Source organism: Oenanthe melanoleuca, chromosome 2 (assembly GCF_029582105.1).
Source record: "Oenanthe melanoleuca isolate GR-GAL-2019-014 chromosome 2, OMel1.0, whole genome shotgun sequence".
Taxonomy (NCBI): domain Eukaryota; kingdom Metazoa; phylum Chordata; class Aves; order Passeriformes; family Muscicapidae; genus Oenanthe; species Oenanthe melanoleuca.
The window spans coordinates 60,516,293-60,588,381 of NC_079335.1; the positions used below are offsets into that span (position 1 = coordinate 60,516,293).

A 72,089-nucleotide genomic window follows, 5' to 3' on the forward strand; every position below is an offset into this window, starting at 1 on the left:
GCATCTTTCTCTTATTGTCTTGTAAAGAGAAGGTAAGTCTGTCTTGTGCTTCAGTAAGTATGATAATCTAAATTCTCAGTACAGATAGACCCATGAGAGTAAGAAGATACTCTTTTTCCTTGACTTTCTTTGTTAACTACAGAGGTAAGAGCAGCCAGTCATAAAAATTCAGATATTATTGTGTTTCAGGTAACTTTGTAAAATAGGCTGGAAACATCTTCTTGTGTTTTTATGCTTTTTTTTTTTTTTTTTTTCTTCCTACATACTTAATGAAGTAAGAAAGACAAGTTCTTCTCAAAGATGCAAATAGATGTGCTAGAGTGGTTAATATTTTCTGCCTACTTCTAACATCATTTGCAAATGTTTTCCCCCTGGAGTTTCACACCAAACCAGTTTTGTAAAACTCTAAGCCTCGAAATTTCATCTCTTAACTTTTTATCACACCCAGTCTCTGTGTCAGAAGGAAAGCCCTTAGCCCACCCAAGGATGTCACACTGACTCTGCAGCTGCACTGTATCAGCACAGCAGCTGCTGCTCCCTCTTAGGGAGCCTCTTCTCCTGGAAATCCTGCATATAAAGATCTATTTCTTTTGTTAAAAAAGAGGTTCATCTTTATTTTCTAGCTATGATAATATGATTCATTTATCCTCACATACTTATCCAGTTAAAATTTTAATTATTACAAATCCATGTCTTGCTCCTCTGGTTTAAGATTTTAACAAAACAAGTCACCACTAGGATGGGAAACATGGGGTGACCTGTGGAAGACCTAATAAAAACACATCTACTTCTGGTGACACAAAGAGTCATAGAAGAAAAACAAAGGGCCCTGGGTTCCTTCTGCTAATACTCCATGGCAAGTGTAAACCTGGGGACTGTTTGGGAAGTCGAATTGCTTGAATTTTTAACCAAGTGTTCTGCACCTAAATCTCCTTTCTGACATGCTGTGTGAGAGTGTATATGAAAACTACAGCAATGTGTTACCTAATATGATGTTCTTCCTCTTCAAGGAAATCTGTGAGGGACTACTAAGTAAGGCTCAGAGAAAAAATCAATATAGATTAAAAACCTGGGGCATTTTAGCTTGTTAAGAAACCGAATGTGGGATGTTCAAGAGAGTAAAAATTAGTTCATGAATAGTATTTGACTTTTTCTGTTTAAGCACAATCACTATACATTTATTTAAATGTTAAAAAAAAAAAGATGGAAGGAGAGACAAAAAGAAATTATTTCCAGTTCCTCCATCCAAACTTTTCTCTTGCTGAAAAGAGCTGAGATACCTTGAAGGGAAAATGTATTTAAAACAACCCTTTTGTGAAAGTGATAATTGATAAACTGGTCTGATTTCACAGCCATTCTCAGAAGCTCTCTGAACACTGTGTGAAAATGATATTGGATGTTATGGATATTTCCTATAAAGGAATCACCTCAATTTTGTCATGAGAGCTACATGGCCTAAATTAATTTGTTTGGTGAAGTGTTGGCTAATGTACAGTAATTTGTAATGTTGATATTTTTGTCTTCACAAAACTGCAATCCATGTAGTTCAAATTGCCACTGAAGCATAAATCAAAGGCTTTCAGCATCCCCTTCTGAGGATGTATATGAGGTATATATGTGTATGAGGTGTATATGTTAAATGTCTACACTCATACAGTAGATTAAATTTCATAATAAACAAGATGCAATATACTCTCTGAGGAGAGTGTACAGCAGCTTGAAAAATTATATTCCTTATCAACATGTTTAAAGGCTGTTATTGTGATCAAAAAGCCCAGTTATATGTTTAAAGGAAGTCCAGCCTGCTCTCAGCATGGCCAGAACAGCCAGTGTCCCTGAGGTGGCTGGTGGTCACAGAGTGTCCCTGGCAGGAAACCTGCAGCTGAAGAGGGAAACTTGCCCCACTCTTGATGGGAGGAGAAGTACTCTACTACTGGTGGGAGAAAAAGCCAGGGATAAACCAAACAGCATTTGGCTGGTTGCTGAGGGATGCTCCTTGCAAGGAGATTCTCAATTCTTATTGAGGCTTTCATAAAGGTGATGTCTTTATAGGGCTGCAGGAGTCTCAGAAGTTGTTGAGAAAATTGCCTTGCTTCCACTTTCAGAATCTGGTAACATGGGATTCCTTGGCTAAAACATTTTAATTTTTTTTTTTTTTTTTCATCTCCTAGGGACTGAAACAAAAGCATTTTTGAGACCCTAGATAATAATAACCTGTAACATCTATAATTTCTGTGACAGGAATTTTGGAGAGAAGGTTCAGGTAGCATGAAACAAGAGCAACAAGAGCAACAAGAAATTGTTCAAATCTGTTCTGCAAGCAACCTGTTGGTGGTAAGTGCCTTGCTGACTGCTGGCTGCAGGACTCTGAGCTCTGCCTCTGCAACCTGGCTGTTTTCAGCATCGTGGCTTGGGTTTTTTCAGTTGTATCTGCACGGATTCTTTTCCAGGTTCTCTAAGATAATTTCCTTTAGCTAATCTGATCTCTAAAATAGTCTGAAAAAGAGTAGCCAAAGGCAGTGTAAAGAAGACAGCACAAGCACAGTCGTTCTGCTGCTGTTTAGCACAATGAGACAAGAGCTCTCTTGCTGGAGTGTCCACATCATTTGAGGAAGTGTTCTCAGGAGATATAGCATGGCAGTGCCATTTTACCCCTAAGCTACTGTGAACCAGTACCACACTGACCCACCTTTGTCATGGGCCTCTGTATTATGGATGTGAATATTTTAAAAATTGCCACTCTTCAACAAATTGAGCACAACCTGTCCCAGCTTTAATCAGACCACACTAATAGCATGTGTTGGCTGGATGCAATATTATTCTAAGTTTTAAATGTGGGAGATAACCCGTAGCAACAACAGCTTTAGATAGGGGATGGTGTTGCCATTTGAAATATTCCAGACTTTGTCCAGGTTTTTCAAATTGTATTGTAAAAGCAAATAAACATTCACATTTCAAAATACCTTCACTGTTTTATTGCCTAATTCATTCTCACTTTATTAGATATGAATTGTATACCTTGTATAGAAAGCTGTGCTCTTTAGGAGAGGAAGTAATTTCCAATTACGTATTCCCCATGACAAAAATATTAGAGTGATAATTGTTCCTACATTTAAATTGGGAAATAATTTGCATTGTGAGATTGAAAAATCCTTATAACAATGCCAAAGGCAGAACATTTCCAAAGAAAATATGCTCTCTAACAACCCAGCTATTAAACTGAGGGATGATAACACTTAGCAGTTTTCTCAGGCTGTGTTGTATGGAGCCTTGGTTAACTGTAAGGAATAATGACAAATCTGAACACTTGTACTCTCTTTCCAATTCTCTACGTGTTGCAAAGGCTTGAGTGCTTTTAGTGGGACTGCTTCCCTTTCTTATTTAGTTATACTCAAACTACTCCAGGACACAGTCTGGAGTGTGCAACACTTCAGGATCGGTGTTTGCCTTGTGCAGTGGGCAGGGGTGGTGCTACAGGCTCAATCCCAATCACATCCTACCCTGTCCTTTGCTCTCTAGGGAACAGCTTCTTTATTCTTCCATTAAATGCATTGTGTTGTTTCTTACAAAGATGCAACATCTTTTTTGGATAATAATATTGAAAAATGTCTGTATAAAGCACATTTGGAGTTCTGCTGGTTTTCCCAGTGTTAATAGTAGCAGATGGTGGAAATAAATTTGCTATTAATTTACTTTCATGTCAAACACTCAATATAATTAAGCAAAGTGTCATCTAAACTCTGATTACTTACTTTCAAATTAAAGTCATGTGTTAAACAGACTCCTAATTATCATGCTAATACCTGTGAAATGCTGTTTTCAGTTTCCAAGCTCCACAGTCTTTTTAGTATCAGACTTCAAAGTCTCCTGACAGGAATTATGGGTAGGAAGGTCAGGACTTAGAGATAGATTTGTTTAATACTATCCTTCATGTGGGAGCACTCATTTGGGTTGTTAATTCCCTTTGCTAAATTTCACACACACAACAAAGCATGACTATCAGTGTTATACTTGGGTACCATTTACTCCAGGCTGCACATAAAAAAAAAACCAAGTGTTATTCTCCCTAATACCAATAGAAATTACCTAAGTGCACCACAGGCGTGATTTAAAACCTTAACCACAGTACATATCTGTGCTTTTATTCAGGAAAAACCTCTATTTGTGTTAGTGTTAATTAAAGCCAAATTAGAAGAACAGAAAAACAAATCTGACTGAGGAAAACATCATCATGCATTCCACTTGCTTTGTAATTGTGCACATACCTAATTTCCCTTCCATAGAGAAGAAACAGAAAGAACTCTCAAGCCCTTTTGCTTATTATCTGCTTTAGTACAACATTCTTCTTCTACGAGCTATTGCATCCAAACTTGTTTTCAATGCTTCAAGATACTCCAAGATACTATTTTTTTTTTTTTTCCTCCAGGGAAGAGAAAAATTCTGTTTGATATTTTACAGGCTGACCAAGAAAATATTTGCAGATACTCAACCTTTTTTGCTCCTCTGAGTAGTCTAATCCCTCCTATATCTGCTGCTGGACTTCAAAATAGGATTATTATATGTGGTTTACAGCCTGAAAACTAGATATAGGATTAGCCTTTTAGCTCATTCCTACCTGATAAACTGTGAAATAGTAATAGCAGAAGAAAACTTTTCCAAGTAGTAATTTTCCACATAAGAAAAGTCTCTTTAGAAATATTGTTGCCTCAAATAACAGTAGAAAATCACAATTGCTTTAAGTGGGAGGGAGGATGATCCATGCAAAAATTCTTTCTCATTAAAGCTTCTTGAAAAGGTTTGAAAATCAGCCTCAGCTGAACAAGAAGGAAGAAAATCAAGGAGCAGGGCAAAGATCACAAGGCTATCATCATACTTCATTAGCAGAGAGTACATGTGCCTTCATAACACAGCAAAAAGCAACCTACAGGCAGAAGCTTTTTTCAACAAGGGGAAGAAATAAGGACATGCCAAGTTTTAAGAAAACTAGCCATACAGGGCTTTGGCTAGTCTGCCAGTGGTAGGCTGAGGACAGCCCGTGGTGGTACACAAGCAGCTCTGGAAAAATTTTCTGGAATGTTTCATACAGTGTTGGGTGATTTGCTTTTATATGAGTTGTCCCTGGGATTCCTGGCAGCCAAGATTCAAAGACAGCAAAAGGATTTAGCTTCTAGTTTGGAGATGAAGTAATTTAATTTTTGTCATTTGCAAAGTTATAACCTGAGTGGAGTGTGGTAAAAGCCCTGCTGGAGGCTATCCTTGTGTCCACCATAAACCCTGTGTATTGTAGTGCAGCTTATACAGGGGCACATCAGCAGACAAAGGGCTCAGAGCACATCACATCCAGTCATCTTCAATACCTTCTTCCAGGCCTTTATAAATGATGCTCAGCAAAACAAACCAAGTTTATTTTAAACCAAACTGTACGCAATCAAAAATAAAATAAACCCTCCAGTTCTTCAGAGCCACCAAAATGATTCATGTAAGGACAATTCTTTTTAATAAAGATAGGAACATTATATGTAAAAATATTTGCTGAACTCAGGAATGGGACCAAATTACTTCTCTATCAAAGCAATAGGTTTCCAGGTAGTGAAGATCAGTATCACACTCTGACTTGCCTTTGTGTGGGATGGATTTGCACAAATGGATCCCAATGATCACAGTACTCAGAAGTGGAGGAGAACACTGAGGTCAAAGGGATTAGCTAAATGATACAGAGTGAAATCAGTGACTACTTGAAATCATATATGCATATGCTTTTGAAAGCTAGATGTGCAAATTTGTGGTAAGTGTGAGAAGCTACACAAGCACTGTGATACAGTGGTCCTGCCAGACTATGAGAGGTTCCCAAATTCCTGAACAAACCGGATGAAAATACAATATGTATTCTTTACCTTCACTGCTTGTCAATGAAATGGAAATGGAAACAAATGTATGACATTGTACTTTAATTGAAAACATAACTGTACTTGCCTTGAAGGAACTCTGTTGCTTAGGAAAGCAACAGAGGAATATCACAACATCTCATGATAAAAGCTGACAGTTCCATTATGCAGCTGCTGGAAAAGAAAACAGGACAGAAGAAAATAATGTCTCTGACAGATAAGAAGCCTCCTTGTTTGCGAATATTGTGTTTTGCCTGGTTATTATATTCACTCTGTGGGTTGAGGAGATTGATCAAAAAGTTCAGACAAAGCTTGTTGCAGCAATTTAGGAAATAACAGAATGTGCCAACCCACTCTGCACTTCCACTGTGGGTAACAGCTCTCTCTAGTGCAAAGTGAACCTGGCAGGACAGAAGTGTTGGCTCAGAAATTCTGTGCAAAACTGGACTTCTTAAGCAGAATTCTGGCTACTGGACTTCATATCACCTTCCTTCTTGAGGGTTCATATATATCCCTGGCTCCACAGTAGGGCTGGATTGAGGCACTGGGGGAAGCTGGAAGGGAGCAAAGAGTTACCTTCCTCTTTCTGTAGAAAGGGCATACAGACAACTGGAGAGTCAGAACTTAGAACTACAAATGACCAAAGTCAGATTTTCAGGATCATCAACAATTTTCATGCATGGAAGCATGGTCTTCATCAATATTTGCAAGATAAAAAAATTTCATTGTCTGCAATAAATTATTATCTGTGAAGAAGGAAAAATGTGAAATCTCTTTATAGTAGCATAATAATTTAAATCTCTAAATAGGATAGGAGCAGGGGAAATAATACACTATGGGAAAAAATGGGGATTGTGGAAGAAGAAGGTTCAAACAAAAGGTCATGGTCAAGGTTTTACTCAGTGACTCACCTTCTAAAATTTTGTACGGAATTTAGAAACATTTATAAGCACACTGTTTTATTAAAAGGGTTTAAGGAGAAAAGAGGTTTGGGCAAAAACAAGAGGTCTGGGCAAGAGAATTTGAAGGAATCTGTGATCAGAGAAGACATGTAACAGGGAGCAGACAGGGCAAGACATGAAGATTTCAGTGGGATATTGTGATGAGTGAGAACAGCTCATGTTCATACCACATGAGACAGCATCTTTTCAAGGTAGGTCACCTCTGTTTTACGATGCTGAACTTGGATTTGGAGCCCAAAGATATGAAAACTTTAATTTCTTTAATCTTCCTGTCCATTGACTCAGAAGACATTTTATCAGGTACCTTCCTGTCAAATGAGACATAAATCAATGAAACCATCACAAAATGTAAACCCTAATCTAGATTATCTCAGGCTCCAATGTTCAAGAAAATTTTTGGGCTTTAATATGATTTTTTATGGCTATTATACATATAAATACTAAATTATTGCCATATTATTCAATTATCTTGGTTAATATATTTCATAAGTGTATAATATTCAGTTTACCACTAATCTTATTTAGAATTCAGTATTACTCAGAAAGAAGCACACGACTTAGCAAAATAAACAGCTAACCTATTTAAGTCTCTTAGACACAAAAAATAATCTCTAAAGTTTTGAAAGGACAAAATATATACAGCCTAAAAGCAGAAGGATGTCCATGTACTGAAAATTAAAATAGTCATGTAATAATGTGCTTGTAAGGACTTAAAGTACCTGGAAAAGAAAGGAAAGAAAAGGAACAACTCTAGGAGAAAATATTTGAACAAACTAATAAGCTGTTCAGACAAATAGCATTCCTAAAAATTTAGGCAGAGATTTTCACTTGGAAGTGAACAGTGATGTGAAATAACGGTAAAACCCCTATTAGTCATTCTTTGTTTATCAGAACTTCTTCAAACATACTGTCAAATTGCATCTGATGAGATCTTTTAAAAAAAGGTATAGTTCTGGACAAGTAGATATAACAAAATGTGGAATAATAATGATGCAGAAACTAGGGGGAAAAAAAATCCACCAGGTATTTTACAAAGATGCAGGAAAATGAGTTATTTTTAATATATGGAAAGATTTGGATGCAATTATCTATAATGAAATAGGGAAGGTACATCCTGTTTCTATGTCATAAAAACAAAATGAAAAAAAAAAAAAAAAAAACAGAAAGGGAAAAATCTGCCTAAGCGGCTGCTGTTTCTTTTTTTCTTCCATTTCATGAACACCCACCTAAAATTTATTCAATTTGTTTTTCAACTGCTGCCCTGAAAACGGAAGAATAAATTTCCAACATTGGTAAGAGGATTTTTGTAATGTACTGGGGCTACAATAAATTGCTTCATATCATAACTTACTAAAGTAAAGAATAAAATGGCACTTTCATTACCACTGTTCAGAACCAAGCCTTCAGAAGATGCAAACAATCAAAGATTTGTTCCAAGAGAATTATAGCAATTTCTATCAGCCTGGGACAACTCCTGTAATGCTTTTTATGTCTAGGGAGAGATTAGATTTATTCTAGTTCTCTGAATCTCTGCAAGTGTTCAAGGACAAGTTGGATAGGGCTCTGAACAACTTGGTCTAGTGGAAGTTGTCCCAGTCCATGGAAGGGAGGTTGGAACTAGTTATCTTCAAGGTCCCTTCCAGCCCAAGCCATTCTATGATTCTATAATTAAATTAAGGAAAATAAATTTTTTTATGTATGTGATGGAAATAGCAAGAAGGAAAACATATTCTCTTCACAGATCTAAGGAGAAAAATAAGGCTCATGTAAAAAAAAAAGATCATGTTTAAAACATTTTCTTAACGTTTTATAGAACATTGACATCTTTTATACAGTACAAGAAAATCTATGTTTACTTCCTAGCAGGTGCTACATATTCAAAAGAGGATCGGAAAATATTGTTTAGATTTAAATTTTTATACAGAAAGTTACAAATATACAAGAGCAATATCATGACTCTTACATGTCCTAAAGCTAATCACAACTATTCCATAATTTTTTTATTCACATTGATGCCTTTTATCAGGAAATTGGAAAAGATTGTGATAATAATTCCATTGGTGTACATCTGGAAAAATATGAAAGAATCATTAGAGATTATATAGTTCAAATATGACCATAAGAAGCTGGGTCTATAGCCTTAGAGCTTACCTGCTAATACTTTAGTTGCTTTTGTACTGTATTATAAAATAAGAATGTTATGTTCATTATAGTTTAGTAATTCCTTTTACTAAAAATTCTGTACAGATGACTAATGTTTGATGCAGTTGGATGCAGGCTGTAATAAAGCCCAAGTTAATAACACAATTTTTTGTTGCTTTTCTGGCTCCAATGTGAAAGCACCTTTTTCAGTTTTCCCCAAGGCTAAAGGTTTATCCTTTTGCTTCCATCCTTATTATTTCCCTGGTGTTCAATAGGCAGAACAGTCCTCAGGGTACCACCACCACTTGCAAACTGTTACAGATGCCCCCGGGGCTTGTGTTTTTCCCTGATCCTCACCTGAGCATGTCCTGCCACAGTGACCTTGGGCTCACTGCAGGCTCAGGGAGGGAGGACTCCCTTGCTGGAGACCTGTGGCAGAAAAACTTCTCACTAAGAATAAAGTTTTGCCATCTGTCACAAGCCTCACCTGACAGCTGAACAAAAATGCCTTGGCTTCCCTAGATCCTGAGCGCTTCCAAGTCAGGCAATGACTAATGACAATCAGGGGAAAAAAATAAGAAAAAGGCTATTGAAAACAGAATAATTTAAAGCCTGTCTCACAAAGAGCTAAACAAAAAGCAGAGAGGTGTGAAAGTAGAAGTCATCTCAGCAGTTCCCCTTTATCTTGTTTGCTTGCTATATGTTTTTGGATGATTTGGTGGCATTAAGGACATGAATAGTCTGGGAATGATAGGCAGCTCCCCAGCCCAGTGTAGCTGGTTTCTGCACGAGGCATGTATGCAACTCTTCAGTGCAGATCTCTCAACTTCTTTTTTTTTTTTTTTCGGGGTTGGGGGGGGGTGTTTGTTGCTTTTTGTTTGTTTGGTAGGTTTTTGGGGGTTTTTTTTGTTAAAGGAATGGGTGACAGAGTATTTCAGTCCTCTGTACCTGAACTTTATGCCATTTTATGAGCATTTTAAAGCCTTTCCATGGCCTGGCCCTCAGGGCTGTGGGGAGGGTAGTGAGCTGACAGTGCAAAGGGGTGGTGGGATTAGAGGGCAGGTTTACATCTGCAGTAGGGAAGAGGTAGAGGAGGTTGTTCTGCTCAGAGGAGGGAGTGAGGTGAAGGGGGAAAGGGACAGAGCAGGGCTTGTATGGATATCAACAAGAAAAGTATCAACAAGAAAATTAAACAGCTCCATAAAATATCAGATTTCGTACAATGAGAAATATATATACAGCGAGTACATTTTATATCCCTTCAGATGCTGGGCACTCTGGTGCTCATGCAGCATCTGATGGAGCCAGATGGATTTCCCCAAGGAATTCTGCACAGAGCAGATCCTGTCCGTGGAGAGACATTCTTGCATCCTCCCCCTTTAGGTTCTTTGAGCTAACACAGGATTTTCTCACAAGAATCTCTGTTCCCGAAGGATGCTCACAGAAGTTTTTGCTGTATGGTTAGATACGGGCAAGGCCACGTAGGAGGCTCAGTTGCTGGTATGGTGTGGGAGCTGCCTGCAGGCAGCTCTGTGACTGTGATGCAGGTGAGGTGACCCTGGAGGCCTGGCACAGCCCAAGGACCCTGCTGGGCAGGCAGCCCAGCACCCACCTGTGCTTGCTCGGGGTTACAGTGGCAGGGGTCACACAGAAATGTGATCACACAGAATAGTCTGAGTTGCTAGGAACCAGAATCATCGAGTCCAACTCTAAAGTGAATGGCCTATGTGGGGATCAAACAGTGACCCTGGTGTTGGTAGCATCATGCTGCATCCTACTGAGCTAATCACTCACTCCTCCACAGGCAGCCCTCTCCCAGGCAGGAGAGCTGTGCTTCACCCCCTGATCCACACAAAAGTCACCTTTCTCAACAGTTTTGTAAGTTACAGATTATCTGAGTGGGCTGTCCAGCTAACAGGCAGTCTTCCAACAGCTTGGAATGTTATCTCCATCCCACAGACACCAGTGTAGCTCAGGCTGGTGTGGGGTGGCTCCCACACTAATGAATGGGCTGCTCCAGCCCTGTGTACAAGGCCCAGTGGAACAGGGATGTTCAGGATTGCCAGCTCCTTGAACATAATGCATTCTGTAAAACACTCAGTGCAGAAGTTAAGGCAACAGGGAAGTGAATAGGAGAAGGAAAAGGATAAGAAAAGGGAAAATAAAGTTTCTAGAAGGTAATGACAGACTAGGAAAAGGATCATAGAATACCTCAAGTTGGAAGAGACCCATAAGGATCATTGGGGCCAATTCCCTGCTCTTTGCATGACTTACTAAAATTACTTACTAAAATTAAGAGTATCATCCAGATACTCCTTGAACTCTGACAGGCTTAATGCCATGACCACTTCCCTGGGGAGCCTGTTCCAGTTACAATAAAGAATCCATTGCAATGAAGAATCTGAATTTCCCCTGACACAACTTCATTCCATTTCCTCATGTCCTGTTGCTGGTCACCAGAGGGAGAAGCTCAGCACCTCCTCCTCCACTGCCCCCCTTGAGGAGGCTGTAGACTGCAATGAAGCCACCCATCAGCTTTCTCTTCTCAAAACTGAACAAACCAAGTGACCTCAGCCACCCCTTGAAGTCTTGCCCTCAAGACATTTTGTCAACTTGGTCATGTTCTCTGGACACACTCCAACAGTCTGATATCCTTCTTACATTGTAGTGCCCAAAACTGCACACAACATTAAAGGTAAGGCAGCACCAGTGCAGAGCAGAGCAGGATAATAATCTCCATCAACCAACTGGCAATGCTGTGCCTGACACACCACGGGATGTGATTGGCTCAGGGCACACTGCTGACCCATATTCAAACTGCCATCAATCAATCAATCAATCAATCAAATAATCAAAATTTCCAGATCTCTTTCTCCAACCTGTTTTCCCCACAGTTTGTATATATAACCAGGAGGATATAGCTCTCCATGTCTTGGACTGTAGGGAAAGCCTGGCAAAAGCAAACTTTTGCTGTTGCTGATTACATGGATGATGGACTTTTTGGATGGAAACTGGGGAAGAAGCTATGAGGCAAGTTGCAATTTACCTTGACAATATTCCTTGGTGAAATGATGATTTTTCATGCACTCAAAATGAGGTAGAAGTTTACCCTAGCCTTGTGTAAGTCTGGTTTTGTTGACAGTTAATGCAGCATGAAAGCTAAGGATCTACTCTCAGAGTGTTTCTACTGCTGAGTGTGCAGAAGTTTGATTCTCAGGAGTGAATTCCAGTCTGCACTGCAGGCTTTTGGTAGATGCCCCTTCTGCCTGGTTCTTTCATGCAAAGCTATTTGCAGAATGTCCTGTAAGGCTCACTGGTGCAGAGATTGCTTTTGCCCTTGTTCTCTAAACATCCCTGCTTCTCTATTTTACTTCTTTAAATGGTTCAATTTTTGACTGGAAATGTAGACAAAATACTTTGCCTCAAAACATTTTAGCATGTGAGAGTTAAAAATAATGTGCTTGGAAATGCCAGCATGAGCTATATGCTGTATGTGTTTTTCTAAATGGTTAAAATGATACAGATTTTTATATTTTCATATTTCTTGTTCTCTCCATTTCATGGTGTTTTTCTTATGCAAACTCATTTTCTATTTTATCCAGTGAGATAATTTTAAGTATCAAAATAACTGCTTGATGTCCAAAGAGTATGTTTTTTAGAATTATTATGCAGAAGAAGGAGGCTGAACTCCAGGTTTAGGTGCAAAGCAGATCTCACTACCTTAAATCTGGAGAGATATCACAAGTTCCTGTTCATGACACTGCAATTTTCTAACCTGGTTTAACTGATTTTTCAGTGGGAATTTTTTTCCTCATGTTCACTCAATATTTTTTCCCTTCTAAATTTCTTTACTATCAACTACTATTCACTCTTACATCTCTGTAGGAAATACCTTTCTTGTTAGCAATGCTTTCTTAATGCTAGTGTGGTATGAAGTCTTCCTCTGAGGCTCTTATTTAAGCCAAGCCACATCAAACAGAAATCACGTTTCTTCCTTGCAAAATAAAGTATTTTTTATTTCTCTTCTGTGGCTTGTGGCATTTGACTGGGCTGTGTCCTGCTATGGATGACAAGGGAAAAGCAACTCCAGCTTGAATGGCACAGGGGACTTTGTGGTCCCTGTGGTGGGAGAGGTTCAAGCCTTTCACACATCTATAATGTGTGGTAAAGCAGTTCATCAAATTCTCCATAGAAGTTGTTTTCTACTACAGAAACTTTGCACACCAATGTACACCAACAGTGAAAATAAAAAAATCCCCCCCCCCCCCATTTTAAAAAGGAATTTTGACAGAAGTGAGAGAGTTTTTCATTATCTTTCTTAGAAGAAGTTTCATGGAACACAAGCAGGCTGCTGTATAGGATATGCTGTGTCATATGCCTCTTTGCTCTGCAGCTGTGGGAGTCAGCAGACATTTGCCTTTGAGAACTTAGCATTGGGAATGGGGATTTCCTCATACAAACTTACAGTGCTGTTTGTACTTCCCTGGAGCTGTAACCCATGACAGCTTCAGACCAGCAGGGTAGAAGGTTATTAATGTTCCTACCTGTGCTCATCAAGTTCCTGGGAGTGAGACAGTGACAAAGAGCAGGGAAGTGTGGCATTATCATACAGATAAAAAAGGTAGCCAGCTCCTAGTGTCAATAACCAGAACTCTGATTCAAAGCCTCATCAAATACTGGGAATCTCTGACTGCTTTGACAAACTGAAGGCTTTGGATCAGGCATATTCTTCTGGAGGTTATGTAAAAAATACTTCATGATCAAACTCATTCTAAATATATATGCATTGGATGTGGCTACATGATAAGTGTGTGTGTGCACAGATAAAACCACCAACTGATATTAACTCAACATGTTAGGTTTGGGATTTTTAAATGAGCATGAAAAGATACATCAGGAGATTATTAAAAAACTTATTTTTGGGTTTGGGGGATATTATTCTATGGTGTGGAACAATATCCATAAAAGTCCTACAAGAACTGCTGCTAATACAGAATTTAAATGTAAAATATTACCTTAATTATTCCAGATGGCATTTCCATGTACTTTTTCTTTTGTGTGTGTGTGCATGTGTGCTTGTACACGTACGCCCTCTGGAATGAATGCCCATTATCATGTCTCTTTTTAGAGCTTCTGTTTCAAAAACATAATGCATAATCAGTTCGATTATGTGACAAGCTGTTTCATCCTTTTTCTCTTTTTTTCTTCCCAAGCAATTTTCTAGGTCATGTTTGTGTTAGGTCTCTCTTTAAAAAAGGAAGATTTTATGCAGAATTTCTTTCAGCCAGCAATTTAGAGTCATTGTTTGAGGAAATAACTTTGAATTATATTTCTAAATAATTAGTTGTTTGGTTTTTTTTAGAAAATCAGAAATCCATTTAGGCAGTAGGGATTTAAGCTATTCATAGAATACTTAAAATACAGCCTTCAAGAAAAATGGAAATAGCTATAGTTAAGATTTGTTCAGTTCAACTTCTTTCACCAGCACCATTCAACTTTCAGTCTTCAGAGAGATGAATTAAAGGAGAAATTGTTTCTAAAAATGTACTCTAAACATTTAAAATTAAATCTATTCAAGTAACGATATCGGCTTTTTTATCTTGAGAAATGTATTCAGAAAGGATACCCCAGGCTTACATTATACTCAAGATACACTAGAAACCTTAATTTTTATTGAAAGCAGGACCCACAATTCCAGAATTGTTCCAGTGGCTGTTAAAAAAAGTCTCATGCTGAATTTTAATTGACTTAATTAGTAACTTTGAGAATGACACTTCTCCTTGATCATCCCTTCTGGCATCAAATCTGGTAGGTGCATGCTCAAGGGATGGAAATCCTAGCAAACCTACAAATTAGTATTCCTCACACATTGGAATGCCTTCCAACACAGATCCCACAGCTGGCAAAAAGGAAGAGGCTGGATCTGTTTTCAAGATGTCAAAGGCAATGAAGTTCTTCCCAGCTGTTGTACAGGATATCCTCTGTGAAGCTGGGAAGTTATTTAAACTCATCTTTATGGTTTTGGTCACTATTGTTTAATATTTGTTTTCACAGTGCTCCATTCTCTGATCCTTCAGATGAAACCTTGGCACAGCCATCAGAAGTGTTCTAGGGGTGGAATCTGATTTCCAAGTTTTGAATGCCCTCAATCCAAGCTGAAGGCAAAGGAGGCTGTGAACAGTTTGTCACTCTCCTGAATGCTGTTCTCTGTCTTTCACAACAGGGATTTCACCCCTAAAGACCTATGGTGCTTGAGAGATTTGGGATTGTTCAGCCTACAGAAAAGAAGTCCCTGGGGACATCTTGGCGCAGCCTTCTTGTACCTAAAGTGGGTGGAAACTACAGAAAATAGGAGAGGGACTATTTATCAAGGAGTGTAGTGATAGGAAGAGGGGGCATGGCTTCAAACTGAAAGAGAACAGGTTTAGGTTAGGCACTAGAAATAAATTCTGTGCTGTGATAGTGCTGAGGCACTGAAACAGGTGGCCCAGAGAATGCTGTGGATGCTCCATTCCTGGAAGTATTCTAATCCAGGTTGGATGGGGCCCTGAGCAACCTGGTTTAGTGGAAGGTGTCCTTGCCCATGGCAGGGGTTTGAAAGTAGGGGATTTTTAAGATCCTTTCCAACTCAAGCCATACTATGATTTTATTATGAATTCTGGTGTAGGCAAAATTGACCCCAGGAAATTTATATAATAATACCTCTCTGCCTAAGAGTTATCTTATAAAGAAAAATGTAACTCAGAAGGTTTTTCCTGAGACATTTAGGTGCTGTGGCAGTAGAAGTAACAAAAAAAAAAAAAAATCTATGGAAAAAGATAATTCTGTGTACAGAAAAGACTACTGTACAACAAATTAAGCCTTGGGCCATGGTATAGCTAATGAGGAGACATTAAAATACTGAATAGCTGTCTCATTCACTAGGCACTACTCATCCAAGTTGCTACTGGAGGCAAACAACCTAAAGTAAAAATAGCAAACAGTAACTTGTATATGAGGCAATTTCATTAGGGATTACTTCATAAGAATGTATACAATGAAGACACATAAAGATAGGCTAAGTTCAACAACTTACAAGAACAAGGCTCCCAGCCTTTGAGTACTGGCTTTGCTCATTTAACAACTTTTGAACTTTCTTCTATAGAACTTAACTACATATAATTAAACTGCAAACCTAACATGTGACTGATGCTTTTCATAGTGTCATGTAGAATGACTCCTGTCTATTAACAAATATTCTTGTACATCAAGAAGATTTCACCCAATAAAAGAAAGCATTAAACTTTGATTTAACATATTTGCCATCTTATTATATTTTCATATCAATGTTTAGACACAGATAAGTATATTAAACACTAAATAAAATTTTTTGATTAGTGTTGTATCTGCTCTGTCTCTCAAAGTTGCAGGCATAACTGAGTTGGGTATAAAGGGCACTAAGCCATCTCTGTCTGCAAAACCTCACTTGCAAACATGAGCATACCATCAAAATTACTCATACTATCCAAAATTTCTATTTTTCTACTAAATTACTATTGGAACAGAAGTTTTCCCAGTGTCTAACTAACTGGCGAGCTTATTTCAAGCTCAAGAAAGCTTTTGTTCAAGCAGTATCTCCCTTATCAGAGCTTGTTGATGTACCTCCATTGGCAGAAAACTGGGACACATAAGAGATATGAACAAAACTATGGAGTGACTTTTGAAGTTTGCTTAGGCACCATAACAACCATCTCTGATATCCAATAAACTGAGTTCTTTCTGTGTCTCAAAAATTACACTAAGGGAGAAAAAAGAGGAAGAGTGTTTTAATACCTATTTCTGAAAAATAAGGAAGTTATTTTCTGGGAATATGAAGGAAAACAAGGACAGACGTGATGGTCCTCTCTTAAGGGGAAGGAAGCACCAACTTCTCTGGGTCTCTACAAGAGATTTTAATTCCATGAGGATATTAGCTATGAATGAAGACTGGCAGCTGGTGAAAAGTCCAGAGTATGTCCTTTTCCATCCTGGTAACATCACTGACCATCACTATTACTTCCTTATAAAGCACATGTTCCTAAAAGGTATATTAGTTCCATAGAAATTAAATACTCTAAACTCCTCATACAATATCCTCCAGATATTTTCAAGAGAAGATCTTGTAACATTAGAATTCAGAAAAAATTTTCTTAGGTTTGACCAAAGGCTCAGAGTCTCACTTGAATGAGGCCTTGATCAGACAGAGTACTTATGACAAGTAGAAACTAGGCTCATCTGGGCTGATTTGTCCTGACATAAATCCAGCTTCCTGTGCATTTTTAGCCATGGCACCATGGTGTTGCTACAGCATTCCTCATGGCACTTCTAAATCCATATTCTGTGTTGGTTCTCTCAGTGTTGGACTGTGTTAGGGGTGACAGTGTCAGACCTGTTTTTGGGAAAAAGTGGCAATCACTGTCAATAGCTGGCACTAGAACTAGCAGCTCTCCACAATGTGGTATCTCAAACTGGCTGTGCAATGACCAGCCCCAGAAAACCCTGCAGCACAGGGCTGCAGTACCCTTGCACCCTCAGGCATGATACAATCCCTAATATCTCCACTGCAAGCAGCAACTTTACCCCAGTAAAACTGTTCACAGGACAGCAAAAGCAGCAGGTTATCTCTCAGCTGAGTTAACTGCTTGTGTCATGGAGGAGCCTCTCACCCAGTCCATCTTGGTGACACTTATGCCTACAATCACAGACAGAGCCAGCTTTGTTCCCACAGCAACAGACGCAGCTCCTTTAACATGACCCAGCTTTTTGGCAGTGCCCGACCTCCTTCTGCCGAGCCCTGACTCCAGCCCTGGCAAGGCCTGCTGAGAAGGGGTTGCTGTGCAACCTGACTGTTTGCAGCCATCCTTGGCAGCTCCAGACAGCACTCCTCAGTCAAGGCATGCTTTGATGACTGGATCCATGCATTTTTCTCCTAGGAGTCATTTGTTCCCCTAGCAGCTAACATTTCTGGCTGTATCTTCTGTGTGATCAGGCACAGCTTCCTTCCTCTCATACCCACTGGAAAACAACTGTGCCTATCTGCAATGTTTTTTGTGTCAGGTTACAGCGCTGCCGACAGCCAGGATTCAAGAACACACAGGGACATAAAGGCTTGGCAGGAGAGGTTTAGGGCCCAAAATGTTCCATGTGCTGTGCAGAGTGTTTCCTCTGGCTGCCTGCTTGCTTTTCACTGCTTTCTTTTCCTGCCCCCACCTCTTGCACAGCCCCATAAAGCCAGCTTCTCCCTCCAGCCCAGACTTCCCAGCTTTTTAGCTCAGTTTCAGTTATTTCAGGATATCCTAGGTGTGGTCTGGGGACAGGAGGCACATCTCTGCTTCTCTCCCTTTCCATGGTTGCATAGCTGAGCTCTCCATTTACACTTCACCCTGGCTTCTGCTCCAGGCCTTCTGCATGTGTGGGGCAGTGCATTTGGAGGCAGAGTGGATGTCTTGAAGGTCCTGCTGAGGCTCCTACTCAGCCTGTGGGGCAGCTGTTTGCACCTGTGGCTCCTGGGAACTAGCAAAACCCTTCAACCTGTGAAGCCAAGCGGCTGATACAACTTGAGCAAATCTATACAGTGTAATACCCTGTACTGTGACCCTGTTTCTCAAGGCCAGTGACCATGCAAGTAAAACTAGAATACCACTGCAGTATTTTTTTATTTTTCTTGATTTGTTTTCAATTTCTTGTGCAGGAAGGGTAATAAGTACATCAAAGAATGAAAAAATAAAAATTTAACACATGGAATTCACTAATTACTCTGTTCTCATTTTTTTTGCCCTGAAAAGAGAGATATTCAAACATACTCAGATCAAGCTGTTGAGCCTGGCCATTGCTCAGTTGCAAAGTCTCGCACTTTCCACAACAGCACTTTTAGGATATCGTACACGGCAATACTAAGTACATCCCGAAGTCAGAGACTTATTTTCAGCATGAGTCTTTATCAGGAGGTGGCTTCACAGGCGATGGAAGCAGCCCAGGAATGGGTATCAGCGACACGATCTCTGCTACTCAGCTCTCAGCTCAGGTGGAATCCACTTTGTGAAGGGTCCAGAGGGTAAATCCAGGAGCAGCGGAGGGAGCTGGGGTTGTTTTTGCCTGTAGAAAAGGAGGCTCAGGGGGCCCTTATCAATCCCTATAACTCCCTGAAAAGAGACTGCGGCCGGGGCGGGGAGGGGCGGGGGCGCGCTTTCTTCTCCCACACACCCAGCGACATGATGAGAGGACACAGCCTTAAGCTGCACCAGGGGTCATTCAGGCTGGACATCAGGAGGAATTTCCTCACAGGAACCAGCAAAGAGTAAAGTTTTAAGCTATTGAAACCTCGGCAAAAGGCGCAGGACAGACTAAAACCCCGCCGGAATCCCCACACGCGAACCGCCCCGCCCCGCTCCGCCCGCCCCTCAGGCCCCGCCCCCAGGCCCCGCCCCTCAGGGTCGTTGCCACGGGAGCCGCGCGGGGTCGCGCACGCGGCGGCGGGAAGATGGCGGCGCCCGTGTCTCTCTGTCACGTCGCCTGCTGCGCCAACCGGGCGGGCGGCGGCGCCGTGGCCTGGGGCCGTGGCGGCCTCCTCGCTTTCGGCAGCTGCCACGACGTCGTCCTCTACGAGCCGGCGGTGAGCTGATGCGCTCTGGGGTGGGGCCGGGGCCGGGAGCGGGACCGAGACCGGGAGCAGTCCCTGACGCTCGGTGCTGTCTGTCCGTCCCGCAGGTGAGGCGGGCGGTCGCCGCGCTCCGCGGGCACGCCGGCAGGGTGAGCTGCGTGCGCTGGGTGCGCCGGCGGGACGGCGGTGAGTAGCGTCCCTCGGGGTGCGGTGCGGCGGTGGGGCCGGGCCGGTTCCCCCTTGCGGGGTTCGGGAGGCGGGGGAGGCTCGGCAGTGCGGGGCTGCGCTGTACTCGCTGGAACTGGGGGTCTGCGACGCCTGCAGTGCATCCTTTCGCTTTATGCCCAGCGTCCCAGTAGGGATTTTCACAGAATCGGTTAGTTTGGGAAGTATCTCTGAGATCATCGAGTTCAGCCTGTGACCCAACACCACTGTGTCAATTAGACCATGGCACTGAGTGCCACGTCCCGTTTTTCATTAAATACCTACAGGGATAGTGACTCCACCACCTCCCTGGGCAGCCCATTCTGATGTCTAAGCACCCTTGCTGTGAAGATATTTTCCCTGATGTCTAACTTAAACCTCCCATGGCACAGTTTAACACCGCGTTGTCTCATCCTGTCACTTGCTGTCTGGGGCAGGAGACCGACCCCCACCTGGCTCCTCCGTCCTTTCAGGTGGTTGTAGAGAGTAAGAAAGGTCCGCCCTCTTCATCAGGCTAAACATGCCTAGCTCCCTCAGCCACTCCTCATGAGATGCGTGCTCCAGACCCTTATCAGCTCCACTGCCCATCTCTGTATCTGCTCCAGCACGTTAGTGCCCCTGCTGAATTGAGGGGCTCAGAACACAGTACTCCAGGTGTAGCCTCATTATAACAGGTGTATCTGCAGGAATGTGACCTGCCAAACCCGGGCGAGCTGCCTGGTGGGTGAGGGGATCTCTGCTCCCAGCCCCACAGCCAAGGGCACCCCAGGAGGATTTTTGCCTGGGGCTGTGGCAGCTCACACAGGTCGATGGCTTCTGCTGCTTGTTCTGCTCCCAGTCTCTTCAGCAAGGTTTGGAGTTTTGCGTGTTTTGACTTTGTGAACTCATTTGCAATGCCTTTTCAGCAATCTCTGATTATAAAACTCTGAAGTTACATAGAGGCTGTGTGCACAAAAAAAAGAATCTTTAGATAGATAGAAATGTTTGTGACATTTATAAGGCTTTTGCTGAATAGTAATTCCAGGATTTAACATTGTTTAGGGCAGGATTTTCATAGGCATATATTCTTGTCCTTAGATGTTTATGGAAACTCACTGAAAAAGAGAAATGCAACTGCTGATTAGACTGCTAATGTAATGCGCTACTTTCTTTTTTTGAGAAGTACTGAGGTGCAAACATGAGTTTTTGATAGTGATATAAACTGCCAGCCTTTCAACAAGTTGCACTTAACCATATTCTTATTAAAAATTATTAAAATAAGTTGTTTTCAGGAACTTGGGAATTAAATTTTCTTGTGAAGCTTTGAATTCTGTTTGCTTAGATTTCTCTTGCCTTCTTTTCTTCCAAAAAGACCAAAAAAAGCCCCAAAAGATTAATTTACACTGTTGGATTTGGGGGTCTTTTGGAAAGACCCTTGAGCACTTTCATACAGAACTTTAAATAGTGCTGTGAATTTTCTCTTTCTGTTTTCCTAGGGAATATCTTTGCTCTTAATCTTTTCTGAACAGTGCAACTCCTATTAACCATACTTTATTTTGGTGGAAAGGTGGATTGCCAGTGATACTTTGTGACTAGTAACCAGCAGAACTGCTTATGTTGCTGTTACAAAGTTAAGTGTACTCTGAACTAACCAAAACATATTTTTTTAGCTTCTGAAACAGAGTTAATTTCTGGTGGATCTGATAAACAACTTATTCTTTGGGAATTGAAAGATACAGTAACTTGGAATAATCAGGTAAGCAGGAAAAACCTGTTTTCAAGTCTTCCTCCATACTAGTTTCTCACATATCACAAATTGTCTGTTCTGTCTGTATTCCTGGTTCATACTATTTGTTTCACTTGGACTGGTTGTTTGGTTCTGTTTTTTTTTTTAATTGAACCTGGTGTGTATATCCTTGAAATTGTCTGTACTCTATCTTGATATGTTTTACTATAAATGTTGTTTTCTCTTTTCTTTGGTTCGTCTTTTTCAAATCACCATTGGTAAAGAAATTGACTAACCTGTCAATCATTGAGTGGATTTGTTTAGGTGTCTGGAAAACCCTGTTCTTGACTGATCAGCTTTCTAATCTCACATGGCTGTTTTCTTTAAACCACCTTAAAACTTCTAAACCATGAAGCCCATTCTGAGCTGGCATTTTTTGTACCCTTTTTCCTTGTTTCCTTATATCCATTTCTAGTGATTTCTGGTCAACCTGTGCAGCGGTGTGGGGTTTGTATGTATATAGTCTTGACAGGATGATATACAAGTTGGAGTAGATGTTTAACAAAAATGAAAATAAAAAACTGTGCAATAATAGGCTTTTGTCAGACAAATGGATAAAAGTAAGGGGACATACTAATTTATTATTTGTACTGTAAAATGTAAGGCAAAAGATTCAGTGTTGTATGAAAGAGCCTTCAGAATGACCTGAAATTTTGGTGAAAAAAAACCACTTTATTATCTAGCTTTTAAAATCTTGCTTATTAGGCAGTGGATTGTGAGTGGCTGTGTAGATAATCCATTTCATCATCTGTCTCAAAGTAGGTTACGAGACTTGCCATTTTAAAATGCATGAGAATGCATAGTAAGGGGAAATGAACCTACTTTGATGGAGGAGAGTTCTCAGAAATAAGTTATTTCTGATCCTGATCCATTGTAACTGTTCATGCATTTATTTGAGTTAACCTACAGACTTTTTAATAAACTTTTTCTGCTGATGTGGTGCACAGCCATATGGCAATAATTTCAAAAGAATGTGGCTAAATGTGCACATTTTAATGGCAGTTCTAGACTAGTGTAAATTCATAAAAACAAAGTTGTGTATTGAACCAATCAAAAATTCTTACTGGGGCCTACCAGGCTGTATTTTGGAAAGAGATGTCAAGTTTGTCTATGATAAAATTTGGATAAATGCTGGATGCCTTCTGGTTGCAAAATTAAAAGCTTCTCATTTTGATCTTTGTGCTAGTGGGGAACAGATTGCAAATTGAATCACCTGTATTCATTGTCTAAATTTAGCAGTTTGGTTTTTCATGTTGGCATTTGAAGGAGTAAAAAGCTGTTTTGGTTTGTGAGAACATGCTGAACACTGCTGCTAGAGCTGCTGTAGCTGCTGCTTAATCCATTGTGTTCTCTGCTCTGTCTCCTTCACTAAGGTTCTCCAAACTTTTGGGAGATGTTCCTCAGGGTAAGGGACAAGAGAAGGAGAAAAAGGAAGGAAAACTGCTTTTTCTAATTTCTATACTGTTTCCAGCTTCCCTGATGGAAGGGTGAGGTTTATGTAGTGTACACAGGAGCATTTAATTCTGTTCAGCTTTGAGCAAAGTCTTACCAAGTTAATATTCATCGCTGCTGTATCCCTTCTCTGGGTTTCCTGGAATATGGTCTAGCTTAAGCACAGCTTGGCAGACACTCTGTCATTGCAGGTATAGAACTCATTTTCAGTATTACTTTTTTTTCCTAAAATGGCTTTAAAAATTCTGTCATGTAAGTTACCAGAATTTAAAACTTTGTAAAATTTTCTCACATGTTCAGCTTGTGAAAAGCATTCCTCTGAAAGGCCACACGGAAGCTGTTTTTGCTGTGGATGCTGTCTACCAGTCAGATGAACCTGATTTAAATCTGCTGGTAGCTTCTGCAGCCTCTGACTCTACTGTGAGAATCTGGTCTCGGCATGGTTCAGAAGGTAACGCTTATTTTAATGTTAGGGGTAACTTACTGGCTAAGTAAGAATCATGAATGCTTATCCATTAGGTATTAAATACTAACATCTTAGTAATGCAACTACATTGATTTCTCTTCAGACTTTAGTACATTACTCGTTAAAATTACTCTTTAAAAGCCTTGGGTCAGATTTGTTCTGCAGAATGATTTATCTTTATACTTTATCAGGCATGTGTGGCCTGAGTTTACTTTATTTTAAAATACGTATTCAGCTTATGATACTCTGAACCATTGTTTTGCTCTGTAATGTAGAGGCAGACTAGCTGCATGCATGTGTGAACTGAAATTATGTAGTAAAATGATTAATCCTGGCATTAGAAAGGTGAGGTTTAACTGGTCACTTGTTTTTTCCTGTTGGCTTGAATCCAATGAAGTTGGGGATAATGTGATCTTGACCTTCTGTTGAACTAGGCCTTTGCATGGAAATACGGGAAAACAGCATTCTAAAATACATAAGAAATAAATTGGATAGATAATTGAGATTTAAGGTGTTGTTTGCTGGTTTAGTTGTAGTGACTGCATTTCTTCAGCTATTTTCTTCCTTCTCTGGTGTATTTGAAGATTTCATATTGCCTTGCCTACATGAGAGAATTGGGAGTAGCCAATCTACAGTTCCATGTTCTGGAAGGCATTTTTGGTGCTCCCAAAGAACCTCATGAAGTCCTGTCTTTTCTCATTTTGTCTTGCTGGTGTGGTGACAGTGAGAGGGGCTAATTCTTCTGCTGTAGAAAGGTTTTTTTTCTGCTATCCTCTTGTTTATTTTGATCTGGATGGCTTGCTAGTTTAACCATTTCCAGGATCTCAGGGATGTTTGCAGGCTTTTGCTCATCTCTCTAGCTGCTGTTGTAGCAAACAGATTCAGGTTTTTTTTCAGGATTTTCCTGTGTTGTGAATGCTGTTGCCACAGGATATATTTTGTAATATTTATTGCTTCTGATGTGTTACCACAGTGAAGCTATATAGATTTAATACTCAGTATTACCTTATAATTCAACTAACTGGATGAATTTTTATGGCCACACAGAAGGTATTATTGTTTAGGCTTCTGAAAAAATGTAGGTTTTTTTTTCAGCTTCTTAAAATAAAAATGGATGGGAAATTTTAACTATATATTACAGAAGGAAATGACAGTGTAACTGTAATAATTATAGTGAAGGAGATCAACAGTGTCTGTTCCTGTTTTCCAGCTAAATGCATTGAAATTCTGCAGTTTGGAAATGGATTTGTTATGGATGTCTGCTTATCCTTCTTGCCTGGCAGCGATGGTAAGTAAAGCTGCACATCTTGAATATCAATGCAGGAAGAAAAATCTAAGAAATCTACAAAATAGATTTTCAGTTGACTGACTCCAGACCTGTGAGCCACAGTTTTTGTTTTCTATGAAATCTGCTTAAGCTTGTTCTTGTATCTAAAGATTTTCTCTGAACTCTTTAGTAATTAAAGACACAGACTGATTGCAGTGTCTTCAAAATGGCATTCAGATGGAGTTGTTTAGCTGAACTCTTGAGGTGGAAAGCTTTAAAATGAGGTAATGAGTGCTGTAAATGAATGGGATAGGATGATGCTGTTAATTCCACCTGCTCCTTGTGGTACTGCTGTATATGTTTGTTCTTGTTGAAAGATTCAGAAAAAATCTGAAGGCCTGCATCAAAACCCATAGTCTCCCAAGCAGTGTTTATCCCCTACTCAGTCTTAAATGTGAAAAAATTGAAATGCTGAACTACTTTAACTTGACTGTTCAGTATGGTTTATGTAGATTTCTGTTAACAGAAAGGTTAGATTTAGCAGGCTACTACAGACTCTTTTTGTGCAAATAGGTAGAAGCTTTTTTTTTTTATTTTTTTTTTTATTTTTTTTTTTTTAAATAAAGCAGATATATCCTCAAGCCAGGTACATGGGTTGAATTAAGTTTAAGTATCGTTAGTCTTTCACCGGGATGAAGGCCTGCCAGGCTCCCAACTGAAAAAGTACTGTATCTGGAATTTTCAGCTCTTTGCTTCATGCATTCCACACTGATGTGTTGTTTTGATTATATGCCTACAAGCATATCCTTTGACTTTGATAATTCTGGGAGCTATGGAAGCTCTATTAAGATATGTTGTCCCATTTGGGAATGCCAGTGTCTGTTTTCAGAGCCTGTCTGACAGCAAAAGCAGCATCTGTGCCAGCAAAGAGCACCTCTCTCTCTTTTCCTGCAAATACACTAATATGTGCTTGTTAAGATGAAGTTAAAAGGCTTGAGGGTAGATTAAAATCATTACTGCAAGTGTGAATATTCTTTAGAAGTGAGGTGCCTGTGGTGTGGTATATGAGTATAACACTCATATTGCAAAACAATAGATTATATCTTCATTTATGGTACTGTACAGGTAAGCAAGTCCCACTGTTACACTAGAGTAGTGCATCGTTCAATGTTGAAGTCATGTTGTATAAAAGAGAAGTAACTATACATTCTGAAAACACCATAGATGAAAAATATCATATTAGTTCTTAAAACTAAATGTTTCTGAAACTCAAATTGCATTTGAATGGTGGAATAGCAAGGAATTTGTTTTCCAGAATCCCCAAAACCAGTGTTGCTTAAAGTTACATTAAGAGCAGGACAATCCTTTATTATGAGCTCTTCCCATACCAGCTCAGATTAGTTATCCAAAGCAGTACAGTGCTCATAAACTGAAAAAGAGTGCCTTACTTTTCTTAAGAACTGAAATTATTTTCAAATTGCACAAAAATTTCATTTTGTATGGAATAAAAAAAAAATTTCTAGACATTTGCTTTTTTGTTCTGATTCCAATATGAATTACCTCTGTTGCTAAAATTGCCAAGAAATGGTTTAGATTTTGAACTATAAATATATAGAAATGTTTCCTATAGAAATCTATAAAGAGGCTTTTAATCAAGCATAGCCACTGTTTTCTCCCTAAACCTAATATAGTGGTCCATATAGTTGCGGAGTATGTTAATTCTGAAATCTAAATAAAGTAGCTTAAAATATATTATTAAAAATATCTCTGCTGATCATTTGTCAGAAACATTAATCTCTAATGGCAATTTGGAATTTTAATGATCTTCAGGGAAAAATGATCCGTGATAAATTTAGGGGTTGCTCAGGAATCTTTATGAAGGCAAAGTTGTCTGCTGCACAGAGATTCAATGAAGCTTTTCTCTTGAGAACAATCTGCATTTCTTAAGTCAGGAACTAAATACAGAATTACTTTTCTGAAAATTGTAAACTACGTTTCCTGAAGCATTTACAGTAACCTCTAATTTCACCAAGAAAAGAAATTTGAGGCTTGCACTGAAAATGGATTCATAAGCAATGGATGGTTTAACTTTCACAAGACGTTCCTGATGCCTAGGATTTTAACTGATTGTCCTTGAAAATAAATCATTTTTTTAAAAAACTGAGCCACTTTTGTCAAGAAGTCAAATAGGGAAAACTGATAGACTGCTCATAAAAACCTGACCAGTCATTTGCAGCTGGAATGCAGCTTAAACACTTTTCTGGCAGCCTCTTCATTAAGGAGTTTCTGTACATTTGCTGTTTAGCCTTGAAGAAGAGCTTTGTGCAGTTTTGGTTGCTTGCTTGCTTTTTGCTTTGCAGTGTTTGCACAAACTCTGCTTCTAAAATGCTGGCAGTAGGATTTACTATTTTACAGATCTTGGTCAGCCATTTGTCATATAATCTGATTCTTCCTACCACCTGGATAATTGCTAATGATGTGGCTTGACCTCTGACAGTAAATAATTGTCTCCTCTGAACTGAATTACAACTGGTGGAAAAAAAAGAGCAAGTGAACTTGGAAAAGCTCTGCTTACCCAACTTACTTTTCTTATTTCCTCTGCAGAAATTTTATCTTAATCAGATCCAAATTCTAATACCACAAAGCATTTATGTGAAAAACAATTTACTTGTCCATTTTTGCCAGATATATATTTCTTGATAGAATTTTTGAGTGAAAGTATTTGCATTTGTCTGCAACAGCAACTACATCATAACTCTCTCTTTGGTTTTCTTAGTTAAAGTTTCATTCCATTGAGTAAATATGTAATTACAGTGATGGCTCATAAAATGTGTTTCTCAGGAAAGGATGATACTGTCTTCAAGAACATCCATAGTATTGTATTTTGTGGAAGAAAATGTCATTCCTGCCCAGTTCCTGTGGACCTGATAACCAGGTCTTCATTCAAAGCAGCTAATCACCTGCAATCCAAAGCAGGTTTTTTTAGACCTTTTAAAGAGAGGAGGAGATGGAGGTGAAATGTGATTTAGAGGTTGGAGAGAAAGAGGCAAGGGATGGAACTATAAGAATGTGTGGAATGTGACTGAGAAGTGCAAGAGGAACAGTGGCACAGATTTTGTACAAGTAGAAAGATGAAATTAGTATAGAGAATAAACATATTATGAATATTCAAGTTGATTTTTTATCTATCCATAGTAAAGATAAAATTATCTGTATGAAGGGATGTCATGGAGGCTTTTTGTTAAAAGAAGTAGTTCATTTCAGTGAATTTTAGTATCTTGTTTTCTATCCAGACTTGAGAAATGTAAACGTTTAGCCCTTAACATATAACTTACTTCTTCACAGTTTTATACTAAATTGATTTGCTTTTACTGTTTCAGTCCTGAGCAGTAAAACTTCATCCTTATGATGTAAAAAAAGAAGAGTGGAGTAAGCATTAACTATTTTTCCTCGTCCTCCTTTCTTGGACAGAGAAGCTAATACACTGCCTAACTTCTCTTTTTTTAACCTCAGACACAACTTTCTCTGGTTTGATTGATAGGGTTTGTGCACTTTCTAGGTTAGCCAGTAGAAGTCAACTACTATTCAAGACTTGAGTAGTCTTGATTGAAAAATGTTTCATTGCTTTCGTATTCTTGGATACAGAGAGCGGTCATCTGTCTTCCATTTTTTGACTTTTCATTTGCTGTATAATAATTATTCTGACTCCATCTAAACCTATCTTAGTTGATTTAGGAACTTGAATTGCCTTAGTTCTAAATAATTTTGTTTTGTTCCTTCCTTCTTCTGTATTTAGAGCAAATGCTTGTTGATATAAAATATATATATATATATATATATATATATATATATATATAATATAATTAATCAAGATCTCTAATACTTGAACTTCCTACAGATACAGAATATTAGAACTTATAAAAAATGAAGACCTTCTTTTCCTTTCTAGTACCAATACTGGCTTGTGGTGGTGATGACTGCAAAATAAGTTTGTTTATACAGCAGAATGGTCAGGTAATTACAATTTTTGTCTCTTGCTCAATGCATTACTGAGTTCTTCTGCTTCTTTTCAAATGTGCTGTTGATTATTTTTCAAGTTCTTCACTAAGTCCTTTCTGTCTCTACATAGCCATCACATACAACAATCCTTTTTCAAATAGGTAATCAATTTTTCTAGGTGATGAAGTGCACATACAGAATATTGAAGTTGAATTCAGTGCTTTAAAGTTGTAGTTTTTCCTGATTTTTTCCCCCTGTGAAGATAGGCTGTTTCTGTTCCCACTGATACGAAATAGCTGCAACTGTCCTTCTTTATCAAGTATCCAGGCATTGGATTGTTCATATGGAAATTATGTTACTTTCATTCTATAAATTATTATAATGGAACTGTTATTACTTTTATTTAAGGAATTTTATGTTTGTTGCCAAGTATGCCCTCTATGCTTGACTGCTTTTGAACATAAAGAAAAAGTATTTTTAGGAGTATCCGGTTATAAAAGCACATTTTTCATGTGTTATTTGGAAGCTGGCAATTTTTAGTTTTTCATACAGATAAATATTCCTTTTGAGCAGTAGAAAAACATTATGTCCTCTCTTGCATCTGTTCAGAAGTTTTGTTAGATTCTAAAGCATGTGTTGAATGACTGTTTTCCAAAACAGAACTCGGTATCACTTCTTTCTTTCTCTCGCTCTCTTAAAAAAACCCCTTCAAACCACAAATGCTCTCCGCATGCACCAATGAAGCTACCATTTAAAACCCCCCTTTGAAACTGGCATAGAAGCACTTAGTCTGCTGCAATTGCTTAGACACATTCCCTTTAGGGATTAAAGAATAGATACTCCTTTTCATTTTTTTTATTTTAAAATTTTTTAAAATTTTTTTTTTTTTTTTTTTTTTTTTTTTTTTTTTTTTTTGTGAGAGACAAAAGCTACTTTATAGATAATTTTGCCAGTTTGTGCTGCCATGTAACATAATAAGATTTTTTTGGTTGCTGCTGATGTCAAGTAAAATTACTAATAAGTACTTCCTTCTCTTTTTCTATGTTTAATGATTTCTTGACCACTCAGTAGAAAAGAAGGGTGCTTGGTTAGATTTTTGATTTTTTTTCTTTTTTCCTGTGTAGCTTGTGACTGAAGTAATTTTAATGAATTCTCTGGAAATTAGCAATGGCAGAGTGCCACTCCTGATTCTCAACGTGTTAAAGAAAGACTTTTATCTCAGGGACTGTGCAGTTGGTTTTTCTCATTCAGAGTTTGAAACTTGTTTTCTTGCATGATTCATGTTAACAAATTATATACAGTTTGACTGCCAAAAATTTTCAGAGATACATAACTTATTTTGCCCATTTTTGGCCAAACTTTCCAATATAACAATAGTCTGCCATTTTAAAAGGCAGTCATTCTGTGGAGGGTAAAGGAAGTTAATTTGAATAAACAGGTTCTCTCTTAAACTTCATAAGCAAGTTTGTGCTGTCTTTTTTTGGAGGTAGAAAACTTTATTTATACAGGGATGAGCAATTTTGTTTTGCATGTGTTATTTTTCACAGTTTCAATTTCATAAAGTATTTTCACCAGCCTTTGTGGCAGAGTTGTTGTTCAGAATATCTTTTAAATGAGGTGGGACTTCTTGTTGGTGTCTATCTTAACTTTTTATCTCTTTTAGCTAAGTGTACTGTGCAGGCCTGTGTTGTGCTTTACACCTATTAACAGAATTAAGACATCCTTGCAAGCCTTCTGACATGAATTCCTGCCTAGCTGCTAAATCTCATTCATCAGGTTTTCTCAGATCTACTGACATCTTTTTTTATGGCTTCTTAGTACTATTAAAGGCATTTGAAGGAAGTGTTACTATAGCCTTGTCATTTTTTACTGGAACTTGGCATAGGAGAGTGATTAGAATCTTATGTGCTATGGCATTCCCTTGCTGGTAAGGGCCTGTAGCTCTGTCCAGTTAATTCAGTGACTCTTTAAAGCACTTCCTTTAGTTAACATCCTCAAAAAGATTATGAATGTGAGTATGAATCCTGAGGTAGAACATGCATTCATAACAGGGCATTCTTATGAAACTTAAAAGGCACTGTTAGACTCTGAGGGAGGATGAGGCATCTTTACTTAGCTAATTAATTCAGGCTACCTTTTGGTAAACTCATTAATTTTCCAGTCAAAATGTACTTATTCATTAAAAACTGCCTGGTTTTTAAAACTGAGTGGGCATGCTTTACATCTTTTGATGCACCCTACCCATAGATCCCTTACTGTGTTAAATAGTAGAAATAAAGTGAACTCTTGGCTATTCTGACTTGCTGGAAGAGGATATTGATTTATAAAAGTATCCAGGGAAAAAACGTTTCAGAAACCATAATATGTCTTCCTGCTTGAGATATAACATGTACAGATGTGGCCTGCAGAGGGCAAGTAAGTAATCCAGCAGATTAAACTAGTGTTTTTTACCAGAACATTTCTATTTAAACTTTGTTTTTCTGAGACGATGGTGTGCTGTGTGTTTTGGGTTCCACCCAAATAGTTTGTTATAGTTGAGAAGTGGAATACAGGGATAAATCAAAGATAATTCAAGCTCTTTCTAATCTCTTGAGATTAACAGCTGCATAGAGGAGGGAATATCACATCTAGTGTCTGCTGGAGAAAAAATGCTATTAGCCTGGTCCTGAAAGAGATGTAGCCAAAGTGTGGGCTGGATTGATTGTACAGAGTGCGCTGGGCACGTCCACAGCTTTGTTAGTTGTGCTACCTATAGAGCAGTTTTATTCTTTGTTTAAAAGGAAAGAGGCCACATTGCTGCTAAGCAACAGTATTCAGAGATTAGGTAAGGGGCATGGGAAAGCCTGTGAAGTAGAGTTAGACCAGGAGGTTTTGTTAGATTTAACTGTTGGTACTGTAACTTCTTATGTATCCAGTGAAGACCAAGTGCAAACTGAAACAAAGAAGAAATTTGAGACTATAAAAACAAAATCTGTAAAAAAGAGAAGCATGACAGCTCAAAACACTGGGCAATAATAGAAACTTTGACTGAATCACCTAAAAATAATGACCATGTGCATCTGCACAATCCTTTATATTGATTCAGTTTTAGAATTGAATGCATCTGAAGAAACTGGATATAGGAAGCCAAGAGACAAACTTCAAAGAAAAGGGCAGAAACAATGCTAGAAATCCTAGCATAACAGCATACATTACTCCTTGTTCGGTTTCAGTTGACAGTTTTTATTTTTATGGGAAACAATATCTTGAGAACTTTGACTAAACCATAGAATCTTAGAATATCTCAAGTTTGAGGAGACCCATAAGGATTACTGGGTCCAACTTCTTGCTCCTCACAGACCACCTAAAACTAAATTATATGACTAAGAATGTTGTGTTCCTCATGCTTCATGGCATCATCCTTCTGTGTATGGTAATAGCCCTTGTGCTCTCCTCTATTTTTCAGGCACTGTATTGACACTGCTTAGATGGGTGCAGAGTGGAGGATGATGTTATAGGGATGGGAAAGACAGCAGCATGAGTTTCTCATTTAAGGAACTGGAGCATTTACAGAGGTTTGGGGGTATCTCTCCTCAGCAGTGAGGCCTCATACACCATCTGGTGCTGGTATTACTGCCATGAGTGAATATGAGATAATTAAATTCATCAGTCTCTACCTTAAATCTGAATAGTTCAATGGGACTATTCAATGTAAGCATATAAAAATTAGTACAGACTTTAGCTGACTAGTTAAGCATGCTTGTTCTGCAGCATGCAAGAGCTGCATGCTGACTTAAAGCTAAGTACTGCCTAAAAATCTGTTTGGGAAATGATTTAGAAATCTGGGATGGTATTAATAATCTCAAAGTAATTAGTTTTACTCTAAGGGAAAACAAATGACTGCTTTCCTTAATAGATCTCTTTGATGTAAGATGTGGAGGATAATTTAAAAAAAACCCCCCAAGACAACACCTTGAAAAGGGAAAGTGATTAGATGTGTGCTTAGATTAATATTAGGGTCAAGTTTCAGGAGATATACACACTGTTTAGCATAAAAGGAACCATGGAAGAGAAGGATGTTAGCAACAGTTCGGCCTCAACCAATCTTTCAGTTAGAAATAAACTTACCAACTAACCTTGACGGCTATAAAATACTGCATATTTTGTCCAAGATCATATAAATGAATAAATAAATGAGTTTTATCTATTATCTGAAATATCAATTACTAAAGATTTTTTTCATGTATTACCAAAACCAAGTAATCTTCAGAAAAATCTGTTTCATCTTACTTCCTGGACTGTTCCTTCCTGCCTTTACATATAACGTGTTGGGTGTTTAACATAAACATCTATTTGGAATGCTCTATCTGGAAGTGCCAGTGGTTGCAGAAGTGACTAGCTAAATGAGGCTTAGGTGACTGTGAGAACACATTTTTAAGACCTAAACTTTCTAATTTGGAAGTATCTGATCAGCTTGTTCTGGTCATGTATCTCATATATAGATGGTTCTGTAATTTTAGAGACATTTTACGAGGGCAGATAGTGACAGGAGAAGGGGCAATGGCTTCAAACTGAAAGAGAGTAGGCTTAGTGTAGGTATTAGGAAGAAATTCTTTGCTTCCTCCTTTACTGTGAGGGTGGTGAGGCACTGGAACAAATTGCCCAGAGAAGTTGTGGATGCCTCATTCCTGGAGCAGCTTGAGGCCAGGTTGGATGAGGCTTTGACCAGCCTGATCTAGTTGGAAGTGTCTCTGCTCATGGCTGGAGAGGGTGTATCTAGATGTTATTTAATGTCCTTTCCAAACTAAACCATTTTGTGATTGTGACTGCAGATGTGTGATGAGGAGAGGCAGAGTAGTATTGTTTGATGGGAATGTGGTTTTGGAGAATATCAGAAATGGATCAAAAAGAGAGGCACCAATTTCTGAGTATGGATTTTTTTCATACAAATACAAATTTTTCCTTTTATTTATTTATTTTTTTTCTCTGTCACAGATTAGAAGAAGGACCTCAGTTGCAGACTTGTTCTGATAGCAGAGGCTGTCATTTAGTCATAGCTCTAAGTAGGCCTAGGTAAGGGATTTAGTAGAATATAATGCCAGAAATAATGTGTTATTTATACTAAACTATACTAGTGTTTTAACTGTAACAGTTGCTTCAGACATTTTAGTTCAACTTGGAATAAAAAAATGTCATGGAAGTAGGTCTGTTTCTGGGCAAAGAAAAGCAGAAATGGGTTAAATGCTAAGTAAGGAGTAAATAGTAATAGTAAATAGTTTGATTCAATGCATGAATAAAAATAAAATGGTAATACTACATATGTTATAAATGAAAATAGATTACTAGTGGAAGTTCTTAAAAGAGAATCCAGACTGGGTTTGCATTCCAGTGTTCCTGACCCCATGTTCATGCAGAATTTTCTATAAGCAGTTCTTGATGTATACCTTCCTTAGAAATTTTGTTAATAAACTTAAGAAACAGAGAATATTTCCAGTACCATAACTGATTCTGATCATGTTATATTGTGAATTTATTCTTGAAATAATTTCAAAGCATTTACTCTTCTTTTTATACTTGATTTCACTTGTATTCATTTTCTTCATCTGCAGTTGCATCCACTTCACACAAATACAAGAAATTACTTGTCACATCACACCTGCATTATGTTATTCTTTGTGTACCATTGTAAGCCTGATAAATTTAAAAAAAAAATTAAATGTACCATAGAGACACTGTGGCCTCTTGAAGGTGTGCACCTTAAATTCACATCCTTTCCTGCTTATATATGGGAAATGTTGTAATGTTGTGTGTGCATATCCAATGTGGCAAAACCAAAAAGGCTAATCTCAAATCTGTGTGTAAATTACAATCCTTAGTAGTGGCTTATTTTTTCCCCCTGTTTCAAATAATCAAAGCTATAAATATAATAAACTTGAAAAAATAAGGCTTATTGCTGATATGTGCATGGTAATTGAGTGCATTTCTGTGATGTAACAGGAGTTTTTATTCAGTTTCAGAAAACGTTAGTACTCCCTGGCCATGAAGATTGGATAAGAGGCGTTGAGTGGGCAGTCTGTGGTCAGTATGAAAGATGAATAAAGTGAAATAATGGTTTAATGGCATCACTAGTGTTTTACCCCTCCAAGAGATGACCTTGATGTACAAGAGCACCTAAGGTCTTGTAGTTGTGATATTTGTTTTCTTGAGATGGTGGTAGTTAATATTAAAAATAAAGATGAAACTTTGTATCCTTTAAAAAACATTTTTCTTGCTTTCAAGTTTGTTTGCCCGACTGGTACTTAAATGCAAACAAATTGGGGTTTTAGCAACTTGTCCTTTTCAATATACAAATGTCTGTATCTGAGTGAGGAAGAGCTGGCTGATTTTTCAAAGTGGGGAGAGTAGGAGGAAATAGTATGTTTATATTTTCCTGTTTCCTCCTCTGCCCTATTTTTTTAATTGGGAAATTAAGAAAAGAATCTTTGCAGACATTAATCACTAGTTATTGCAATGGCACCAAAAAAAATGAAATTGGATGATGCTACAAGCCTGGAGAAAGAAAAGGAGGAAAGGAGATTTTGGCAAGTATTGAGACTGATAGATTGATAGATTTCCAAAAGCAAAGGGCATAAATAGCAGGGAAGTATAACATGTATAGTGCTTACCATATCTTCCAGATCTTATAAGCAGGGACATGTTCATAGTGTGTTATAAAATAGTAGAGAATTTGAGTGGGAAAGTGAATTGATACTGAAGTAAAACTGTGGATGTTTTTTGATACTGTGTACAATAGGAAAAATTTGGATAGTGCTGTTAGATGTGTGTATGGAAAAATGGTGGGTTAGTAATGACAGTGGTTGCAATGAATATGTGGCTCTATTTTTTTCTTTTCTTTTTCTGAAAACAAATAGGTGAAGACCTTTTCTTAGCAAGCTGTGCTCAGGACTGTTTGATAAGAATTTGGAAAGTATGTACAAAATTAAAGCAACTCCCAGAAACTGAAGATGATTCCATAAAACTGAAAGAGAATATTTTTACTGTTAAAGGTAGGTAACAGCTGTGAGATTCTCTGGCACAACTTTTCATTTGTGTATCTTTTCATGGTTCCAGGAAAGCTGACAAGGTGGTTACCACCTAGTTTGGTTTGTTCCGTGTTGACTGCATTGTTTTTAGCTGTTAAAAATGCAGAATTAACCATTCTAAAGCCAAAAGTTGATGATGTATTACAAGAAATGGTTAAGCAGTGAGAGAGCTTAATACCAACTTGAGTTGTTACTGTTATGCATGTTCCAAATGCAATATGTAGAACACTTACTTGTCTGTGGGAGGGAGGCTGTTGTGTAGTTCTCCAGTTTAGTAGCTTACCTTTCATTTTCTTTGAATTCAATGAATTAAGATGTGCTGCTATTACTTAAAGATAATGTACTGGAAAGAAAAGGTAAGTATGTGCAGGCTTCCTTTATGGTCATTTAACAGGGTCTTTAAGCATGGTAACATCAGATGCTTGCATTGCTGACATTATAGGGTACATTGTTTGGCAACCTAGTTAATATAATGAAGTTTATGTTGATCTGTGTAAAAAGTGCTCATGATGCCTCCTGCAAATCCTGATTCATTGTTTGAAATATCTTAATGTTTGTGTTTTCAGTCATTTGGAGTATGCTAAGAGTATGCATAGTGCCAATTTGAAGGATTTATTTCAATGTTGCCTGAGAGTTCTCCAGGGATTCTGAGAGACCCCTCTAAGGCAATACACTAACCTGTGACCATCAATCTGGTACTCAAGGCTTGTGCCAAAGTAGGATTTCAAGGAGCTGTTCTGTGTCAGGAAGCTTTTGAGATATTGGCAGATGTTGAAAACATTTGATTATTTTCACTAATATATCAGAAATTTCCTGGTCTTGGCTTTTAGAAAAAAAATATGCTGTTCTCTGATTTCTGGTAGATGCTGACACATCATATGCAGTTTCTTTGGAGTCTGTGTTGGCTGGTCATGAAAACTGGGTGTATGCAGTTCACTGGCAACCTTCATTATCCAAAGGTAAAAAGATATCAAACGCTTACCAGCAATGTTAAATGTCATATACATAGAGTACAGTCACATGTCTTTGTATTCTGTTTGCATGTTCACTTGTTCCTGTAGACAATGACACTCTTTAAATTCTACAAATAATGTTGTATGAATAAACAGAGGTTGCCTTGTTACTCATGTTTTCTTTAAGGAATGAAATTAAATAACAGAGCTGTAAAGACTTTATTGTAATTGATTTGTTGGTTATGGTGTACAAATTAGTTAATCAGTATGAATTAATAGCTCTAATAGGTTACCTTGATTATATGTAGGTTACATGTATTTGAAATGTCTGTTCTTCAGAAGGTAAGCATTACCTTGAGAGCTCTCCTTTCTTTTTAGTAGTGTAGATTCCTGGAGTATCAGTTTTCTTGAGCATGTAACTTTAAGGCATTAGTGCAGACTCCCATTGAAACAGTTATTTATAGTTTAATTTTGTATTTTGCTCGAGTATTTATCTTTTTTTGGAAATCCTTAAATTCTGACAGCTTTGTTTGCAGTACTGTTTTTGCAGTTATGTGTTTACCAGGCATATAAGGGAAGGAGATTCTTAATTTGACATTGCACAATCAGAGGCCTTGAATATTTGTACTGGCAAAGGTGTCTTTTTTCTGATGTATTTCAGAGTTACTGATGGCAGGTGACTTCAGCAGTATGAAGGACAGCTTTGCTGGTGTCTGTACAACACTTGAACAGCAGTTCAATTACAGTGCCATTAGAATGTCAAAATATATGTAGTGAAAGACACAGGACTTGCTTTAAAAATATTGATTTAGTTATCTGGTCCTTAAACTTTTCTCTTTTTTTCTAAATCAGACACCAGTAAAATATTTAGAACAAGGTTTAGGTGCAATGTAGGCCTGTCAGCCTTGCACTGCAATCTGAACACTGTTCTGTTAGACCATGAAGTTTTCCAGCTTCTGCATATGTGAAGCTGCTTGTGTTGTGGCCTGCCCAGTGCTGGGTTCCCCAAAATAAATTTTCACTAGAGGCAAACTGATCTGAGAGACATATGCTCAGTGCAGAAGGTAAGGTGGGAAGTCTGTTGTTAACATATCACCTCATGAGATGCCTGCCAATATCTCCATTATCAAGAAAAGTTCCTCAATGGTTTTCCTACAGGTTTCACAACTGCTGGTGAACCAGCTCCCTCTTTCCAATTCTGTGTTGGGCTTTTTTCTGGAGTGTTTCACTGTTTTGGGGAGCAGTCCTGAATAAATGTATGTACTACAGGTTTGCTATAGGCTGCTAGAGTCTGCTGAAGTCAGTAGCAAACCTAACAATTTGGGGAAAAAAACCCAAAAAGTGAATACAGGGCAATTAATTCAAACTGAAAATCTCTCAGTAAAAACATACTTAAGGAATAGAACTGAGAACTGCTGTGCATTCTCTTTGTGAAACTCTAGCTTTTCTTCCAAATTATGTTTAATTCAATAGAAGTTCAGAGTGAGAAAACTGTAGAATATGGTTGTTCCCATGCACGTGTTTTACTTTTTTTTGGGCGATTATGGCTGAGAATACAATATCTCCTAAAGACTGCCTGGCAAGAATGTAGAGCCTGTGAATTTGGCATATAAGAACTGCATTGCATGTCTCTGATGCTGAACAGTTTTTTACATGTATTTCAGTATCACCTAATTTCTTTAGAAGGTATGCTCTTAGGCTGTAGGGTAATAATTTTCCTTGTACTGTAGATGGCAGCATGCAACAACCAATGAGGATATTATCTGCATCAATGGACAAAACTGTGATCATCTGGGAACCTGATAAAGAATCTGGAGTCTGGCTAGAACAGGCAAGTGTCAGTCTTTCAAAAATTTGTACTGTATTCAGATTGTGTTTCCATCATGTGAGTATTTTAGGGATCAAAAACTCTCTAAAATTCTGGCAGAGAAACGTGAAGTGTTTTCTTGCAAAAATACTTATTCCAATGCTCTGTTGCGAGTAAAACTGGATTTCAAAAAGGATACAATATGATTTTTATTACTTTTCTATGTTCTTACTACTGTATTAGGAGTTTATGCTTGTGCTCAGCTATCATTCATAGTGTACAAGGCAGGGGCTGCATAGTAATGGTCAGAGGAGGAAGAAACCCTCTTGAACTATACTGCAGAGGAACTGACATGCAATTCACAAGCCTGGTTTTACTCACAGTAACTTGATCATTGGCTGTGTCATTAGGTTTTTCTTCCATTTGAGCTGAATACTCATGTGTCACTCATGTAGTATTCTGAAAGCTGTTCTGATGTGGATCATCCTAAATAAACAAGTAATACAACCAGATTTCTCTAGTGCTTTGATTGGCGTCTTTTCAGCTGACCTGCTTTTCCAAATTGCAGTAGTTCAGTTGGAGTTGTGTTATACCAGCCATTGTTTGTGATCTCTTTTGTCACAAAGAAAATTCCAATCATCTCTTGGGTGAAAAAGTGAGAATTACAGCAGGTTATTTAATTTTTCCTCTGTTACATTGAAAAGTTCTGATGCCTTTGTGCTTGAAGTAGAAATTAGTCATAAAAGACTAATCACATAGAGATGCCATTTGATGTCCCTAGGTGTAACACGTAGTTGTGGCTAAATTCACAAGCTTCTAAAAATGGATAGTGCAGTAAAGCTTGTTGCAAGTTGTGGTTCTTTAATTTTACATTCTCTTTGTATTGGTTTGACAACAAATGTGCAGCTTCAAGTTCAGATCAGACATTTTAACTGCAAAAACCCATTTTGCCTCAAGAGAGGGAAATCTGAGCTGGAAGCCTGTAGGGAGGAAGGGCACAAGGGGAACATCCCAGTTTCTCTCTTTCATCATCCTATGATGAACAAGATGCCTTAAAATTTATTCCCCTGCTCAGAGGTGAGACTAGAATTCTGCCTCTAGCATGGCATATCAAAGTCACTCCAATATGAGTGGTATTTTATATTTTATAAATGAGTGCTAATAAAATGTAACTTCTAGTGCAGTGCCATTTAAAATAGGACCTTGGTTCATTTCATCTTGGTCTTAAAAGAGGCTATATAAGAATGGAGGAGTTGAAAGCTTGAAAGAAATTGTCTTAGGTCTTGAATAAAACTTGGAAATGTAACTACTTATCTTTTAATAAAATTTAAAAAGTGGAAGAGCACTAGAGCAACTGTCAGCCCTGTGTGTATGCATGTGTACGCACATGAGAAGTCATAAGAGAAGCACAAAACAGAGGCCAGCATCTGCCACAGGAGGAGTCAAATTGCAGTGGATCAAATTGCAGATGTTCATGGGGAAACAGGGAAATGAAAATATGGTAGAGAATTTTGGAAATTAAGTAGGGAAAAGAATATACTTGGGAGCTACTGTTTCTTTGGATCATTTTTCTGTATTGTGCAACAGAGCAGTAGCCAGGCAACAGACAATAAGGAGCTGTTGCATCCAACAAGTTGGACAGAAACACTTAACATTTGGATTTGCATCTATCTAATGTAGTGATTTCTTTCCCTTGTGGGATCCTATCTTGAAATGTCTGTGAAGGGAGTCTCCATTCAATTGGCATGCCGGTTTAATTCCCATGATGTTTCACTCTTAACTTTGCAATTAAAATATTCTTCAAATGTGTTTGTAATTTGAACTCTTGTCTATAGGTAGTTTTTCATCTCATGAAGTAAGAATGATTTTGTAGCAGTGGAAGGCCATTTTCATGGATGTTTCACTTCTGTTCATTGATTTAGGTACGTGTAGGTGAAGTGGGTGGCAATACTCTTGGATTTTTTGACTGCCAGTTTAGTCCAGATGGTTCGATGATCATTGCTCATGCTTTTCATGGAGCACTACACCTTTGGAAACAGGGTACAGTTAATAAGGTATGTTGGCTTTTTTGTTAGTAGTATTACTTTAAAAAACTGTACTTTTAAGTCATTTGAGGTAAATTTGTGTTATTAATAGAAAAGTGTAACCGTATGTTTTAAAATTAGTGATTGAAATAGACCTTTTCTGAGTATAATATTCCGTAGGAGTCTCACTCCTGCATAGAAGGGAGGTTGAAATCCTCCAGGCTCTAAACCCTGTTTCTTACTTGTGGGGATCATGAAGTCAGTTGAACAGGCTGAACTCCTTTGTGGTTGTGCTTTGTTCACAGCTGAAGAAACACAAGTTTCTTTCAGGTGGGAGCAATACATCAGTATTTATGTCTCTTCAGCTTCTCTTGACTTCTAATAATTTGCTGTTTACAAATGTGTTTTTCTTACTTTCTTAATAAGCACATTGATACTTTTATTTTGCTTAGAATGTGTCAATCAGTCAAATGAAAAATTCCTTACTTTTTTGTGAAACTCTTTTAATAGAAAGAATGGACTCCAGAAGTTGTGATTTCAGGACATTTTAACAGTGTAGAGGATGCAAAGTGGGATCCAGAAGGAGAGTTTATCATCAGTGTGGGCTCTGATCAAACTACGAGGCTCTTTGCTCCATGGAAAAGGAAAGAAGAGACAGAGGTATGATCTTCAAAGATTTTGTGAGTGTGGTTAAGGGGATTTGGTCAGTCTTGTGTTTGGAATGAGTTTGTCTAAATATAACTCAAACCTTAAAAGTTCCCCAAGTGATGATCTGTTTAAAACTGCTTGGTTTGGTAATTGAGTGTGTGCTGTTTTCACTTTAAAAATACTAGTGGCAGACTTTTTGCAATCACACAATATGATTGCAGTTCAGTCCAGAGTCCATGTCCAGATTACCTTCAGTTAGTGTTCTTTCAGTCTTGGGAAACATGCTCTGCAGTAATTCAGAAGGAGGAATACATGACTGGTACTAATAACCACCTATTGCAGTGTTTAACAATTGGCTACACTGCTGTGGCTAACAGTAAAGAAACTCAAATTTGGTTGTGCTTTTTTACAGTAACATAATCTAAATAAAGTTCTCACTGTATTTTTTTACATTAATTTGGTAATGACTCTGTTTTACTAGAATGATTATCTGAACTACATGGGTGTAGCTGGTACCTGTCCTGTTCTAATCCCCAACCAGCAACTAAGGACCATACAACTGCTTGCTCACTCCTCCTGCATTGAGCTGGGGGGGAAGTCTGTTTGGGAATGCAGAAGTTCCTGTTTCTTGTTTCTCATGCATTTTCCTCCTCTGCAAATACAACCTTTTCTGACAGAACACTACCAATATTCCATTCAGGAAACTGGCAGAAACTAGACTGACTGTAGTCATGTAAGGAACTGTGCCATTAATTGGGGGAGGCTATTATAGCTCTCTTTTCAAAGCTTCTGTAATGTAGAGCAGCACAAGAGGTCTAATGTTTTTGAGAGTGAATTTGGCATCAGTTCTTTGATTTTGTTCTTCCAGGCCACACAGGAGTGGTGGCAATCCCAGTTCAAGAGCTGTACTTTGCCTTGTGTTGTAGGAAGGACATTTCCAGTTTCCTTCCCTGCTTTTTACCCTGATCTCCACTCATGAGGGTACATTAAATATATTGAAAGAAAGTTCAGGGCTAGCATGTGATGTAAGTTGGCAGCATTCAAGAATTGTCAATATCACTTTCTCAGTGACCTACTGAAGTACCACTCTTTATTATGTATGCTGCTTGCTAAATTGTAATCCTGTCTTCAGAGAGAAGATAAGAAGAGCTTGTTGCACTATTTGATTTTTTTTTTTTTAAATAATGAATGCTTTTTTCCTCACTGAAAAATAATCAAGCCCTTGTAAAATCAGGAGGTTTTGTAGGATGTCTTGAATTCTCTTTCAGGTCCTATCAGAAACTTCAACATTCAAAACTCAATTGAATTTTTAGTGTGATATGTGCAGTTTACAGTCAATATAATGCCTTTGCTTATATTCATATGATATCTAGTTTTGGCTACAGGCATTGGAATACTGAAGTAGTTATTTCAATTAATTCTCGTTCTTCTAGTTCTTTACTCAAAAGTCACACTGCATTTTTCCAACCGAAGTATCATCTAGGTGAAGTAGCAAATGACACTTAGGAAAAATCTCTTCATGAAAGTGCATTTGCTAGAAAATAAATGTTGGTTTGTTTTTGTTTTTTTTGAAGAGTCATTTTTCTCATGTGTAGAGTAAGTCAGTTTTTTAGAAAAGTAATTAAAATAATATCTTTTTTGATAATATTCTTTGTTTAGTATGACTGTAAAACTAGCTTGTCTCTCTGTTTTGGTTAACTGTTAATTCTTGTTTACTTGGATTAATACTTGAAGAGTGGATAGAATATTTCAGGAAAGTAGGAAAAAAGAAAATACTTCTACAATTATCCAGGTTTTCCAGATTTTTTTTTTTTGCAAGAATCTATTATGGTTTTGTCAGTTTTTTGTAAAGCTTCTATTAAATGGTCTCACTTAAATCAAGTATTTAAAGAAAAGAGGGAAGTAGGAACCTGTAGCCTGCTGACAGCAGTGCTGCTGTTCTTTGTGAGAGATAGATGAAGGAAGCAAGATAATTATCACTACCTTTCAGACCTACAGTCTTGAAAATAGTAGGATAGAAACCTCTTTTTGCTTAGGCAAATTATGTTCTGTTCCTGACTGTCTAGCATAAAGAAGTCACAGTAAGGTGCCTTAAATGCATCTGTGCAGGGACACAATTTACTAATTACAGGAATGATTTGGTGGAAAAAGAGGATTCAGTTTATGTATGTGAGCACCAGTTTTATGCACATCAGTAGAAGGTTTCTCTTAACTTTGCTTTGTGTTAATAAATTCAGCAAGTAGAGTAGTGGTGCTTTTTTTGGAACTTTAAATTGTGCTGCTTCTCTGCTTAAGAATTGTGTTTTAGCTGTGTGTCTGCTCACTTTTAGGTAACCTGGCATGAAATTGCCAGGCCTCAAGTACATGGATACGACCTGCGCTGTCTGGCAATGATCGGCCGGTTTGAGTTTGTGTCAGGGGCAGATGAAAAAGTGCTTCGAGTTTTTCGTGCTCCCAAGAATTTTATAGAAAATTTCAGTAACATCACTGGTATCCCAATGGAGAAACTCTGCTCCCATGTAAGTACGCTAAAGCAACGCTTAATGAAGACGTAGAATAAGTTAATGCTTCAGAAAAATGTCAGATTGCACTAAACTTTGTAAAAATTCTTTTAGTCCTACTGAAACTGTAACCTCGTTTTTCCTTTCCCTCCTGCTTGCTTCCATGTGTGTTGTTTTGTATTTATTTTTATGATGTTATCTTATGAAACAGTTTCTGTCTGAAACCAAACAAAACCTTGTGTCAGAAAATTGCAAAGAGTGTGGGTAAATTTTAAGCAACGCAAACCAAACTAGACTGCGGTACACACTTGGGGATTAAGCAAACAATGAAGCCTATTAACATGTTTCCCTTTAATTTAAGGGTGTAGTAGTCTTGTCTAGATCTAATTATTGTTGTGTGGTTATGTGTTGGTATTACTAATTTTGTTTAATTGCTTGCTTGGAAATAGCATAAAGCTTTTGGCACTATTTTTAATTCTTACGTACAAATATTTATAAATATGTGTTTGCTCATGCTTTATTTCCTCTTGGCACGTGGAAATTTTCTTGAGCCTTTGCATTCCAGCTCCTACTTGTGGGTTTGCCAGCTATCCTGTATGGATATGAGGTTGCTACCTTAGTTGTTACTATGTCCTTGCTGTTCTTTGTTTGCTCTCCGTTTGCATTAAGGTCTAATTCTGGTTTTGTCTGCATTTTGTAGAGTAGATCTCATTCAAGGTAGTTGCCTCTGTACAGTGCCTTGCATGCTCTTTGGATATCTTACCCAAAAGCAGGGTTTTCTGTGCAGTTTCTCAGAGATGGCTCAGCCTTCCCGTTTAATTTAACAATTGAAATGTCTAGGATAGAAATAGAATCATTTTTGATAGCAAGAAGTTACATAAGTAGCTGTTTAGTGCTTTAATTCCACAAGACTTCATAAGTATTTGCATTAATGACAAATAACATTGTGCTTTTATAAGGCTGGCAGGTGACATTATTTTACTTTTATACAGAGTTTTCTTATTGGCTCTTCCTTTGTGTGCTGTTTTTTGATTCCTATCACAAAGTGTTTCACATGGATTTTGGTTAAAGAGGAAGGCTTTATGATTGTTGATTATATAGCTGCTTTAAATAGCTTTCTTAAAATTACTTTCTGGGGAAGCTTTTTTATCAATAAAGTGGGGAAGCCTTTTTATTATTTGATTTAAATGCCTTCCCCAAAAAAGGAACCCAAACACAGCTTTATATTCAAAAAGGGTTGAATAGGATTATATGCAGTTCAAATCCATGGGATTGTATTTTACTTTGGGTTGTAATGAGGAAAAAATTTTGTTTTAAAGGCCTTATGTTTGTCTGGGTCTCTGATACATTTTCTTATCTAATTATGAACATTTAAATACATTTTAAGCTGTCACCTAAAATATTTATTTAATTCTGTAAAGCAGTCTTTCTTTGAACTTTCCTGATACCATAAAGAAGTGGGTTTACAGATGTTAAGTATTTTATTATCTCTACGCAAAGGTCCTCAAGTTCACCTCCTAAATTTTTGCTCTTTTCCTTATGCCATTATGGAACGATTTTCTGTCTGATGATTTGTCTTTCCCATGTGCTGCTTTAATCAGACACGTATTCCAGCCACATCTCTGTACTATTTACTGAGTTGTGTTTCAAGTTGTGGTCACAGGCAGTCACCCTCTGTTCTCTTTTCCAAAATGCTGCTTTATTATTTCACTTCAGAACAAAGATTCCCAGTTCTATTGTTTTAAAAACTGCTGTGCTCTCAGTTAATAGATTAATTGTCATGTACGTGCCAGAATAAATATAATTGTGGAAGAAAACCTGCAATTAGCATTGAAGAAAATCCTTGAGCTGAGGCCTTAGCAAAGCACTTTTTTTGTTGTTTTTTTTTCCTTCCTGCCAGAGTACTGATTTTTGTGTTGTCCAGGGTATGTTCTGAACAAGAGTTTTTCAAAGCGCCCCCTTCACTTTTCCAGGAAAGTAACTCCAGAAACTCTCAGGGATTCCTTAAGCTGTGGCCTTTGATATCCAAGCCTGCATGACAATCTGTGTGTAACCTTTCTTTTTTTCTTTAATTCAGCAGTCATCTGATCTTCCAGAAGGTGCAACTGTGCCAGCTTTGGGATTATCCAATAAAGCTGTTTTTGAAGGTATTGCAGTGAGAAATAATGATTGTGATGTTTCATGTGGGAACTTTATTTAAGGGGTTGTTTTAGTGTATATATTAGGTCTGTAAGTGTAGGCTTGACTGCAAGTTCAGAATCTAGAAATAAAATCATGCAAAGTGTTTATTTCTTTGCTAGCGCCTAAACATGGTGCTTAAAAGTGAATTAGTTAGCCAACAGTAACTAATATCTTGGAGAGGCAGTGGAGTTTACATTGTGGGGGAAGGAGGGACAGACATCTCCCTAAGAATGGTAAAAAGTATTTTCCTGAGACTGGGAATGAGACTAAGTTTTTCATAAAGTCTCTGGTAAAAATACACTATAGTGGAATGTACAAATTAAGTCAGACCTGTTTTTTCTCCGTTTAAAGCTTTATCAGAAAGTGTGATCTACAAAAGGAAACATTTTAATAAGCTTTGTCTCCAGGGTCTTCAATGGCAGTAAGCCAAATTTTTCTAAATAATTTGTGAGAGAAAAACCAACTTTGTTGTACTTGAAATAACTTGTAAAGCATATTTTGGCAAAGTTTTTTCCCCCTGCTTTCTCATGAGCTCTTCCAATGAGAGAGGAAACAAAACTTCCTTCTTCTGCATTATTGCCACACACAGAATAAGTAATTTCCATTGATTTCATGTGGCCCAACCAGAAGCAGCACCATGAATAAAACCTTTCTGCATCATCCACCTGTGCTCACACAGTGCTGTCAGCATTGATGGCTTAGGGTAAAACACCACAGACATATTCTCTCTTACTCTGCAGAGGAGTCTTCATGATGAGTGATGATCTGGTAGTGGTCTCAGATGAACGTTGCTCATTTCATTTTCAAAGAGAGTGAAGATGGGATGAATGAGAAGATAGTCTTTGCTTTGCTTTTTCTGTACCTTCTTTTTGAAACTGCTGTGCTTGAGATGTATATTTGGATTCTGTCTGGGAGGAACTGTTCCCTATCTCTGTACCTTTCTCTTAATACCTTCACAACGAAGGACTAAGCTAAGGACTGAGCCCTCAGCAGTTTTGCTGAAGTTTGCAAGTTGTAGATATACTTGCTCAGATACGGGTTATCATTTAGTGATCTTCGTCAAATTTAGGAACTCATCATTTGTATCAGAGATTTTTGTCTTCAACTTTTTCAAGTACAGAAGGAAAGGTTTAACATTGAGGAAACACAGGTTGAACTCTGGTGACTGCTTTGATCACTGAAATTCTTTTTAGGAATCTCTAAAAGATTGTGCTGATGGAGAGAGGTCAGTTTCAAAATGAAGGTTAGATTATCTTTTTTTTTTATCTTTTTTTTTTTAATCTTCTCATTTTCATATGCATTAGAATAACTGGCTTCTAGTTATTATTATTCATTATTGTAACTCTGCAAGCAGAGAAACCTAGTTTCAATTGCTTGTAAAAATATAGATGTTTTTAACTTGTATAATAAGTCCATGTATTTTCCCTCCTTTCAAGCATGTTCTCTAGCTAATGAAGTCCTTACTTTTACAGGAGATATGGCTGTTCAACCAGATGAGGATGAAGAATCATTTAATACCATTTCAAATCAGTATCCAGAGATTTCTTTTCAGCCCTTGATCCTTACAGGTATGAGAATAATTTCTGTTGTAGGATATAGAGAATGAGGTTCATTGGATATAAACTTGAAGCATTATTTAGCTGATTTGGAAAAATCAAATTTGAGTAGGCTGTGCAAATCTTTTTTAGAACCTCCACCAGAGGATCACTTGCTGCAGAATACCTTGTGGCCTGAAATTCAGAAGCTGTAAGTTTTATTTTTCCTTTTTTTATTTGTTACAAAATTTCCTGAAAGCTGTTGCAACGTGTTAATGTAGCCTGGTCTTGGAACTTTTTCTATTTTACAATGTCATTTGACTTTGTGTGCGCTATATTACTTGCGAAATAAATGAATTATATATATAAATTAGGAAACAATGAAGAAAACAGCAGTTAAACCTTATGTGTTGTAGTTTTATTTTACTTGGTTGTTTCTCCTTAAAACCTTGTCTATGCTGAAGGTGTCTCTGTGTAAGGAGTTTTCCACTACTTTCCACTTCGTGGCACAGGCTTTCAGATGTGGTGTAGAAGTGGAGGCTGAGCCGTCAGTGGAGGAGCTGGCCCCTAATGCCTGTCAGAGCTGTAAGGTGCAATAGATGGAAGCAGCAGCCAAACAAGGATGTGTCTAGTGGTAGAGCAAAGTGAAAAATGTTGAGTAAGATGGTTATAAACTCAGTTTGGGTATATTGAATTCTGACAGAGTGGTTGTCAGTTGCGAGGATAATGAAGTTAACGTGGTTATGATAATTGTTTTGAGGTTGCAGGGTTTTAGAATTCTTAAGCTGTGTTTTCTTCCTTTTCTGAAATTCACAACAATTTTTACATGAATGTTGTCACCCGATTTGCTCCCTGGGAATCCCAGTAACATGAGGCTATACTTTGACAATCTTCAAAGTTTTAGTACCAATCTTCAAAGTATAGCACAAAGAAATTGAATAATCTCAGTCCCTTGTGGGTTTATTTATCTGAATCTCCTGAAAGGGGTCTCAGACTGGAGCAAGACAAAAGTTGAGCCTTTGCTGATGGTTACAGTTACCTCTATACATTACCAATTTTGTGAGGGAGGAAATAAAAAGCTTTGGGAAAACACTATGCAGCTTGCTTTCATTTGACCGAGGGGGAAGTTCTGTGGGAGCTCATCTTTGCCTTCAGTTGGGCAGTAAATCTGCTTTGAATGCTTTTAAACTCTGTTACTGTGTTTGTACTCAAAAATTATTTTAGGAGAAAAGCCAATGGATGTTAGACCATCTCTGCACATTTTGTAATTTCTAACTGTTACTTTAATTGTTTCTTCTGAGCATTCCATGGCTGCTAGTGCACTCACATAAGTAGATTGATAAGGGATGTTTAAGTAGTGAAAAGGAGCCAAGGCCAAAATTCATCTTCATTTGCCTTTGACATTTCACAAAGTCTAGTGGGTCATTAATATTTTATACTCTGCTATGGAAGTACTGCTTCTCTGCCTTTATATTCTGCATTCATTAAAATAACTCCATTTTATGACAGTCTTCAGATGACTTTTATCTGAGCAATTTTTTCTCTTTTTAGAGACACAGCTAATGATATAGATTATTTTATGCAAGAGCAACAAGATGTAAAGCATTCATAGACTTTCAGATTTTTTGCTCAGAGTAATCTTGAAAGAAGTAACATGAAATCGCATAATGTAGATTTCAAGTTGCCATAGCAGCAGAAGAACAGTGTGAGGCACTGACTTGCTAAAAATAGCTTGTTTGTCATTGACATTTGTGTATTCCTAGCTCTAACTTGACACCAAATTTTGAAGGATTAGTGTTGGGTTTTGCAAAGTGTTTGCTTGAGGAGGTTTTTAGTATGAAGAACTTGCTGAATTTTTTACATAATATATTAACTTTAAAAATGTGGTAAATCTTGTGAGAATATCTTTATCCCCTAGGAAAATTATTATAGAGAGTTCATATGCAGCATGCTGAGATTAAAGCTTGAGTGTTGACATAAATATGTACGTCTATATGTATGTACATTTCATGTAATACACTTGGAAGTTGGAAAAGATCCTTTTTGACACTAGAAAATACTGTATTCATTTGTCTGGACACTTGAAAGTCCAGTCAGTCTACCTGTGCATTAAAAGAATGCTAAGAATTGTACAATGATGAGGCAAAATTGCCTGCAGTTGAAAATATAATTTCATTATTCATTCATGCAGTTACTTCTCTCCATTGTGAACCTTTATTTGGTGGTGTATTATGTAGTGAAGAAATCAGATATTGTTTATGGGATCAGAGGGTGGGACCATATTGTAGCTCCTATACTGTCAAGGCTCATCTACACTCTTTTAAAACAGCATCTCCTGTTGCTAGTAGCTTAATTCTCATTAATGGAGACAGCAATGGGCTATAGAGCTGCTGGTCTGACCTAGGATAGTCCTGCTCAAGTAACTTTGCAAGAGACAATATTTTATAGTTTTTGTTAATAAGAATGGTTAGATTTTGGCACTTCCATTTAGCAAAAGAAGCATTGCATGCAGAAGCTTGAAATGTTTCTATCAACTGCTTTTCAGTACTACTTTTAGGAGATTAGAAACCAAAGCAACTGAGGATTTGTTTTACAGGTTATTTTCCTGTCATTGAATTTCAGGAAATTCTTACTTTTGATGCAATAAATATTTTTTAGCTTTAGAAAATTGACTTGCAGTGGTTTTCACTACAAAGCTGTCTCCAGGAATGTGCTTTAAAGTAAGCATTATGATAAAACTGCTGGTGGCGAATTAAGGGCAAGACATGCAGTAGTACCTTCATCATTATAAAATACACAAAATTTGCTACTCAACTTTTCAATTAGGGGTACACACCAGTCCCTCTCCATGTTAAATGATCCAGGCACAGTTAACATTTTATAAAAGCCAGTGCATTCCCAGTCTTCACACACGGCTTTGGCAGTCTGTTGATGGGATACGCCCAGCAGCGATGCTTCGGACTCAGTTCAACAGATCCAGACAATAATTTGTCATTTAAGTAGGTGGCTGTTCTGGCTGCAAGTGAAATTCCATGAACATCAGTCCCATGTAAGAAGTTAACACTGCTGACCAAAGGAGTTTATTAAGAGAATTGTCCATCTCTTCAGAACTAGGAGAATCATTGGAAACCACCCCACCCAGCTGGTATTGAGCTGATACTTGTCTACTGTTTATAGGTTGCATCTCCAATTTTTCTTTTTTGTGACTGATTTTAATTTTTGTTAGTCTGTATGGAATTTCTCTTTATTAGTTAAATACCATTCTGGATATGTGAGCTTAGATTTCATCAGAACTCATGCAAAGACTGATTAAAAAATGTATTTCTGGAGAAGGCTAGAAATTTTGGGGGTTTTACAGAGTTTTTTTCCTTTTCCAACATGATGCTTGTCCTTTAGGTCAGAAATCTTCTTGCAGTATTTCACAGAATAGGCATCCTTTGACTGTGTGTGTGGTATTTTTCTTCAGCGGTTTTCAAATATGTGGCTTATGTTTCTTACTTGTAGTGTTAAAATTGCTTTTTAAGAAAATAAGGATACAATAAATGCTGCTTTAATCTGCTTTGTTAGTCATTAGGGTGGCTTTTGCAGTGCTTGTGCTTTAAGACTATGGAATGGAGAAATTTTTCTGTAGCCAGTGTCTAACGGAAGAATTTGTGCAGATGTTTAAACTTAAAGCTGAACAAATTATTTGGGATGTAATACTGAAACAGTGGTGAAAAGTTCCTGGCAGGTGCCTTTCATTTTTTAAAAAGGATTTAACAACTTTAATACATACTGCAAAAATGACTGTGATGTGTTATATTTGTTTTCATGTGTATTTCAGATATGGACATGGATATGAAGTTTTTTGTGTTGCTTGCAATAATTCAAACACTATAATTGCCTCAGCATGTAAGGTAAGAAAAGATTCTAGCACCACCTAGTGAAAAGTGCTATCCGATTTCTAGGACTGAATTTTCTTCTTTTACAAAATGTGAGAGATTTTGTATAAAGTGACAGTTCCTTGCCAATAAGTTGGATTAATTAAATTAAATTGGATTGAAATAAGTTATTATTCCTAAATTGTGTATGGTTCATTTGAAGATATTAGTAAGATAAACCCTAAAAAATATAGGTCTGAAATGTTTTCTTACAGATATTGTCAGTATGAGAAGAAAGTAGGGAAACAATGTTGAAACCTCCCAGAAGAAAGCTGGGTCTTCTTTGATTGCAAGCCTTAAAACAAGCTGTCTAATATCTTACTAGTTTGAAAGGTGTGACTTTTATACTTGCTCTCATTAATCCGCACTGATATTTTTTTCCATGCATAAAGGCTTCCAAAAAAGAACATGCAGCAATTATTTTGTGGAGCACTACTTCTTGGAAGAAACTGCAGAGTTTGTCTTTTCACAATCTGACTGTTACTCAGCTGGCATTTTCTCCTGATGACAGCTTTTTACTAGCTGTTTCTAGAGACAGGAATTGGTCACTGTGGAGGAAACAAGATTCCTCAGGGTCAGGTAAGATATGTGAAGTGGATATACACGTTTTTAGACTGGGCAGTTTGTTCAGTATTTTTGGCTGCAAAATATCTGAAAGGGAATTGATAAAATATTTTAATGGACATTTTGCTTACACTCTGAGGATTTATTGGTGTTGTAGGCTCTTGTGGATTTAAGAAATGCAATTAATGTGTGGAAAGATAGAAAGGAAATTAAAATACAGAGAAGAGTATAATCAGGCTTTAGATGGTGTTTAATTGATGGATGTAATGAAGTCTGCTAGTCCTTGTGCCTTCTGCATGTGATTGTATGTTTGACTTACTGAAATCAGGTATACAAGCTGAATTTCAGATAGCCATTCTGTCAAGGAGAGCCTTCATCACAGAGTTAGTTCTGTGCAGGCATAGCTGGAAGGTTCAGTGCTGTACCCATATCCTGCATAGGCTGCCTTGTCCCTGCTTGCATGGCATGACACTTTGAGACTCTTGACAGGATTAATATCTGTCATTGGTGTGGCTTTCTGATAATCCTACACAATTGATTAATTTGACTAGGACTGGCTATGTCTGGAAAAAGAGCTGATAGTAAGGATTCCAGCTGACTTTCTCATTAAGACTTTGAGCCTTGCGAAATCATGAGGAGATTGCTATTGAACACTTTAATAGAATCCTAGAACAGATGCTTGTGCTGAAAGCAATTATCATTGCACTCTTGGCTTAATAGCATATAAACACTGCTGGGCTCTATAGAATGTTCCTAGAGACTTGGCAGTGAGTTTTGGCCCCTTCAGACAGTGTCCAGTTGTATCCTGGCTTGAATTTCTGTTCTATTCAGACTTCTATTCTAAAGCCTGGCATATTGTCCACAGTAGTTACACAATGGTTCAGGATAAGGATCATGAATACTCATAGCAAGTAGAGGAAATCTTCTTTTCATCTGTTCATCAATAACCCTTCTGTCTACAAATAACATCATTATCAGTGTAAAGCAAAACTGCTGCTATTGGCATCCCAAGAAGTGGTTATTCAAAGTCTGTGCTCCAAAATGACAACCTTTTCTACTTAGGAAAAGCATTCCCATTTACTGATCTGCTGATCGGATTTAGTGCCTGATTGTATACATACTGAATACAAGCTTGTCTCTTTGGGAGCACATTAATCTTTACAATTGGACCATTATGACTGGAGCAGTTGGGGCTTTACTGGTAAATAGGAACTTTGGTGAAAATACTGGGGAAACGTGAGCACATAGTAAATGTTGCACTATTCAAAAACATCTGAAGTCAGTGTTCTTAAAAAAAAAATTCATAGAAATAACACAAAGGTGTTACACTTGGACTTAAATTTTTCTGAAAAAGATCGAACTGTTCCTGTTATTGTTTTAGGGCTGTAAGGGCTTACTGATATGGTCTTGAATAGATACTAGTTATCACTGTGGTAAATGCTGGAAAAAGAGTGTTCATGTAGTCCTAAGTATTTCCAGTTGTTTTAAAGATGTGTGGAATAATGTCCAAGTATTCTTGGAGTTCTGGCATAGTTTTAAGTAACAGTAACAATCACTTTTAATATGTAAAGTAGCTGAACAAGGCTTTTTCTCTACATGTTTTATTCCAGGACCAGTCTTCACTTGCTGTGCATACACAGATAAAAATACAGCTGTTCACAGTCGAATCATTTGGTCCTGTGATTGGACACCAGATAGCAAGTATTTTATTACTGGTAGTCGGGACAAAAAGGTAATTGATGTTAAAGGAATGTAGGAAGTCCAGAGTTATTTTAACCATCTTTTAGAATAACAAAAACTGTATTCTAATGAGCCCCTATTTTATAAATACACAAAAATCTCATTGCATGTATTAGCACAGAAATTGGTGATACTTTCATAAGCTAAATAAAGTGCTTGAATATGTATATACAAGACTGTGGGCTGACAGTTGGACATTCTCCCTTCTTTTTTCATGCAGCAAGACAAGCATATGTCACATAATTCTATGGGTCTCAAGTTTTTCTTTAACTTTCATAACAGAATATGGTTTTGTTGTCAGTAACTTTAATGAAATCAGACAGACTGCCTACAAAGTTGAATCTTTGTAGGTAGAGATTTTTTTTACCATTTTTAGGGTCATCCACTGTGTCCTGGAATTATTTTGATTAAGTTATTCCTTATGTTTTTGTACGTGCATTTACAAGAAGATTAAAGTGGAAGTTCACAGATGACTCTTTTTCTTACAGGTCATTATCTGGGGCCAGTGTGATTTGTCAGTGATTACTGAAGGGAATGAGCTGGATTCAATCAAGCCTTGTTCAACAGTGCTGGATGCTGGGGATTCTGTAACTGCTGTTGGTATCAGCCGTGTGCTTACTCCTGATGAAAGGTATTGCTGGTTTTCTGTAATGTCATTTTGTATTTAATCTGAAATTAGTATTTATCCCTTTAGTCAACTAGTTTCCTGTGGCTAAACAGCTCCCAAAGGCTTCCTGTCAATTACTTTGACCATTCTTTAATAGAATGACCTCTACTTTTTTTCTTTCCTAGCTACCTTTTCAGGTGTATGGTGACTTCTCCAGGAAGTGTAACGAGAAAAATGAAAGTGCGAGAGGGGAGGGACAAATGTGTGAATATACCTGAAACACAGTAATTCTTCCAACAATATTGACTGATCTGATGTTGTATGATAACTTCCTTTTTTTTCATAACCAAATGTATGTTGCAAGTTTCTTTGCTCATTTTTTTTTGTGAAGCAGCTTTGATGTATTAATTGTTTTCATGGAAAAGAAAATACTGATTTGAAGGGCAACGTGCAACAACAGTGCTTGAGTGCTAGTTCTCTCTGTCCTTCATTAGAACTGACTTCACTGAGCAGTCTGCTGTAATTTCTAATGAAATGAATGTAATTATTCTCTTGATAGATACATTGTTGCAGTAGGCTTAGAGAATGGGAAGATTATCTTGTACACATGGAAGCAAAGTGGGAAAGAACCAGCACTGACTGACTGGACCACAAGTGTTGAGATAGATAACAGGTATGTCTTCTGAAGTGAGTTAGGAGCAATGAAGTATTATTCTTCAGATTAACAGTGCTGGAGTTCTGTTCTTATAGTATAAAATATATGAATCTAGTTTGTTTCTATACAAAAAATTTTTATCCTCTTAAGAAAAGTTTGATCCCTGAAAGTCTAAAGATGTCTTGAAGCAAAACCCAGAAATTAAAATATTGGCTATTTAGATGTATTAAAAAAAATCTCCCAACAAAAACCAAAAGCTATGCAGGTGGTTTGAGAAGTATTACCCTTTGTTTGCCCTACATAAAAAAAACCAACTTTACCTTTAGTCATAAATACGATGATAGAAAACACTGAAGAGAGACTGGAAAGGATCACTGTCTTTGTACATCAGCAAAACATTTTGGAGTGGATGACAGCAAGCTTTGGAGAGCAGCTACCAGCAGAAAACAAAGGAACAACAAGCTATATATGGGGCTGCTGTGGTGACATCTAGAGAGACTCTGTGGAGAGACTTGGAATGTTTCACTTGAAGCACTCCCCTGGGTTCTTCTATCACACACCATTGATAGTAACAGAAATGGAAGATTATGGTGACTTTGGCCTGTGTGTGCTTGCAGTGAATGGGAAAGAGACACCAGATAACAGGAAATTGCAGGCTAAAAGCCAGAGATCTGTCATATCTAAGTAACTGAGATACTTGACCTCCAGCTTAATGTGGTAAAACTGAAAATCAATAGCTGTTTGAATTATTGATGAGTGAGAGGATAAAATGTCATTAGTGTTAATGATCCTACTTAATAAGAAGGTAATACGTGCTGGTTGTCACAAGTCAGTTTTCCCTCAGTTGGTAGTGTTGTCTGAAGAGTACTAATTACATGAATGTTGACGTTTTCTCACATGCCCAGCTGTGTTTAACATTTTGCAGTTACGTATGGATTTCTTTTTGTTGCAGCCAAAGTCATGCTCTTGCTGTGAAACGCTTGTGTTGGAGACATCATGCAGGGAGAGCTGGACATAATGATGAGAGCAGCAGCAAGTGGTTGCAGCTTGCAAGTTGTGGAGCCGATCACAGTGTTAAAATATTCAATGTCAACAGATTTGCTCTTTAGCAAAGACAGCAGGCCTGTTTGTGCCAAACAGATTCACAGCGTTTTATTTCAACTTCTAGCCACTTTGATTATTGAATTTTCTGTTTTCTGCTGTGGAAAGTAAAATATCTGACATGTAATTTATTAAAGCAACTTTGGTGGAAGTTTGAAATGTCAAATAGTTTTCTAATGCTGCAGTCCTGGAAATAGGAAATGTATGCTTTGTTTGGTGAATATCCTGGAACTGAGGGATGGGAGGTGGGATTGGGCATGGGAGGATAATGATAAAGCTTTGTTCACTGTGACTTGGAGGATAGGTGGGAAGCTGCTGATTCTTGGGTTCTTCTGTGCTTGAGATTCCACCTGGAGTACTGAATTTTTTTTAAACTCCTCTTGCTTTTAAACTTAACTGTTGATGGGCCTGCCAGTGCTGTCAGGGTGTGTTCTGGCATGTGCAGCCAGAGATGAGGGTTAAACATGAAGCTTTCTCTGATTGCCTTTGAATGTGTATTACACACTCAGGGCTGTGCAGGGCTGAATTCGTGCTTCTTCGTCAAGTGGGGCTTAAAGCTGAACTTAGAGACCACTTAAATCTTCTAGTGTTTCCCCTGTGAGCCCTCTCTGAGCAAAGTTTGATAGAAGAGCCACCTCTGAGACTGTTTGAGGGCTGTCCTCTACAGTTTGAACTGGAAAAACTTATGGATATCACTAGGAAGGATCTAAAAGGAGACAGCCATTGACAGCCTTTGGGCACTGTAATTAGCAGGTCTGTATCTGGTTCCAAAGTCTAATTTAGAAATTGGTAAAATTTTGAGAGTGAAATTGTTATTCCAGAACTGCTTGCTACCTGTAACTGGCAGTGCAGAGGTAACTGAAATTGTGTTAAACTTTTTACTATGTTGGATATTTAGAGTGTAACTCTTTCAGAGTGGGCTATACTGTTTTCAGAATAATTATGGTTTATGCCTTGAAAGGTTTTGTATTTTAGCTCTTTCAGTTCTCTTTTTCAGCCATTAAAAAAAAATCTTTAAAATGGGGACAGAGGAATAAAAAAAAAAAGAAAAAGACTTATTAATAAAGATGGTTTGCTACATTTTACTTGTGGTACCCATTGCTTTCCTTACACGAGTGCTTTAGTATTCAAGCATTTGAGTATTGTAGTTCATTTGTCTGGGAATTTTTAAGCAACTATATCCTGGCAAGAGAAAGACATTACTCATGAGGTTTCAAAAGTGAGACTTTATTCTGTGTCCCAATTGTAATGTATCTTGCAACTTGATGATAATACTGTACAATTCTTTCCAATAGTAGTACATATTGTTATGTGGCCACTTTTGGGTATAGGTGACAATGAAACATCATTTTAGTTGTCCCTCTCTTTTATTTTGTGAAATGCTGTCATTAAACAAGCATCAGCTACTAGAGGATTTAGTAATCCACTACATTACCCCTGGGACTTGGTGACTCAATCACATTCATTGTTCCATTTAAATGCACCAGATTAGTCTGTTGGTCTCCTAAGTCTAAATGTTTATAATAGACACTTTTAATTTTCAATTAAGTTAGAGGTTAGACACCTCAACACATGATTAATATTTTATGTATGATACTATCTTTGCTCACACGTCACTTTGCTATGCATTTAGTAGGTGTGACTTTTATATGCACCTTTACCTTCTCATAAATCCACTCATGTCTTTTCAAAATGTAAATCAGCATGTAAAAAATACTAAGAAATGAGCTGCTGTCAATGTACCTGGCACTCTGAAATTCTCTGCTTATTGTACAGTGTCACTGAAAATGGAGTTGAGGAAATTGATGGGATAAATGGACATTTTGTAAAGAACATTCTAATACCTTTTGATGCATTTGAGATAAAGCCACCCCATGAAGATTTTGGATGCATATTATGAATATTTACTGGCTTTATGCTAATTTTGAAGAGACTTTGTGGTCAAAGATGTGAACAAACTGTTTTATGTAATCAAGCCTAAAGGAAGAGGGTTGTTTTGTCTTGCAGTAGAGGTTTGTGTGACAAAGCAAGCAAGAAATGGCATGGGTCTTGCTGTTTATAACCAAAATCAAATGGTTATTGGCATTGTCCAAAGCAATCTTAAATCTTTCAGTCCAGGATGTAGATATTGAGACATCCTCAAGCCTGTGTTGGACCAACAAGCCATGCTAGCACTGATGTTGGAGGTGAGCATGCTGTGTGTCCAGTGGATCAGGAGGACAAAACAAGCTGTTTTTGTGAGCTGGGAGGATGTGGGGTGCTGACATCCAGCCCAAGGAACTCCTGCCTGGGCTCCATGTGGCAAGCTCCCTAGACACTGCTGCCAGGCTATCGATTGTGTTAATTCCTTCAGTTATGAAATGGCAAAGAAGGAGCAGGTTATGCATCATGCTAAGCCTTAAAAAAGTGTTACCCTTCTGTTCTCTCTCTTGTCAGCTGAGACTTCAGAAGTAACTAGAAGGGGTTGAAAATTTCAAGGAAGTCAATTATTGAACTCTGAGCTATTGAAAACATCGCTTTGCTAACTGACTAATCTCTGTTTTCCAAAATATTTAACGTGAAGAATTGAGAATGCTCCAAGGCTCACTGCCAACTGCAGCTAATGCAGAGATGAGGGAAGAGGAGGAAGCAGCTGTGTCCTCATTTAGACTCAAATCTCACTTTAAAGAAGTGGCTGTTACAAATAAGGAAACTTTAAAATAACTGAAATGAGAAGCAAAAATATAACTTGCTCTGTTTTAAGGAGCATCTGGAGCTGTATGAAAGATGAGGCAAAATCACTGACAGGGCAAAAATCAGAATTTGCCTTTTGTTCGCTGGAATCTGGTGGAGGTGGGAGTTGTTGAGCACAGTTCAGCAATGCCCCACTACTGCTCTTCTATCAGCAGTCGTTTTTAGGCTCTGCAGTGGTAGTTAGAAGGCAGCAGGGCACCGTGTTGACCCCATGACTTGCCTAGCTCCTTGACCCTCCAAACATTCCCAATTTTGCCCTGTGTACTGTCAAAACACAGTTTGCCTCAAACAATTGTGTGATATCCCTTCAGACACTTTTCTCCCCTAGCCAGGAGCTGCCGTTTTTTCCTATGCCAACCACCAGATTCCTCTTATCCTGCTTCTGTGTTTGTATTCAGCTCTGTAGGGAGCTGGGGGGCTGTGGGCTCCCTTTGCCAGCCCTTGGTACTCTTGCTCAAGCACAGCTCTTGCTGTCCCCTTGTGTGACCAGCTCTAGTGAGTGTATTTGAGCAGTTTGCGTTCAGTGCTTATCCAAACATTGTCATTTTATTTTCTGCAGCAACACATTGTGTGCTGTAATGCAATAATAAAACTGGAAATGACTTCTCTTTCTGGAGGGCATTTAGGGTAGACCATGTGACGAATCCCAGTGCTGTACCATAATCATGGGGCTATCTCCAGTATCCTGGGATAGCTCTACCAATCAGATATGCCCTGGACTTGGAAATCCTCGAGGAGAGCTGCTCCCTGTAATTGGTGTTTGCAGGACTCAGCCAACATTTCAGCTGCACAGATGAGGGGAGGTGCTGTGCCCAAGGTAATATCTGTGTTACAGTGGTGTCACCCTTATATAGACTCCAGCAGATCCCAGCTGAAATAATGAGGGATGCAGCAAGCAGCTTATTTAATTCAGAGGAGCTGTTCCCCTGAAAATCTTGTGCTAACACTGATCTTGTCCTGCCTCATTTTGCTCTTTCTAAGCACTTCTCTCTTTACTCACCCCTCTTCTAAGAAAGATGATTTGCCTTCTTGGTCCCTTCTTCATTCCTGCAGGCCCCTAAATACTCCTGTAGCCCATCCTTATTTTCTCAACAGCCTTCTCTCTCTTCCTATTTTTCTTGTAAGATAATGCAATGCTTTCTAATACAGGATCCTGGGAGAATTCATATATATCGAGTATAACATCCTCTTGGTATTTTCTGTTCTGCCTTCTTTGTCTCTGATTCTTCCCTTGCTGGGTTTTGGGCTTTTGGTATTTACACAGCCTGTCCAACATAATTACCTCCTTTCTCCCTGACAACGAATTACTGGCATACGTGTGAGCAGCATGGTCTCCTCCTTTGCTAAAGCATAAGCTGTCTACCTGCCAGTGGGGGGAACTTTTCTCCTCTACAAAAATGAATTGACTGCAGTCTCCCAAGGGAGGCTTTCCAGTGCTTTTCAAGATAAAGCAATTGTTATGTTTGTCTCTGTTTCATCATCTCGGAGAGTCTCCTTCCTGTGAGTTATCATATAAAGATGTGCCTCTCTGAGAGAATATCTGCACTTCACAGACACACTTTTTACAGTGTAGGAGCTTTCTGCTGTTTTAAGTTTTTCCCTTTGACATGGCAGGCAGTCCTATATTCAGTTCTCTGCATGCTACAAGTCTTCACTGCTGTCCACAGAGAGCATGGAGCTGCAACACGTGATTCTCTCTCTTCCTGTTCAGCCAGGAAGGCTGCAGTGCAGGGAAGCTCCTGGAATGCCTGTAGGTTGGTCTGTGTAGGGTGGGTCTGTCTGACCTGCACAGGTGCTAAAAGTGTGATGTGGAAGCCTCCCATGGGTGTTCTGGTCAAACTTCTGCTTCTTTGGTGTGCACGCAGTCTCTTTATATCACAAACATTGCTGTCCCTTCAGTAACAGCTCCAGGTCACTAAGTCCATTGGGACTAGTTGAAGTGGGAGCCCCTTTACAGGTGGTGAGCATTGCTTCAGGCTGGCAGACCACCCCTGTTGTTACAGGTGCATGGAATATAGGCTGTTAAAGCTAATAAAAGGTATAAATGTTGGTTTTGCATAGCTACTACTAGGAAAATGGCATCTTCAACTTTTTCTACCCATCAAAAAGAAAATTGGTGTGTTTTATCATGTAAAAGGTATTGTCAAAGCTCAAAACAGGAGTTATGTCTGATATGAAATTCTGCCATTCCTATGAATTGCTCAAAAGTGCATTTCCACAGATTAGTAGTATTGAAAATTGCTAGCTCAAGGCTGAAATAAAACCAGATTATGTTTCACAGAGCAATAGGATGATGTGAATATTAAAATTGGAAGGGAGCTCAGGAAGTCTCTCTTTCTAACTGCTCCAGGCAGGGTCAGCTGTGAAATCACACCAGGCTGCTCAGAACTTCTGCCAGTCTGGTCTTGAAAATCGCAGGCGGAGACTGCGCAGTTTGACTGCTGACTGTCTTCATGGTGAAAACTTTTCTTCTTCTTTTCTCAGTTCTGAACCTCTGTTGTTTTGGTTTATGCCCTCTCTTACCTTCCTTCAAGCCTCCATTGTGAAGAGCTGGGCTCCATCATCTTCACAGTCTCCTTCACAGCAACAGAAGGCTGCTACCATGTACCTGCAGTCTTCTCTTCCCAGGCTGAACCTGGCCCATCCCTCCACCTTCCCCCACAGGGCAACTGATCCAGCTCCCACTACCTTAGTGGTCCTCTCCTGCACTGGCTCCAGTTTAACATCACCTTTCCTGGGTTGGGAAAACCTCAAACTGGACAAGCACCCACAATCTCCACAATAGACTGAGTGTCTTAAGTCTATGTTACAATTTCCTTTCCTAGGGAATCAGAGTCTATAAGTCTCTTTTCTTTAACCTTATCATATCACTTTCCTACACTATTCCTTGGCATGCACTTGCCTGTGTGTGCTGGCAGCGCAATCCCAGGACAGAGCTGCAGATTTTAATGTGTGTGCAGAGCTGGGATCTTCTCCATACCCATTGTGCAGTGTATTCCAACATCCTCAGCAGATGGGAACTCAGGCAGTGCTCTGGCCACGTGGCACACTGCTTCTGGGAACAAAAGAGCTCCTGTCATACCAGTTAAGTGCTCTTACATCATGCTTCCACCACTGGTGAGGTGGAAAGGGCAGAGGAGAGATAGTTGGGCTCTGGCTGCAAGCTCCCTCCATCTCCTGCTCCCTTTGAGTGTGGGGTGCCTGGCCCCAGAGAGCAAGGCACCCAGCCAAGGCAGGTGTCCAGAGCCCACAGCAGAGCTGCAATCCATCTTAGCTGTTTCCCTGTGACTTGGGGTGGCCGTTGCAGGCATCTATTTAAATAAGGTAATTGAGAGCTAAGGTAGGTGCTGTTATATTGGTTGTAAACCCAAACAGCCCCTCACCCCTAAATTCTAGATTTAAAGAATTGCTTACCATTTATCTCAGAGGAAAATAAATCAATGCTATTTTAAATGCCTGAACGGTGGTAATTTCACTGAAAATCAGTGAGTTGGTTGCTTCCACATGCCCAGGACCACCAGGTGGCAATACAAGAAAAAAGATAAGTGTGTATTTGCAGCACCTGTCATGTATACCCAAAAATTAGAAATAAATTACAAATATATTCAAACTGGTATTTGATCTCCTCTGAGTTGTTTAAATGCACTGTTTCAGTGCAAGCATTTCTCATGAAATGCTGCTTTTGAAAGCATTCTTCTATTTTTGTCCTGCAGTTGGGAAACTGTAAAATTCAGAAAATAATGAGCACCTCCTAATCACACAGGGTCTTCCTGTCTGCTATAGACATTGACCCTCACCCCAGCAACTCAATCTGAAGAAGATATAAAAAAAATCTTAATTATCTTGCCTTACCTTGTTGAAGTGTAAAATGGGACCCAATTTTCTGTGTCTGTTATGTTGTCTGTCTTTTTTTTATTCTGAAAGGCTGTCTAGCCATGTGGATGCCCTGGGACGGGTTAAGCTAAGGAGGTCTCATACACCTCCTGATGGCAGCTGTGATTTAGATTATAGGGTAGATTTAGATGAAATATTAGGAATACATTCTTTACTGTGAGCATGGTGAGGCACAGGAATACATTGCCCAGAGAAGCTGTACACGACCCATTCCTGGAAGGCTGGATGTGGCTTTGAGGAGTGATGAACTTTAAGGTCCCCTCCAACCCAAACCACTCTATGAGTCTGTGATTTTTAAGTGAGGGATGATCATAGTCGATCATATGATGAAACTCTCCCAGATGCCAGTGACTTATGTTTCAGGAACATCTTCAACCAGAGGAAGAGCCCTGGTGCCTATTAGCTATTGATGAATTTCCTTCCCTTTCCATGGATTTGTCTAATTGCTTTTTGGATCCATGCAAACACATAATTTCCCTGTGATTAGTGTGTAATCCTCAGGGTAAGTCTGTGCCAATAAGAAGATGCATCTCGTTTGTTTGGAACATTTAATGCTTCCTTGTTATTATATTAGAAAAGAAAATGATTAGTTGTTCTTCACTGTCTCCTTGTTATTCCTGATTTTATAGACCTCTAGCATATTCCCTACTCGTGGATTTCTTTTCCAGTTTGAAGCGTTCTGCTGTAATAAAGTGTCCCTTTTATGGCAGCTGTACTCTTCCTTTCATTGAACTTATTGCCTCTTCCTTAGCTCTACGATATTTCTACCAATGAAAAGGTATTTATTACTGGCTTTGAATCTTTTAATTGTTTGTTTATGTTTGTCTGGGAGTGCCTAACAAACCAAACTGCTTTATTTTAAGTACTGGAAAATAATTTTCTTTCTTTTTTTGTTTCATTTTGAAACAAAACTCTCTTATTTGAAGCATTTAAGGCTCATGATGCTGTCTTTTGAATATTTGTGACAGAATGTAGTATCTTGTCTTTGGGCTGTTTTGTTCTTTCCTTATTTAAGTCATAAATTGATTTTTCTAATATCATTTTGGTCTGCAGTGACAAGTTGCAGAGGCCTCAGCATCACAGCCTGGTGTGGAATGATTAGCACTTGCTGCTAAAGGATAAATCCAATTCTAAAATAACAGGTTAGCTGCAACCCAAGACTGAAGGTGCTGGCAGCATATGCTTGGGACGTCTGTGCAGCAGCTGATTTTATGCCTCCTGTGTCTTTGCTGCTCCATCAAAGAATCAGTCAGTCACAGTGGTGAGAATCTCCTTTATCGACTCTGTAAAAACAGAGGAGGCTGGTGAGTAACTCCTGTGATTTGGTGAGAGCCTTTCCAGCCACATCAGGAGAGGGGCTTTCACACTGTGTGGAAAGCCTCCCCACAGACGTGGCAGATGCCAGAAACCCTTTCCAGCTGTCCTTGCCCACAAAATCAGCAGAGAGAAAAATGTCTCCATAGGATTTTACAGATTTAAAAACAAAAAAATTATTGATTTTTTAAAAGTCTATAGGAATGTGCAGTTGCTGTTCAGCTTGTCCTTTTGCATAATTTAGGAGGGGATATTGTACTCTGCTGAGTTACTGAGCAGTGCAGTGACTTGTGGTTAACCAGGTTATCCAGAAAGATCTTTAAAGGAGCAAAACAAGCTGGAAACATCTCCTTACTCTTCCACATTTCCCCCACTATAATGTGGATAAAAGAGGTTCTCCAAAAGCTACAAAGGGCTCGCAAGGTTGTGCTGTTGGTCTCGGAGTCTTGTTCTGTTGCAGTGATGGGGGGGTTGACTGGTCATCTGTAAGACACCAAACTGTGGTCTCTCAACAGATAAAATAGTGTAAAAAAAGTGGTATATGTCTTGAGGAAGCAAATGAAAATTTGTTTGATATGCCTCTAAGAGGAGACAAATGTTAGAAAAATGTTGCCCAGAATTGTCCCCATCCCTTTTTTTCCCCAGCAGCTGTTTGATTGAGGGTGAGAACTGGTGTCCCAGGCTCAGCCAAACAGCAAACCCAAAGCAGGCAAAAATATTTGATTTCAGCCTGAGCACAGCTTCAGCATGGGCATAGCCACAAGAGATGAAGGCAGTGCAGAGTTTTGAGATTTGCCTGGGGGTTCAGTGTTTGCAGCACCCCTGCCCCTCCTGGGAGCAGACTGCACTCTGCTGCGGTGATGACGACGATGTGTGCGTGGAACATGTTCTGCACCTTGTGCTTCTGCGTAGGCGTGGGAGAAAGGTGAACATATGCTTTTGAAGACGCTGTCTTATCCCTGCTTCCTTCTGAAGGTGCCACATGTGCTCTCTGAGTCACTGGGATGTAGCTTTCCCTGTGATAGGAGTAGCTCTGGACAGGTGCAGTAGGCTCTGAAGTTGATGTAGAGGTCAATGTGCTTTTAGATCTGAGATTCATATTCTGCACCATCTCCTCAGCTGGCAGTGGTGACAAGCCCAGTCTTCCTACAGCTGGGCTTCAGTGGCTTGGGGCTGTTCTTTGTGGTCTTTTTCTTCCAGACATCTTCCCACCTTATGCTGCAGCCAGGTGGAGATCCCTGTTTTAGACATGGACAGTATTCTGTCAACATCTGACACTGGCCAGTTACGGCTTTGGCTGTGGTGCCATTCCCATGTTCAAATCATGAAGCTGTTTGCCATGTCTCATGGCAGTGTCTCTGCACACCAATTCACCTCAGCTTCTGAAAGCACACCATGTCCCAGGCAGACGTTCCCCTTTTTGTCATCAGCTCCTGGCTAATATAAACAATGCTCACTTCCCAAGTGGCACAGATATGCAAATGAACCTTTCATAGGATAATGGCCATATGAAGCTTTGCTAGCAGGCATTCATGACACGTGAAAGCATGTTGGTGCCAGATGCTTGCAGGCTTTTGGCTGAGCTATTCCCTTTTCCAGTAGGATAGTCAGTACCAGACTATTTTGGGAGATCCACTGCAGGCCCAGATCAATGATTGGTGCTTCTTTAACAGCTTCAGGCAACATTGCTCTCCAGGTTGCCACAGGATTAGCTGGCCCCTACAGTGTCATTCTGCCTCCTAAAGCCCTTGGCTTGTCTGGCTGCTGTGGGGCCTTTTACAAACACCAAGCCAGTGTCATGTTGCAGCATCTCTGAGATGTGCCACTTTTTCATGACACAAACAGAACAGAGCATCATTCTTAGGGAAATCTTCTGGGGAATCATGTTGTGATGGGATGAACAAAGCTGTAGCAAAACAATCAGATTCTTCTGTCTTTTCAAACTAATATCAGTGTATACAGCCTTCAATAATGAGGTAAAAACCACTCACTAGGATACATGGAACTGCACAGTTTTTGCTTCTTTGTCAGGTAAAAAGGCTGCCTGATATATTGAGATCTGTTGCTTAATCAGAGGAGAACATCAACCTGCTTTTCCTTTTTATCTTTGAGGATTAAAGCTCACCTAAAATAGCTGAATTCAGTATAAATCTTGCCAGCAGAAGCTGTAAATTTGAGATGGTTCAGGGACTGGTGATCAAGCCAAACTCACAGCCTTTGCTTACATTCAGCTCACTTTAAAAAGTGCAAGCTCCCACCCTAGCCATGGAAACCCAGCACTTGCACTGCAGGGCAGCAGCTGTGGCAGGACAAGATAACTCATTGCTTTGGAAAGCCAGAGACTGGAACTGAGTTCAAATGCCCACTGCACAGATGATCTTCCCTTAATGCCCAGTATTGTGTACTGGGAGGGAGAAAGCAGAAGCAGTTTTAATGTTCTGTGGTCCATATGGACTCCCTTGGTGGGGGACACCTCTCAGGACACGTGTGACTTGCAGGAAGTTTGTTGTAGGAGCACAGGTACAGCCCTTCTCATCAACTGCCTTACTCTTCGAGTGGCCAGAAATGACTTGTCCTGGTTTCATCTTGGCATCCTGCTCTGAGCAAAATAAAATTACAAGAGGCAGCAGGAGAGCCAAAGCCATTGCTGATGGCACAGTGGTTTTCAGCATCCAAAGCTATCTGGAGACTGGGACACTTCGAGTCTGCTCACCACAGAACTAATGCTTGCAGGCTATGGCTGGCAATTTTTTTTTTTCTACTTAGAGATCTGTGCTACATCACCCTCTCACTGGGGAGATTCCTGTCCTAAGCCCTCTGTCCATGAAGCTGGAGAACCAGTGATTTGCCTGGGGTTGTCAGGGCAAAGAAGAGCCCTGAGAAGCCTGTCCTCTTCCTGACCCCACTGTGTGTCCTGCAGCTGGGCAGCCAGCCTGCTACTGCAAGTCCCGTGCTGGGAGCCAGCACATGTGCTCTGCTCAGCCTTTTGTGACCACTGTTACCCATTTGTGCCTCACTGTGCTGCTTTTCCCTAGATCATGTTTGCTCTGTAGATGACTATTTTAAATAAAACAGAGTTGTTAAGTAGGCAGAACATTTGAAGGCCTTTACTTGCATTTCTGACAATGCATGCAATTATTCTAGCACCAGCATGACTGCTTTGTTTGCCAAATGCTGAACTGATTTATCTCTATACTAGACTGAAAAGCAGTATAGCTAATGACAGTCAGCTCCAACATCTTTTCCTGATTGCCTATTATTGTCCTGAACCGGTTTAATTTTCTATTGTCTTTGTTAAAAATGTAGAAGTGGAAGAAGAAGTTGTTTTAATCCTCTGTATTGGACTATTGAGAATAGCCAGAATTTAATGTGCCACCAGGAAGACAGAACTACAGCCTTGCTTTTTGGTAGTGACTCACAACATAAATTAAGCAGGATGGTCCCCAAGGCTTATAATTCTCATGCACTCTGCATCATGTTAGAAACATTAAAATATTAACAAACTTTGATCCCAGGGCAGCTCGATGCTCACTCAGATCTGTTTTCAAGCTAGAATGCACTCCCTGTTTGGAGTCTATAGTAAACTTCAGAAAACTTGGCCTGAAAGCCCAGAGCATGATCATTCAGCAGCACCTAAACTCCCTCTTCAATTATTTAAAAGCTACTCTAGGAGACTCTTTGGAGTCATGTTACGGATATTTGTTGATATTACAGTTTTTCATGAAATGGCACATCTCTCTGGCCCTCCCAGTTCTTGTGAATGAGATCATTACTACTTCTACACACTAGTACCACCCCCTCATTCTCCCTAGCACCTTGGAACTATCAATGTCCTTGTGCTGATGTCACAAAGATGAGACCTTAAATATCCTGAAGCTATTCCTAATTAGCTAGGGTTTCTGACACAGGAAAACCACTGAGATTGAGTTTCAAGAAGTGAAAGAGAAGAGGCAGTTGAAGGAACATACCATTTTCTTTCCCTGAATATTTCAAGAGGAGCATTAGGTACTGGCCAGCTATCAAAACCTTTACTCACATGCCTCCCTTACAGTCCTCCTTCCAGGGACCTTGGTGGTGGCTGCAGTGAAGAAGCACTGTGTGAGGAAGACAAATTAAATCCCTGACAGCTCTGCCTCCTGCACTGAGCTGCCAATTCAATGTTAGGAGTGTTTTCTTCACAGGCTCCTGCAGCAGCCTTGCTGTCATCTCACCCCGGTCTAGAGGGCCCAGGGAAACTGTTTGCTTGCAATAGCAGCAGTCTTACCTCACAGGTGGGCAGTGAAAAGCCAGAGAACAAAGTAAGGGGTACCAGCCTGTGTTCCATTATATTTTAAACTTTTTTCTGATTGCCTGATTCAGCTGTGCCTAAAGAAGTTCAGAGTATTTCTGAATTTTTGTTTTGGAAAAGTCTTCTGAAAATTTTCTGCCAGTTAAGGCCATGGGAAGTCACACATCAGAAGGAGCTCTGGTGCTGCAAAATGACATGCCCATCACCTCCACATTTCTCTCTGTGAATGTCTTCCAGCATTTTTCCTTTAAACTTCAGCAATGCCTTCACCCAGTTTTAACTGTTGCTTTACTTTGATCTTTGCACAGCAAGTATTTTTCAGTCGACTTCACCAGAAGAAGCTGAAGTATCACCTAAGGGTGATGGAGGTGGGGGAATAAGGGCACATCTGGGACAGGCTCTTTTAGGAGGAAATGGCTACTGCTGGCATTTGAGTGTCCTTGAGTGACCAGTAGCTCTAGACTTGTACTCCCTTCTGAGGGGCAGCTGTTTTCACTCACTGGTGAGAGTTTCCAGGACTTGAGATAGACATTAGGAAGCCCTTTCCACCATGGACTGACTGTGAATGGCATGAAAATTAAACAATAATCAAAACAGGCAATTCTGGGTCTTTTGTTGTTGTTGGCAATCAGGTTACCAGCAAGTAGCTTTGCTGACCCTGAGACTGAGAGCCACTGAAGCTGGCAAGATAATTAAAGAGGGAAGGACATGCTGAGGGTAACACATGCAGACCTCCAGTAAGCTGAACTGAATACTGATGACAACTTTGCTTTGTCTTTGTTTCCACCAGAAATTTTTGGCATGCCACTAAACTTCTGTTCCACAGTTTCTCTCAGACAATTTCCCTGCTCCTCCATCAGATTTCTGTTTCACTTAAAGGATTATCTGAAAACATTTGTACAATTTATTTTCTAAATGACTACAAGATGCTTTATTGAAAAATTAAGACTCTACTGCTTTTCTTACAGCAAGACTGGACTGTACTCACAAAGGACACCTGCAGAGTGAGGAACAAGCAAGTTAAAACCTCCTGAACAAACTAAGTAACAATAATTAAAGTACAAATGACATCTCAGCAACCAGGCTAAGGAACAAGCAGCTGAAAGAGTAAAACAGCTTTCTTGCTGATGAAGCACTAGTGTCCATTCAATTCCCAGACCTGAGAAAAAGTGCATTTTCAAGCCTGGCTTGCTTTCATTAGTAACTAAAATCTAAACTGATTATAAAACGACAGGGGACAATGTCAGCTTTCTGTCATGGGCAGAACAATGCTAATGGCAACATGAAAACAAAGGGCCCTGGCCCAGGCTGGCAGCAACACTCCCCCCATAATTTGTGACAGGGACCCTTGGCTTGTGAGATGACCCTGGAAGGGCCAGGTGTGTGTGCCTGATGGGTGAGCGGCACGAGGAGCGTGGCAGGCACTGGAAGCAGCACAGGGAGGTGAGGAGCAGGATCAGGCTGGGATGCAGGACACACCTAAGGGAGCTGTGGCTCAGGCACAGGGCAGCCAGCAGAGACTACCTGCACACCTGCCTTGGAGAACTGGCTCTGAGGAAAGACAGACCACACAGAAAAGAGAGCAGGTGTAGGAGCAAAAAAACCTGATGCAGAGCTCAAACCTGCTCCCTGGGCTCAGTTTTTCACAGAGCTGACTCTGCTTCCCAGGAGATAGCAGGTCTGTGGGCTGAGTACACCTGCTGGGGAAATCCAGCTGTAATTATCCTGTATTTCTGCACAGAGTAGGAATTACCTGGCTGCAGGGTGGCTGTGGAGGTGTTGCTTTTCTGAGGAGGCTCTTGGGGCTGCAGCAGGCTTTGAAAGAGAAGTTTTGTTTATCCACTGGGTAAAGCTTCCAGAGGGCAGGTAACATCTCTCTGCTCATTAGGAGTATAGGATGAGTAGGGTGCCCTTGCTGAGTGGTTTTCTGTACCCAAGCATTGGCTGGAAAGTTACTTGTGCATCTAAGAAATCCAATGCAATCTGTGAAATGAGATTATGAAAAAAAATTGCAGCAATGCACTAGGACAATTCAGTGATTTTGGGCATGGGAAGATTGGACAGAAGGAATACATTTTGGTACTGTTATCTTATTTTTTTTGGATTTAGGATAGTTGTTAGTCCATTCCTAATATAGGGGGACATACAGCAAAGAGAACAGAAATGTGTATGGCAAACATTGGCAAATAATTTTAAAACCAATACAGTGCACTTTTCTAAAACATCTTTTATGCAAATAATGGCTCAAACTGTTTTTATTTTTAAAAATCAATATAACTTCAAAATTAAGTGAGAAAGAAAATTCACTGCTAGGAGAATGTCCTATTTTTGGCTCAAACACTGACGCACCCCGACTGCTGCTGTGTGTGTTCTAACTGTCCTTCAAAACCAGGAGATGGAGGATGGAGCAAGGTGGGTGTCAGCCTCTTCTCCCAAGTAAAATGCAACAGGACAAATGTAAATAGCACCAGGGGAGGTTTAGAGTGGGTATTAGTAGGAATTTTGTCACTGCAGGGATTGTCAAGCATTGGCACAGGCTGCCCAGGGAAGTGATGGAGTCCCATCTCTGGAGGTATTTAAAAGACAGGTGGATGTGGCACTTAGGGACATGGCTTAGTGATGGACTTGGCAGTGCTGAGTTAATGGTTGGACTCAATGATCTCAGAGGTTGTTTCCAGTTTAATTATTCCATGATTGTAGGAATGAGCATTTCAGAAAACACTGTTAACTAGTTGAGGAAGGGAGCTGAATATTGAGGTTATGAAACTGCTGATGGTTTGTAGGAAAGTATAAAATTGTTTCCATTTGAAGGACGGAACAAGCACTTATATTTTATTTGACTTAAAGAGATCCACTGGGTGTGCACTTGTAAGTCCTAGTAGATAATGTTAGACGTGCAGCTGAAGTCCTGGGCATGCAGGGTGAAAATTATCAGCTGCATTTCCAGGATGCTCAGGAGAGTCTTCCTTGCTTCTTCCCTTGTGTTTAGAGGGAGGAGAAACTGTCCTGGATCCCAGCCTGGGAGGGAAGGATGAGGAAAGTGAAAGAAACATGCCTCTTGGTGGGACAGCTGAGGGCAAGGGAGAGCAGTAACAGGAGTGGCTGTGCACTGGTGCTCTGAGCAAGGGGAGTCTGGGGCAGGCAGAGGTTAATGGGGATGGGGAACTGGCTGTGATCATCTCTTAAACTCTCCACTGTGGTGGGGTCAGAGCTGACAGAAATCAGCTCAAAGTGAGGGTTTGCAACACCCAAACCTGACCACAGCAGGCTGGCACAAACAAGCACAGATTCCCTGTCAGTACCAGAAGCAGTGTGTTGAGGGATCGAGTCTGGGAACAGTAACCACAGCCCTTACTTTTCAAAATAAGAGGTTTCTGATGAAATTTTGTTCTATGCAATTTCAATCCTTTACCTGAGAGTGGTCCCTCATGGTTACTGTGGATGTACTGAGCTAAACCATCAGCTGCTCTTGGGCAATGTCTCTGTGCTTCACTGCCTGTGTGCTGCCCAAGCACACAGTTAAGAAGAGGTGTGGATGCCATGTGGAGCTGCTCTGCTGTTAGCAATTCCCCCTTCCTCTGAAGTGCTTCCTGGCAAGGAAATTGTCTTGCTCTCTGACAACAAAATCCATCAGAAGGTTCCTCTCAGGAATGCTTCCTGCTTACACTGCTTAAAACAATTTTTAATATTCTTACTTCTTCATTCTGTTTTGCTGTGTTATATGTAACAGTTCTGGTTAGAAAAATGAAGAAATAAGGAAGTGAGATGGTTTTACAGATCACCTAGACTGCTACAGAATCCCC

The 72,089-nt window shown here is 39.0% G+C and overlaps 1 protein-coding gene across 3 annotated transcripts; it reads left to right on the forward strand.

Moving 5' to 3' along the window:
- Positions 1 to 19,189: 19,189 nt before the first annotated feature.
- On the forward strand, positions 19,190 to 57,142 carry ELP2 (elongator acetyltransferase complex subunit 2). Of its 3 annotated transcripts, none has more exons than XM_056484873.1 (22): positions 19,190 to 19,619; positions 19,715 to 19,793; positions 21,461 to 21,546; positions 23,329 to 23,479; positions 24,705 to 24,782; positions 28,711 to 28,775; positions 34,751 to 34,817; positions 35,651 to 35,785; positions 36,685 to 36,780; positions 38,505 to 38,605; positions 40,504 to 40,635; positions 41,116 to 41,265; positions 43,584 to 43,772; positions 45,832 to 45,901; positions 47,408 to 47,503; positions 47,624 to 47,681; positions 51,294 to 51,366; positions 51,783 to 51,969; positions 53,565 to 53,686; positions 54,183 to 54,325; positions 54,861 to 54,974; positions 55,909 to 57,142. In XM_056484873.1, the coding sequence occupies exons 1-22, from the start codon at positions 19,488 to 19,490 to the stop codon at positions 56,063 to 56,065; spliced, it is 2,481 nt and encodes an 826-aa protein (XP_056340848.1). In that variant the 5' UTR covers positions 19,190 to 19,487; the 3' UTR covers positions 56,066 to 57,142. The 3 variants fall into 3 exon arrangements, with proteins under 3 accessions (XP_056340848.1, XP_056340849.1, XP_056340850.1); XM_056484874.1 differs by having other exon boundaries at positions 19,469 to 19,619; positions 45,835 to 45,901; XM_056484875.1 differs by lacking the exon at positions 19,715 to 19,793 and having other exon boundaries at positions 19,536 to 19,619.
- Positions 57,143 to 72,089: the final 14,947 nt, after the last annotated feature.

Bases quoted from the DNA above. Each gene is read 5' to 3' on its own strand.
- ELP2 (XM_056484873.1), top strand. From the start codon at position 19,488: ATGGCGGCGCCCGTGTCTCTCTGTCACGTCGCCTGCTGCGCCAACCGG. The intron at 21,547-23,328 runs GTAAGCAGGAAA...TCACATGTTCAG, and splicing joins CAGTAACTTGGAATAATCAG to CTTGTGAAAAGCATTCCTCT. The intron at 54,975-55,908 runs GTATGTCTTCTG...TTTTTGTTGCAG, and splicing joins AGTGTTGAGATAGATAACAG to CCAAAGTCATGCTCTTGCTG.